Below are 72,089 nucleotides of genomic sequence, written 5' to 3' on the forward strand. Positions count from 1 at the left end.
CTCCTGGCGTTGCTAAGTTCGTGTCGTTTTGTCCAATTTGGCCCTGGACATATCATGTTTCTCAGAATGCTGTAGAGAATCGGCTCAATTCTCATAGGAAGCGGTCCCACTTCCACATTCAGATAGGTGAGTTCCATCAAGAGTGTTTACTGCTACACCCCACTTCAATCTTAAATTGAAACTATGGAACTCATTAAGACTTATTTAAAAGTCATCCTCGACATGCAGTCACACTATCACATCAACACCATAGGGAAGGGACAAAGAATGAAATTCTCTGATAGTGTTTACCTTTACCATAAATTAGTTATTTCATTCGAAACCTTGATCTTGGAATCTCCAATCAACAAGGTTGAGTATCCTTCATGGAAAGTTTAATTATTGAGCCTAAGCCTCATCCCCCTCGATGTTTTACTAATTATCTCCTTGAACAAACCTTTCGTCAAAGGGTCCGCGATATTTTCCCTGGACCTTGTCCAATCTATGGAAATAACGCCTGTTGAGATTACTATTTTCAAAGAATCATGTCTTCTACGCATATGTATAGACTTTCCATTGTAGAAGCTATTCTTAGCTCTACTTATTGCAGATTTGCTTCGCAATGTATAGATATAGCTAGCACAGGCCGATGCCAGAGAGGAATATCTTCCAAAAAGTTTCTTAGCCGTTCGGCCTCCTCTTCTGCTTTATCTAACGCAATAAACTCTGATTCCATATTGGAACGAGCTATACATGTCTGTTTGGAACTCTTCCAAGATACAGACGCACCTGCTAGAGTGAATACATATCCATTCATAGACTTAGAATCCTCTAAGTCTGCAATCCAGTTTGCATCGCAAAATCCCTCAAGGACGGAAGGGTACCCTTCGTAATTCAAACAAAAGGTCATTGTGAACTTTAAGTACCTCGGCACTCTAATAAGTGCATCCCAATGCATCTGCCCTAGATTACAAGTATACCTGCTTAACCTACTCACAGCATAAGCAATGTCTGGTCTCGTACAATTCATCAAATACATCAGACTTCCTATGACTCTCGAGTATTCAAGTTGGTTAACTCTTACACCCTTATTCTTCATGAGATGACACTTAGAATCATATAGAGTACAAATAGGTTTACATTCAAACTGATTATATTTCTTAAGTATGGATTCAACATAATGAGACTGACTCATACTATATCCATTAGAAGCTTTTCTAATCTTCATCCCTAATACGACATCAGCGGGGCCTAAGTATTTCATGTCAAAGTTCTCATTCAACAGTTTCTTAGTGGAATTAATAACATCCATGTTTGTACCTAGTATAAGCATATCATCAACATACAAGCATACAATCATACAGGCATCCTTGACAATTTTAGTATAAACACACTTATCAGATTCATTAATTCTAAAACCACTAGAAATCATCACATAATCAAATTTCTCATGCCACTGTTTAGGTGCTTGTTTCAATCCATACAAAGATTTAACCAGTTTACAAACTTTCTTTTCACAACCTTTAACTTCAAATCCCTCAGGTTGTTCCATATAAATTTCTTCATCTAACTCACCATTAAGAAATGTTGTCTTTACATCCATTTGATGTATCTCTAGATTATGGACAGAAGTTATAGCAATTAACATCCTAATGGAGCTAATTCTACTCACTGGTGAATAGGTGTCAAAGAAATCTATACCTTGTATTTTTCAATAATTCCATCTATCTTACGTTTTCTCTTGAAAATCCATTTACAACCTATGGCCTTACACCCTGGAGGTAAATCTACAAGTTCAAAAGTATCGTTTTCTCGAGGGAATCCATTTCACTAATGGAAGCTTCTTTCCACCATGGAGCTTCTGGACAAGTCATGGCTTCTCTATAAGTCTGAGGATCAGACTCGGGTAGGTATGTAATGCAACCAGGATAGGTTTTCTTAGTTTTAGCTCTTTTACCTCTTCTAGGTTCTACTTCTGGTTCATCTTCCTCTAAAGGTAATACCTGACTAGTTGAAGGCACATCTAAGGGATCATCTAAACATCTCTTTCGTGAATCACGTTTCAAAGGAAAAATATTCTCAAAAAACTCAGCATCCCTAGACTCCATGATAGTATTCAACCCTATGTCAGAATTTTCAGAACTCACAACCATAAACGTATGAGCACTAGAATGCTCAGGATACCCTATAAAAACATAATCAACGGTTTTGGGTCCTATCTTATTTTTCTTAGGAGGAGGGATGCCTACCTTTGCCAAGCACCTGCACACTTTGAAGTAATCATATGATGGTTGTCTACCTTTCCATAACTCATATGGAGTTTTATCTGATCCTTTAAAGGGTTCTCTCTTCAGGATGTAATTGGCAGAGAGAATAGCCTCCCCCCACAAATTCGAAGGTAATCCTGAACTAATAAACATGGCATTCATCATATCTTTAAGGGTACGGTTCTTACGTTCAGCTACACCATTGGATTGAGGTGAATAAGGGGTTGTAGTCTCATGTATTATTCCATGTTCTTCACAGAAATCTCCTACGGGAATTTCATACTCACCACCACGGTCAAACCTAATAGTTTTAATGGTAGTATTCAATTGGTTTTCGACTTCACGTTTATATATCTTAAAGGATTCTAAGGCGTCATCCTTCCCTCTAAGTAAGTAAACACGGCAGTACTTCGTACAATCATCTATAAAAGTAATAAACCATTTCTTACCACCTCTTATTTGAACTGACTTCATATCAACTAGGTCGGAGTGGATTAAATCTAAGGGTTTAGAGTTTCTCTGGACATTCTTATTGAATGATTTCTTAGCATGCTTAGATTCTGCGCAAATCTCATACTTATGATTTTTATCTAAAGTGAATTTGGGTATGCAGCCTACGCTAGCCAGTTTATGCATTGATTTATAGTTTACATGACCAAGTCTACCATGCAAAACGTTCAATGACACACACATGTAAGCAGAAGAATCATTCAATTTCAATTCAGGACAGGTTACATTAAGTTTATATAGACCCCCAGTCTTATAACCCTTACCCACATAATCATTGCCCTTAGTTACTATAAGTTTTCTAGACTCAATTGTAACTTTAAAACCCTTATCATCTAAAACAGAACAAGAAACAAGATTTTTGCAGATGTCTGGAACATGAAGAACTTCATTCAATGTGAGAGTCTTTCCAGATGTGATCTTCAGACCGACCTTTCCTTTCTCTGCAACCTCTGATGCAGATGAGTTACCCATATAGAGTTTCTCGCCTTCCCCTACCCTCTGGTAGGAGGTGAACAGGTATTTGTTCCCACAAACATGCTTGGTATCTCCAGAGTCTACCCACCAATCCATCACATTGGTCACCAAATTAACTTCAGACACCACAGCAAAAAATTCGTTTTTGCTCTTCTCAACCAAGTTAGCATTATTCTTCTTATCCTACAGTGAACTTCCATATGACCAGTATTTCACACACCCAACAAGGACCCTTAATTTTAATAATGCTAGATTATGGTTTATGAAACGTACCTTTCTTGTTAGGTCCATCTTCGAGTTACGATTGTTGTTGTCACCTTTTCTAGCTTTGGATGACTTGTGTTCAGACATATGATCCTTGTTAGCCATGTCCCTTGCAGATGACACGTTCTTGTCTTTGGTGCAGAACATCTCTTTCACTTGAATCTTCTTTCCCAATTCAACCATGTTGATCTCCCCAGTGTCATGTCTCAGCTTTTTCTTATACTCCGACCAAGAAGATGGTAACTTCTCAATCACCGCAGATACTTGAAACGTCTCATCAATGACCATACCTTCAGCAAGAATCTCGTTAATGATTTGCTGAAATTAGAGGAACTGATCAACAACAGACTTATCATTCGCCATCTTGAACTCCATAAATTTTGCTACCAGAAATTTATTGCTTCCTGCAGTTTCAGCTTGGTACTTTGATTCTAACGAAGTCCACAAATCATAAGCAGTCAAGTTATCTTTTGCATTGTAAAAATCATACATCGCATCTTCCAAACCGTTCATGATATGATTTTTAGACATATAGTCACCCCTTGTATAATGTGCTCTATCATCATCAATATTATCTTTTTTATTCATCAAAACATCAAGAGGAACCTGCAACACTGCGTCCAAATCATGATTGCTCAGGAAAAACAGCATCTTGGATTGCCATCTATTGAAATCCTTTCCGTTAAACTTATGTGGTCTTTCAACGTTGATATTTATTTCCATTGTTGACATCGTTGCAAGGAATAATAATGTGTTAAGATTGTTGGAATCTTGCAACAATGAACAACACGTTAGACGTATAAAAATAATATGTAAAGAACTAATCCGAAACAACTCTACCGAAATAACTTGACGAGGGCAGAATCACAGGTTCAACAAGTTGTCCTTAACACATTAGTTCGCGGGTATACTCGAGTTGAGTAATGCTAAACCCCTCACAGCGAAGATGTGTCCAGGATAAGACTACCCGATATAACTTGAGTTAGCACAACGCAAGTTACCCTCTCTTCGAACTCAGCAACGGGATGGAAAGTAAAACACCAAAAACTCACAAAAGCAAGAAGATGAAGAAAATAAGACGGAAAGATGGTCGCTTCTTGTATGTTATTAAAACATAATTTCGATTTGTATTTATAGGATAAAATACTTGCAAATCAAGTTAGCTTTTGGTTTTCTTCAAAAACAAGTAAAACACGTAAAAGGAATTTACCCATAAATAGAACTCTTAAGAAAATAATTTTGGAATTAATTTACTAAAGAAAAACTCCCCAAAAATAAATTCGTGTAAAAGAAGAACTTGGTGCATGGTATACGCGCATATGCATGGGTCGAAACATGTATTTTTCTATTGTACCATAAGAATATGGTTATATAATGAAACTCCTTCTCTATTGTACCCAATGTGGGACTAAAGAGCGATTCATTCACTCATAAAATGAGCAAGTATCCTTGGACCCATAGGTCACTAGATCAAACCACACCAAGACCAAAATACTTTTTATTAAAAGCTCATTTTTCTTCAACAAATTTTACTGTGATTAAAAAGTAAAAATATTTTTTATGGGATTGTGACGTAATTTTTTTTAACTTATGATAGGAAAAATATTTGATCTATCGCGTGTCATGGCTGATCATTTGGCATTTTTTTCTATAAACTAATTTTGACCTTAACGAAAATTAACCGTCTTTTATCTCCTTACTACAGTATACCTTGTGAAAAAAAATCTAATTCTGGTAGATTTGACAACACTAATGTTAAGATTAACTATTTAAATAAAATTAAATCGCTGATTAGAGTAACTTTGGGTTTAATCCTTCTTTTTTTCTTGATTATGTAATGGCTTGTTATAGCCATTATGATCCTTTATCATATGTTTCTTCCATAATTCTAGGTTGACTTCGGTTTTTCATCGAAGTTTTCACTGACAGACACAAAACAGGGGTCCTATTTCTGCCCTTCCCAGTCTCGATGTTAAGAACACTGCGTTTTTTGTCCGTGCGATCCCCTTTCGGGATGAATTGAAGTGAAAAAACGAAGTGTGTCTAGCATCACTCATGTTTTTTTAGCATATTACACTAGCCTTTGTGGTGATTTATTCACTTGCAGATATATATATAAGTATATCATTGAAGATGCTTCATTCCAGCGTGACTGATGAGTGCCTAATATTGTATATATTTATCCCTTTTTGTTGGCATTTAACTCATCTTTTATGCATTAATTCTACATTTTATCCCATATTCTGTATTTTCATTGTTTTCAAGAATAAATATTTTTCTTACTTAATTTTGCATTTTTAGGTAATAAATAAAGTTCGGATGAGTCGCGGAGCGAAAAGAGCAGAAAAGTAGTGAAAAGCCGGGAGAAATCACGCAAGGAAGCCGCGAAGAATGGTGCGCACAACCTCATTTTCTACACACAAAAACGCCTCCGTTCTCAGCCATCAGATCAGTTCTCAGAAGCATCCGACGGTCGCTCCTTCATAGATCATCAAAATCTGAAGTCTCTGCCAAGCACCACAGCGCTGAAATTCCAAGCCTTCAGATTAGATGGTAGTTGAATCCAACGGTCGCTCCCTTGCTGTTCATCAACGTTTGATATCTTCGCCTTACACTACAACACCTAACCCCATCTAGAGCCGTTAACTTCGTTGTATCAAAAAATCTGACGGTCGCTACCAACCTCATCAGGAGGAACCATCCGATCCATCTACCAGCTTCGCATCCAGTGACTCAGCGTCGCAGAACATCAAACTCGATACGCCCGCCTAACACCCAAATACATAATACCCTTCTTCCCAAAACAGTTGGTGGGTTTTATAAACAAACCTACAAACTGACCTGCAAGTGCACAGGGTCAGTTGTAGTTAGTGATGGGAAGAAAGGGTTGTCCACAGGGACTTGGAGGGAGCTATGGTTGTTTTCTAAGTAAAATCTACCTAAACAGGGAATTGGAGAAAACTAGGATATTGAATCCACCTAAATCCTCAGCCATATCATGTTCAGTGCAAGTCTTGCTCTTGGCCTTAGTAAACAAGGTGAAGGTTCAGGCCTGCCTTGTGTTCTGGGCTTTCATCTAGGATAAGCTATTCACCTAGTTCACTCATGCACCCCTAGCATTGATGGTCTTCTTACAGCACCATCAATCACAGATGGACTTGATCACTAATTGACTAACTATCCTATATCTAAAGAAAATTGCTCACCTAGTTAATCCTGTTCACCCCTAGCATTGGTGGTCTTCTTACAGCACCACCAATCACAGGTTACTATCATCACTGAGTACTCAATTCTCCATGGTTCTAATTCAAGCTCATCAAGAGCAAAACTAATCATTTACTTCACTGTGGCATAAAGGCTTCATCTACTTCCTAGTGATGAACTAAAACATGGTAAACATAAAGAGTAATTGAAATTGAAACTTGGAATTAAAACAAAAAATTACAAAACAGGAAAAAAAAATCTACCCAAGAGGAACTGGCTAGTCCAGCCCTCATGGGGATACACTGGCTAGTCCAGAGATACCCTCAACACAACACCCACAACCCATATTTATAGTTACAAGTACTTTCCCCAAAATACCTAATTTACAAAATTAGGGTTTTGTGTTCTTCCCCAAATTCAACAGTAAACTAGGGTTTCGAATTTACCTAATTAGATGGGACAATTGCTCTTCGACCCATGTTTCGTCTGCCTCTCCTTGTCCATCTCCATGCCCTAGCTTTTATCTCTTCCATCATTGATATCTTTCAACCAATTTCTTCAACTCACACGTCACTGATGAGATGTGACGCTGCTGAAATTAGTTGACATATATCATGGATAGTTGGTGGTAAAGATGGGTTGCGTTTGTAAGATGATTTGGTGGTGACATGGAGTGGTGGTGATGATGAAGCTCTCTGCAGAGAGCAGTTGAAGAGGAGAGGGAGAGAAGAAGGAGAAGAAGTCGATGGGAATTAGGGATTAGGTTCTGTTTGGGTGAAATAGGTTTAAGTGTTATGGTGTTGGGCGGATCAGAAGGGTTTAATGTACAGCGAGTATGAGTGTTGGATTATCACATCTGGATTGAATCGAACGGCACGAGGGAAACATGCTTGGAGAGACTGTTGGATTTGTTATACATCAAAACTGACAGCTCAGATTAGAGTTAGGTGCTGTAGTGTGAGTCCGTCGTATCGAAATCTGATGCACATCGATGAAGAGACCGTTGGATGCATCTGTGGATCCAATCTGACGGCTACATGAGAATGGGCTTTGGGTTTGAGATTTGGCTTGGGAAATTAGTTGGGCTTGGGATAATTCTGAGCCCATTTCTTCTTTAAGAACAATTTCTTCCTTGTTAAGCCCATTGCTAGCCTTTGAGCCTTCCATACCACAATCTGCGCTATCTTTCTGCCGGATTCTTTGTCGTTCCTTTGCTATTTTTGCTCCGCAACTCATCCAATCTTTATTTAGTACCTAAAAATACAAAATTAATTAATAAAAATATTTATTCTTGAAAACAATGAAAATACAGAATATGGGATAAAATGTAGAATTAATGCATAAAAGATGAGTTAAATGCCAACAAAAAGATATAGAAATATGCACTTTTTAGGACTCATCAACTACCCCCAAACCTGAATTTTACTTGTCCTCAAGTAAAACAAAACTAAGGAAATCCTACCTATACCACTGTCGCTGGTCTCTCGAATGCATTTAGCGTATGCACTAAGCCTTTTAAACCACTAAGTGTCCCTAGTGGACGAGTGAAGTCTCGTGAAGGTTTACCAGAGGTGTGCCTACAAAACCTAAGGACAAAATATAAGCTCATATTCCATGAAATGTGACATGTGCAAGTCAGTTTAAGCTCACAGCAAAATGGAGATGTCAATCTAGCTATCTAAGGCACAATCCTAGCACTGATAACAAAAAAAAGACATGTGATAAGAGTGTAAAGTGTATCTACACATGTTTCTAGAATGACCTGAAGTTATGACTACTAACCACCAAGAGATAGTTTTTAGGCTAAGAACCGAATTCTAAGCCAAGCTAGCTGTCCGGCTTTACGAGAATTGTGAATGTTCACCCAATGAGTTGGTGATATTTCAGTTTACCCGCGTTATACATCGATGGCTGCACCCTCCTTGCTTATTACAAGACTATTTACAACAAAAAGATGACTCTTTACATGACTCTTATTTACATTGATTACTCTCTTTTATTTTTGGAACAAGAGAGAACTATTGTCTTTAACATGACAAAACATGGAATAAATAAATACTTGATTTTTTGATTTTTTGATTTTTTTTTTTTTTTTTTTTTTTTTTTTGTAAGAAATAACTTTGATCTTTACAACATAGTGACACTTTTGATATATGAACAAAAAGAAAAAAAATTACATGACTCTTAGCAAGAGGTGGCCCTTATCGAATGTATCCGGTCAAATTCTATGGTTGCTTTTCTTAACGTATCCTCCAACTTCTATCCCAGCCAACCAAAGAACAAGCTAGTCAAGTCTCATTCAGTATTCTAAAGTGATTGGCAATCTAACTTCCTATCAAACACCTTGAAGATCGAGGCTATACATGTATTGGTAGATCGTGCGCGTGCAAGTTTCTTATCACTATGTGAATTGTGCTAGAATCAGGGTGCCTAAATATCTAGACTAAGACTCCTAATAATTACATATTTGCACAAGAGTCAACATTTCAAGGTAAATGAGCTCCATTTTTATGTTTTTTTCATTTTTTTTTCATTTTTTTTTTAATTTGATTTTTCAATTTTTTTTTTTTGGAATTTTTCAATTTTTTCAAAAAGAAGAAGGAGTTTTGTTTTCAATTATAGCATATTATCGTGGTATCTACTCTATACCCCCAAACCTAAACTAAACATTGTCCTCAATGTTTCAAAATATGGAAAGAATTAAAATGCAACATATGGAAAGGGACATGCTGAGTAGAGTAAAAGGAGAGAGAATACCCGATTTCGGCGAAAGCAGAATTAAAACTCCGTTATTCAAGGCAAAAATCCAACATATTCAGCCGAGATCATATTGGATTAGCAAAATATACAAAAGGAAATTTAACTAACACATTATCTACAAGAAAATTTGGTTTTAAAAAATGGGAGCAAAGTAGAAATTTGGTTTTAAAAATAGGGAGCAAAAGATTTTTTTTTTTTTTTTTTTTTTTTTGTTTTTTTGAAAAAGAAAATGAAATTTGGTTTTTGAATTGGGAGCACGCCCACTGTTTGTCCTCTAATGGAATGAAGGCTGCGGCCTACGAAAATCCAAGTTTTAATTTTGAAAGTTTAATTTGGCCCAGTTGTTAAGGCCCGACGTTTGTTTTAAAACTTTGGTTTCGAGGTTCACTCTTGAGTGGAAGCAAGCCCACAATCGGTTACAAGCTCAGCTGGGTTTAAACCCAGAGTCCAAAATACAAGTCCAATGAAAGAATTTAAACAAGCCCACACAAAATAAATACAAGCCCACAAATTAAACAAACAAGCCCACAAATAAATTATTACAAACCCAAAATAGAAAAATAAAAAGCCCAAAAATTTGGGTTAATTATTACAAGCCCACAATTAAAAATTTGGAAGCCCACAGGTTGGGTTCTCTCAAATGGAATGGGTTTAGGCTTACCTTTTTAGCACAGCCCAGCTGCTCTGATATTGTTGCAAAAACCCAGTTGGGTTTTGGTTCTTTTCCTTGGTGGCGTCCCAGCAGAGGAAAAACAGGTTCAAAACAGCAGGTCCAACAGCAAATGAAATGAAGCAGATGCAGATGCAAATGCTATGACATGAAATACAAATTAGCTAATAAAAACACAGATAAAACACAGCACCAATCCCCGGCAGCGGCGCCAAAAACTTGGTGGGTTTTATAAACAACCTACAAATTGACCTGCAAGTGCACAGGGTCAGTTGTAGCTAGTGATGGGAAGAAAGGGTTTGTCCACAGGGACTTGGAGGGAGCTATTGTTGTTTTCTAAGTAAAATCTAACCTAAACAGGGAATTGGGGAAAACTAGGATATTGAATCCACCTAAATCCTCAGCTATATCATGTCCAGTGCAAGTCTTGTTTTTGGCCTTAGTAAACAAGGTGAAGGTTCAGGCCTGCCTTGTGTTCTGGGCTTTCATCTAGGATAAGCTATTCACCTAGTTCACTAATGCATCCCTAGCATTGATGGTCTTCTTACAGCACCATCAATCACAGATGGACTTGATCACTAATTGACTAACTATCCTATATCTAAAGAAAATTGCTCACCTAGTTAATCCTGTTCACCCCTAGCATTGTTGGTCTTCTTACAGCACCACCAATCACAGGTTACTATCATCACTGAGTACTCAATTCTCCATGGTTCTAATTCAAGCTCATCAAGAGCAAAACTAATCATTTACTTCACTGTGGCATAGAGGCTTCATCTACTTCCTAGTGATGAACTAAAACATGGTAAACATAAAGAGTAATTGAAATTGAAACTTGGAATTAAAACAAAAAATTACAAAACAGGAAAAAAAAATCTACCCAAGAGGAACTGGCTAGTCCAGCCCTCATGGGGATACACTGGCTAGTCCAGAGATACCCTCAACACAACACCCACAACCCATATTTATAGTTACAAGTACTTTCCCCAAAATACCTAATTTACAAAATTAGGGTTTTGTGTTCTTCCCCAAATTCAACAGTAAACTAGGGTTTCGAATTTACCTAATTAGATGGGACAATTGCTCTTCGACCCATGTTTCGTCTGCCTCTCCTTGTCCATCTCCATGCCCTAGCTTTTATCTCTTCCATCATTGATATCTTTCAACCAATTTCTTCAACTCACACGTCACTGATGAGATGTGACGCTGCTGAAATTAGTTGACATATATCATGGATAGTTGGTGGTAAAGATGGGTTGCGTTTGTAAGATGATTTGGTGGTGACATGGAGTGGTGGTGATGATGAAGCTCTCTGCAGAGAGCAGTTGAAGAGGAGAGGGAGAGAAGAAGGAGAAGAAGTCGATGGGAATTAGGGATTAGGTTCTGTTTGGGTGAAATAGGTTTAAGTGTTATGGTGTTGGGCGGATCAGAAGGGTTTAATGTACAGCGAGTATGAGTGTTGGATTATCACATCTGGATTGAATCGAACGGCACGAGGGAAACATGCTTGGAGAGACTGTTGGATTTGTTATACATCAAAACTGACAACTCAGATTAGAGTTAGGTGCTGTAGTGTGAGTCCGTCGTATCGAAATCTGATGCACATCGATGAAGAGACCGTTGGATGCATCTGTGGATCCAATCTGACGGCTACATGAGAATGGGCTTTGGGTTTGAGATTTGGCTTGGGAAATTAGTTGGGCTTGGGATAATTCTGAGCCCATTTCTTCTTTAAGAACAATTTCTTCCTTGTTAAGCCCATTGCTAGCCTTTGAGCCTTCCATACCACAATTTGCGCTATCTTTCTGCCGGATTCTTTGTCGTTCCTTTGCTATTTTTGCTCCGCAACTCATCCAATCTTTATTTAGTACCTAAAAATACAAAATTAATTAATAAAAATATTTATTCTTGAAAACAATGAAAATACATAATATGGGATAAAATGTAGAATTAATGCATAAAAGATGAGTTAAATGCCAACAAAAAGATATAGAAATATGCACTTTTTAGGACTCATCAACAGTCGACCTCTCCTCCCTCACTTCTCCACAGCAGAGAACCACCTCCTTCACCTGCCGCACCACCATCATCACCACCACTCCCTGACGCCACCAAACACCACCAACTCTCCACAACAACCACAACCCATCACTACTATCATCACCCCCCTTTTTCTAGCCCCCTATTTGATTGATTTTTCTTCTCACCTTTCTCTGAAACCCTAGAAGAAAAATCAATCGATTAGGCGAGTCTAGAGTAGCAATTGGCGCGTGGGAATGGAGCAGGAGAGTCAGAGGAAGAATGGGTCGACGCATGGGGGAGAAATTGTGCCATAAAATTAGGTAATTTGAAAAACCTAATTTCACTGATTTTGGGGGAAAATTGGGTAGAACCCTAATTGTGTTGTGGACTATAAATAGGAACTATGGGTGTGTTGTAAAAGTATGCTTGGAGTAGCCAACATCCAGGACTTTCATGTCCTGTTAATTTTCAATTACAGCTCAATTTCAGTTCATGTTATGCTTATGTTGTCTCCTGTTAATTGTTTGTCTCCTGTTAATGTGTTAGATGTTTGTGTGTGTTCATTGTTAATTTCAGTTGGTTATGTTCATAATGTTTGTGCAATGTCCTTTTCATGTCCTGTTAATTGTTTGTCTCCTGTTAACATTTGTTGTTGCTCACTGTCAGTTACATGTCTACTGTTATGTGTAATTTGCTGTCACAATTGATGGAATGCTAGGCTAGATATCTTAGAAGCTTTGTGCTGATTGTGCAATGGAAGAAATCAGTGCTTAAAGCAAGCTGATTTTCTTGCCATTCCTTGTGTATGCTTAGGTTGCAATGTTGATTGAGCTTTGGGAGAAACTAGTGCTCATAGCAAGCTAGTTCTCTTCCCATTCTTTTAGTATACCTCCTGAATGCCTTAGTCTAGCCTTGCTTCATTTCAGTTTCTTTATCACCCCTGCCCTTGGCTTAGGCCTTGGTTCATCTTGCACTGTTTTATGCTTGTAGTTGCTTTGTTCTTTGTTTCTGTCACTGTTTTACTTCCATGTTTATTTGCTGATTTATTTCTGTTGCTGCTACTCCTTTTCCTGTTAACTGTTTTTCCTTCTTCTTGGCCTTGTGCTGTTGTGCACTGCTTGTGCAGCTGCTACATTGCCTTCTCTGCAACTCTGCTGCTTTCTTTCTTTCACTGCATTGCACTGCTGCTTTGCATTGTTTGCTTTCCCCTGCTGTTGCTGCTCACTTGTGCTGCTGCCACTTCTTCTCCTGCTGCTGCCTTCCAAAGCCAGCTGAGCCCAATTCAGTTCATTGCTGTGCACTCAAGCCCAAAGCTCACTTCAAACTGAAGCCCAATTCAGTCAACTGTGGGCTTAACCAAAACCCAGTTGTTTAAGACCAAAACCCAAGTTCATTATTAAGGCCCAATTCAATTCAGGCTTAATCAAAAGCCTAAGTTAAGGCCAAAGCCCAATTACACTTCAAAGACCAACTGAGCCCAAGCTCAGTTCCTTTTATTGTGAACAAACCCATTAGTACTCAAAGCCCAATTTAAGCCAAAAGGCTTCATAGCCCAATAGCAATTTAGGAACCCAATTAGCTAAAACACTTCCAAAACACACCCGATCTCTGTGGATCGACCCGTACTTGCACGAGCTACAACCGACGACCGTGCACTTGCGGTATTACTGTAGGCCCCCGTTTCTTTGCGCTTAATTTTTATACCCTTTTCAAGGCCTACCAGTGACGTAGATCCAAACAATTTTGTGCAGCATCCATGACTTCTGATGATGGTCGTGATTATGATGTTTAGGGCATATTACTCCTTAATCCTTTTCAACGGACATCCAAGATATGAAAGATCAAAGAATTTAAACCAAAGATTCAAAAATTGACATGGTTCAACATAAGTTTGAAGCCATTAGGAAAACATCAATATCCTTTTTGGAAATATATGTATTTTGTACTTTTAATGTTCTTCATCAGTTCATCAGTTCTAGGAGATCTTATCGTTGATCTTACTTTTTATTATAATTTCTTCATCGATGTACTCAAGATATATGTAAAAATTTTCCAAACAAGTTAATGAAAAAAAATTTCCTTCAAAAAAAAAAAAGTATAGAAAGAGAAACATACATATCAACAAAGGGATCGAACCATAAGAAAAGTGAAAATAAAAGTTGATCATGATCAGCTCACCACCAAAACAATAAAACATAAATATTTTTCGTGTTCCGTATAATGAGTTTGAATTTGCACCTTACATATCCCAAAAATACGATGTTAATTATGTTAGAATTAGTCAAGTTCATGATTCTCAACTAAGTAACATAAAATCTCATAGTTAATCAAGTTACAATTGAATTAAGATAATATTCACCAGAACTTTTCAATATCTCCTGATCATATGGAGGTGCATTATTTATCCTGTTCTTATCTAGACCCACAAAACGTATGCAATTTGTGAAGGAATGAAACAATTCTATGGGGAAGGATCCTCGTGGCCTGAATGTTAAACATGTGTTGAGAAACTTAAATCTTCCAACTAGCAATAGATAAACACTACCAAGAAAGATAGATTAAATGTTTGATAGGTTCTTCTTATTTCATATTCAGTCTTTTGAAATATGAATTTGTTTGGGACTTCTGAATAGGGTCCAAATTCCATCCGATAAAAGAGAGTCATAAATAAATAAAATCAAGTAGATTGCATATCTGTGTTTCAAAAAAAATCAAAAGAAGCTTATTTGAGAATCATAGGTTTTTAGGACCGAAACTTCATTCCATAGGTGCAAGTTCAGTGCTCTATCTCGTACTTTGTAGCATAGTTACATGCGCAAATATAAGATTTGGGAATTATAATACATCAGTTACCCCAGTAACCCGTGGTTAAACCCATAATTAGTTGATATAAAAAAGTATCAAATGACTGTCCATGGTGCAGCTAGATCAAAGATGATCTAGAACTGCTATAGCAAAACAAAATCCTTATGATAGTAATTGCAGAAAATATCTAAGACAAAAATACTGTATACTTCCTTATAACTTCTTCATAATCGAAGACAAAAAAATTTATTCCGCAACCAATCCAATGATACAATTGGAGAAATTCTTGGGGTCTATTCATCCCGTTTTATCAATAGTGTGTGAGATATTGAGATTCATTCTCATTAGGGAAGGTTGAATCGTCCATTTTTTTTCTTCTTTTCTTAGGAAAGGACCTCAGATCAATACATTAATATAACTAACTTTGGATATTGGAAACAATTACATGATATTTCAATTCCATTGCATGATCATCATATCCATAATAGCTCCATCATTAATCAAATATTTCCTAAAGGACCATACCATATCACATGGCCTAATTAAGTTTGAAACAAAACTAATTTGATTGATTGCACAAAGTAGTGGATCATATCAAACCATGTTATTTTACAAACATGTACATTTAAGTAACATGATTTAAGATTTTCAAAATACTAATATCTACAAAATCTAAAGTAGCATGAACTAAAATAACATGAGTTTTCTGAACCGGTTTTTAGTTGTATGAATCAGGATGAATTGGTGTTGGGAGTCTTTGTAAAAGTTATTGCAGTTGATGAATTTGTTGCTGATCTTAGATCCTTTGTTTATATTTCGACAAAAATCATATTGTTGTTTATGTCTTTGTTTCCTGAGTTAGAGATTATGATGTTCTTGTTGCTACTATATTTGATTTTTCTACATATATAACCATATTCCACTTGAGCAGGTCTTCAACTATGTGAAGAAAAACAACACACAAAGATCCAAACAACAAAAATCTAAAAGTAATATTTCTGTTAATCAGCCTAAAACATAGGATTATATAAATCTAAAACAATACCCATTAAAAACCAATTAACATTATTATCAGTGAAGAACCCCAAACTGCAAAACTAAGATGATGGTGATGATGTCGAAAGTAAAGTTTTCATTGCTTTATTTTGCTCATGGAATAGCAATGAATATGAGGATAAATGTTGATTTATTCTTCCCACAAGATCAGAACCCAACCATGCATAATCATTCACACACCAGAAGAAATAAAATAAGAAGAACCACATTTACGCATGATGCATGCTGAAAGATGCGTCATTTGAACGAGATGATGCTTCATGTCAAGTTTTTTTTGTGTGTGCATGGCATGTTGGCCCAGAATAGACATTGCACCATTATGGTGCATCGCCAAAGTGGGATGCTGGCCAAGAGCGAGACTGCACCACTGTGGTGCTATACTCAAGTTGGGAATCGATCCAGAACTAGTTATGCACCACTATGATGCAATTTGTGAAACTCGTTCTTACGAAAGAAGGTGAACTTGGTACATGTCCATCCTATCCCCTTTTTCTACTTATAGAAATCTCAATAAGATATGTATAGAGAAGAGGTTTTGGTTGAAGGTGCATTAAAAGGATATGCATCCTTAAGCTATGAAGTTTGGCCTGTGAAGCATATATAATGTGAAAACATCATTATGTCATGTTTCTTACTCTAGAGAGCTTCATGATGCGTAGACATCATCGTTTCTAAACCAAGAATTCAAAGAAGGAAAGGAAGTTGATGCAGCGCATCATGTGCATTTGGCCTTGCAACATAAGTTGGCTTTGTTGTTAGTATCTACATGGATGAATTAAGTTTTGTGCTTGATCCCTTTGATCCATGGATCGAGAAGGGTACATAGGCAACCTCAATGAGTTGTAACATTAATGTTCCAACATTTTGTTGCCCATATCATCTAATCTTGAGGTGATTGCGACATTTTGGTAACTCATATCATCTAGGTTCGGTAATGCGAGACAATAAATGGTTGTTTCCGTAGTTGATGAGGTGGTTTCATTCCATTCCTTGTACGCTCATATTTCCTATCAAGCTGTTCGACGTAGACATGCAGCATAGAGGATTGGACATGGCCAGGGAAAGGAAGTTATTCTTTATGCAAGTTAGGGGAGCTTGCATAAGCCATTTGAATCAAAAAAATGGCATGAGTCTGATTGATGCACCTTTCTCACGAGAAAAACTAATGCATGCTTTCAGCTAAATGCTGAAGCAAAGTAAAGAAGCTATAAATTAGGCTTCAAATGACTCAAAAAGCATTGATGCTCACAAGAATGTACCAGCATCATTCTTCAAGGCTATGTACCCTTCACAAAACAAGGGTAAGTTGGAACTGTGTGGAAGCTACTTTTAAGGTATCATGCTTATAGAGCATGCATGTAAAGGAATAACGACGTGCATTTTCCTGGTGAAAAGAAACTTTACATTTCGGTCACTTCGTTTATGAGTGGCGCATCAAGGAGTTTCGGCCTGCGCGGCTGCATGCTATGGAAGTAATTCTCCGATTCATCAAAGTTGGTATCAAAGCAATTTCTGAGATAATAATACAGACTTTGCATGTTGGACTTATCATTGAGTATCTTGTAATGATACTACAAAATTTTCCTTCAAAGTCGAGTGTTATGAGTTTTTCAGGACTTAAATGGCGACCCACCAAATAATTGGTAACCTGGAAGTCCACACAATCATCCACAGGATCATCTATATGTTCTGTTTGGAACAGAGAGTCACTACAAGATTCATCATCATCAGCATATAATCTTTGACATTCAAGAACTCTCAGTCTTTGTTCCAAACTAGGCGGTGTGTGTTTGTAATACTTCTCATATATTGTGAAAGGTGATTCTTCACTTACCACATGTGGAGTAGAAACTCCATATTGTTGCCTATGCTTATATTCAGGAAGCGTCATATCAGATGAGGTTTCCTGATAATTTGACTTTCTACGCTTATATTCCGCCAGCGTCATCTTAGGTGACGTCTCCTCAGAAGAAGTCATCATCCTCAAAAAGTCCCTGAAAACAAATACAAAAAAAAACGCATAAAAAGGAAAAAAAATAATCTAAAATGAAATGAAAATACTTTACAAAATAAATAAAAATAAACCTAAAAATTAATCTTAAAAAAAATCCGCGTCGGCGGCGCCAAAATGATATGAGTTTTGATTGTTGTTGTAGTGATAAAGATTCGAACTCTAAGACTTGTGAAGATTAAATTTAAAGATTTAATGAAAATGATAAATAAAAGCGAGAGTTACTGGGACTAGTATTTCACCGAATTCATATCATCAAGTTCAATTATTTATTCTTCAACAATTCTAGCTCAATAAATAAAAAACATGGACTCTTATTTTTGCCAAGATAGATTCTCAAAATATTAGTTGTAAATCCTAAGTATGGGACATCAAAACATCTAAGAAAGCATGACCCATCAAATGAAATGACAACTAATTAATCAAAATCATAATTTTATTTTAATTAGTGCAAAAGTCATATAGAGAATAAAATAATTTTACCCATGTATGAAATTCGGCTTCCTCCGTCGTCCCAGTGTTGGGGTTTAGCTATTCATAATGTAGACACTCTCAAAATATTTTTTATATAGCTCAAATGGTGTTTACAATGAAGAAAAGGAGAAAAATAACATAAACCGCTAAACAGGCGTTACAAACTTTCCCAACTCTCGATACCCATCTATGACTCCAGTAAACTCATTATATAGTCTCAGCAGCACCCAATATCTCTTGTTCAATGCGGAAATATTCTCTCTTTACTCCATTATTCTCCACGGGAATATTTTCCATTATTATCACGCGATTCTAAGTTGTTTGATTCATCCCAAAACCCCCCATTAGACATCCGCAAATATAAAAAGAATATCCTACGTAACTTCCTACTATAACTCAGAGAATCAAATCACTTAAACCCGAAAATATCTTCGTTTGACTTCTCTGCCAAATCATGGAGATTTTATTCTCTTTCTCTTTTCTGTTACGTGTATATGAGATGTTGAACTATCTTCAGGATAATAACAAATCAAAAAAAAATATCTTCTTTCCATTTCCTTCCATATAACTCCTCCAATCAATGCAGAATATACTCCCACGGCAAATCTTCTCAAAATCAGCATATAATAACACAAACAATATCTTCACCTCTATTTTCTTCAAACCGAGAATATATCCTTCCTTTTACAAATCAAAGGCAATCACCGCTCCTCCCCTTATCCAATCCGGGAGTGCGAATAGAAATTAGGATGCCCCTTAGTAATTGGGTACCCCTTATCCAAAACTGAGAGTCCGAATAACATGTGTCCTCCGGGGTACAAAAACCACTTTTCGAGCAACTTTCTCCATAAGAGCTTATTTCATAAAAACACCTACAAACAAGTTTATTAGTGATAAACTGAGTCCAAGCTAATGTATTTATGGGTGAAAATGCTTCGCACTTTCGGGCTCATCAGTATCTTCAAGCATACTAATCTTTTCACACTGCAGAGTAATTTCTTGAACGAGTTTTTCGATATTGTTATAAAAAGAATTAATAATACCATAGATTTCACGTTCCCTATCAAGAGACTTCTCAAGTTCATAAGTGAGCTGACCTTACTTTTCTTCAAGCGATATAATTTTAAAAGCTTGAACATCAATGATCTGAGTTGATTTTTTTAAGGTTATGGTGAGCTCCATCTCAGATTCTGACATAGTGTCAACTGTCATATTAGAGGGAATGATATCAGAATATGATAGCAAAAGTTTTCTACCTCGGGATTCGGAAAAATCTGCTAAGGAGTTATCCTTTGAGGTAAACCCAAGACATTTGGCATAATCAAAAACTTTGGAAGAAATTTTATGCGCGTTAGAATGAGATAAACTTTTATCCACAAAAATCAGATTGCTACAAACACATACTTATGAGGTCTTAACGTGTTTGCCTGCTCTGATACCAATTAAAAAGGCGGGGGTATAACAACCACACCCAATAATTTGTTCGGCAATCTGTATAGACTAAACTCCAACTTAATTTCAATAGCACCAACTTAAAAGCGAGACTCAATCAATAATTAAATCAATGAGTTTATATCTCTTTCTCATTACAATCAGCAAATCAAACAGATAGAAATCTGCGAGCCTGATTGATATGAGAAATAACTTGGAAGGTACCAAAGACCAATGCCCAAGTGTCAATCAAGTTATATAAAACAAACAAGGTCGGATTTATCAACCGATTGTGTTAGAGCACTGCTCGGTCGAACTCGCATGCGTTGCTATCTCAAGCATGTTTGTCAATGTTAGTGATCAAAACTATAAGTCTTGATTTCTAGTCTACTTATAGCTAAGTCTCGGACTAGGATTGAAAGTGTAGTTGAGCTCAAAACTCCATGGCGATCATCATACAAATACGAAGAACTACTCAAGAAACTGGTAGAACTTCATCGACTAAAAGGTATGTGGAGACTTGAACTTATCTATCACTCAAAACTCTATCTACTCTATCTCCTATCTTGAGACAAAAGTCGTGTTGCTATATAGACTTTGATTATACACATTTGTTATTTCGAGCCGAGTTTATCTCGCTTATATATTTCTCTAAATATGTGTTGGTAAGCTTTCGCTTTGGCCAAGTTCATCTTTACTAGTGACGAAAGTCATATTAGTTTCAATTATTTGAAAATCTCTTTGACAAAAAATAGCTTGTGAACAAAAACTATATAACATCCTCTAAGAATGCTTCAATGAGAGTTTAGAATATATAACCTTGGAAGGATATAAACATTGTCTGGTAACATATACGTGTGTAATTCCTTATTCCTTGAACCCGAGTATGCGTACTTTGCTGCCCATGAAAACCGGAACTAAAGTCCGCGTACCAATACTCGCACTATCCGAAGTTCATGTCCCGTGATAAGACATTTCTTGATTGTGATTTTGAGACTAAAAACACCTACAATAGTAGAATGAAGAACAGCAGAAGGACAACTGACTTCTTAAATAACTCTGAGAAGAGACAAAGGCATAAGAGAAAGAATGAAAGGTTAAATTCTTTTTCTCTCTCTAAAAAATACTGCAAACCCAAGATGCCTGCTCCAGATTTCATTCATATCAATAATCGAGCCTCGGAGCTTAAGGTCAGCATGAACAAACTCAAACGGAGCATCAAAATGGCAAGAAAAGCAGTTGTTTCAAGTATCTCTCTTTCCCCTCTAGTGAAAACTCCTTCAACTAATTCTAGTGATTTTTTTATAAATCCTTATGAAGGAAAGAGATAGGAATTCAATATTGTTGATGAGAAAAATGCTCATCTAATTATAACATGACTGCTCAATATAGCATCCTTCGTGTAATTGTGGAAGGATGCTCATAATTCTCAAGAAGTTTGTATCTTGAGAAAGTAGTTGTGGTTGTATATTACTTTTCTTCTTTTCGATGATCTTAAAATCTTGTGAGCCTCGCTCCAGTTCTTTTCTTATGAAAATAATTCTGATCATTCTCTTTTGAGAAAATTTCCATGTTTGATTGTCCTTCCTTCGAGTAGTTGTTGTCTTTCAACAATTATTCTTTTGGTTTAAGAATATCATTCTTTGTTTAGAATGACTCTTGAGTCTTTCAAGATTAAGTCTGAATTTGGCTCCACTATTCTCTTGGTCTCACACCAGGATTGTGACCATAAGTGCACGTGCACCTGACCCACACTGACGTATACGAATTTCCCTAGGGTTTTCTATAAAACTCTCTTTTATATACATATGTGTCATGACTCCCTCTTGATACATATTCGTTTCGTAAGGTCAAAAAGTTCTTCTGAATTTCGGTGTGCACAATGGTTGGAAGCAACAAGGATGATGAAAACGGAAAAACTATCGAGTTTCACAAGAATCCTATTTTCATAACATGCTATCATGCTGTTGATCATGAAAAAAAACTACCAGTTTAGATGTCATCACAACTGGTACGAAATCTTCCGAGATTTTGAGGTCGTACGTGAACAACTCGGAATTGCAGATTTTCTGAAAAATGAAATGAAGAAAGAAACTGATGAGCTAGTCCTTGTTCAATCTCTAGTTGCTGGACGCGGTTAATGTTTTGTTAAATCATGTTCTCTAAGAGTTATTTTGTATAGTAAATCTCCTTATGAGAATTTTTATTTCTTATGTTTTAGGAAGAATAACTAGTTTTTGGAATAGTTTACACATATCTATGTCCAGTGTTTTCATCTTTATTATTTTTAGGTTTATTTGGTTAAATTCTAAAAATTGTTTGAAAGATGATTTTTGCAGTATTAATCTTATGGTTTTATATATTGCAATTTGTTATGGGATGTGTGTGTTTGCGTCCGTGAACTATGATTGTCCCATACTTTGTCAAAAGTTAAGTCATTCATATGTCGATATGCATGTATTGATAGAAGAATGAATGAACTTTTGACATTACAAAAGTTAAAGCCTTTTATGTCATATTTTGATGGAAGAAAGGATAAAACTTTTGTTTACGAGGATTATGTCTATTGTATGTCATTGTGCAAATAGTGATGGAAAATAGGATGAATCCTTGTCTATTCCGCAGTATTGATCTTCCTTGATCCATATTTTTATGTATATAAGGTCGCTCTTGTTGTTCTTTCGGGAATGACATTTTATGGGGGAGATTTCTTAATTAAACTTGTGCTTAATTGCCAAATCTTTGTGGGAAGTGCGGCTGTAGAATATTATAGGGGTTACCGTGTATCTTTGTAAACTCCTTGATGAAAGCATACAGCTTCGGCTATGTGATTGCATCTAAAAAGTTGATATGTGCTTTCTTTTGGTGATGAAATGTATGTATGGAAATTTCATTAGGATCCCACTAGTTTTCGTACCTTTGACAATTTTATTGACAAAAAGTGGGAGAATTAATGTGTAGTTCACACTACAAATACATATGGTTTTCGGATCATTATGTAAGGGGGAGTGGTTTCCATGTGAGATGGAGTATTGACTAGGGGGTGATACATATCACCATAGTATTGTTGTCGAAGTTGTGATATAATTGAACTTTGATGCTATGTAATAATGCTATGACATTGTGTAACAATGATTGAGAATTCTTGTTTTCTCATTGTTATAGCTACGGATTTTCAACAACGATGATACTAAACTTACAACCTTTGGGATCATTGGAGTACTTGGAAGTGACGAAGATTTCGAGTAATGTTGAAGAACCAAGGAAATCAGGTATGTGGAAGAGAAGCTACAAAAGTTTATTTATCAATTTTTGTATTCCATATGTATTGATAGTTTTGTTATTAAAATTGACAAAGGGGGAGATTGTTAGAGCACTGCTCGGTCGAACTCGCATGTGTTGTTATCTCAAGCATGTTTGTCAATGTTAGTGATCAAAACAATAAGTCTTGATTTCTAGTCTATTATAGCTAAGTCTCGGACTATGATAGAAAGTGTAGTTGAGCTCAAGGACTTCATGGCGATTCATCATACAAGAAGAAGAACTACTCAAGGAACCGGTGAAACTTCTCGACAAAAAGGTATTTGCTGTCTTTGGCAATGATCACCGGAAACTCTTCCTTATCACCTAAATATATGTATTTGAGGTGATCCGGAAGAGGTTTTAACTCAAGAATAGGTACCTGCACAATCGACGGTAAAAGTCTCTCATTAGTAAGTGGCAAAGAAACATAAGACGCATTATACTTTTGTGGAACTTCTTGTAATGAGTTAAGAGCTAAAACAACCTCTTTAAGCTCATCACAAATAGACAATTCACTTTCAAGGTCTTTGTATTTTTCATAACCTAAACCCTCCATTATGGTGTTCTCTAAAGCATCATCACCATTCAATTCAAAAATCTGTTGAGCTAGAGAATCAATAATATCAATTGAAAAACAAGAATGCACGTCACTAGGATATCTCATAGCTTCAAAGATATTGAAACTTATGATTTCATCATCAAACTCCATAGTTAGGGCGCCTTTAAAAACATCTATCTTTATTCTTGCGGTTCTCATTAATGATCTACCAACATCAAGGGGGTAGACGATGGTGAATCTTCGTCCATCATGTCAAGAACATAGAAATGCGCCGGAAATATGAGTTGGTTAACCTGCACCAAAACATCCTCAATGACCCCTTTCGGGTAAGTATTAGACCTATCAGCAAGTTGTATAACAATACCGGTATTTTTAAGAGGTCCAAGATTCAATGATTCATAAATGGAGGCAGGCATAACATTAATGGATTCTCCTAAATCTATCAAAGCACGTTCAAACCTGATTTTACCAATAGTACATGGTATGGTGAAACTAGCGGGGTCTTTCAACTTAGGTGGGAGTTTCTTTTGAAGATATGCCGAAGCATTCTCCCCCACACTCGTTACCTCATTATTACCTCACTACCGATCAATTTGTGCTTGTTAGTGAAAAATTCCTTCAAGAACTTTGCATGGCAAGGAACCTTCTTTATCGCCTCAATTAGTGGAATGTTCACTTCAATCTTCTTAAAGATCTCCCAAATCTCTTGGTACAATGTCTCCTTGTTTGACTTTGCAAACCTGCTAGGAAAAGGCGGAGGAGTAGCATAAGTAGAAACACGAGTTTTAGAGTTATAATTTGTTACCGGGTCAGCCTTTTTAGGGGTTGTTTCACCCTCTTCTTTCTCCAAATCAGGTTCATGGGACACCGGTGATGTTGTCGGCTTCTCTATTTGCTTCCCACTTCGTAGATCAATAGCATTGGCATTTTCCTTATGATTTAATGGTTGTGAAGGAAGTTTTCCAGATGCTTTTGCTTCTAATTTGCTCACGGTAGTAGCTAGTTGACCCATTTGTGTTCGTATGTCCTTCATACCCATTTCTGACTTTTGCTTGTCTTGCGCCAGTGTGTTGAGAATAAGATTCAACTTGTCATCTATACTCGTGCCTTAAGTTTCTTGAAGTAGCCTTTGCAATAATTGAAATCCAACTTGTTGATGGAAAGGAGGATTAAAGACTGCAGCTTGCTTATTGGCGTAGCTGAAATTGGGATAATCTCGCCAGCTGGGATTGTATGTGCTGGAATACGGATCATATCTTGGCCTTTCCTGATTTTGGTACATAGCACTTGCTTGCTCAACATCTTCTTTGTATGATGATGGTATGATAGTTGCTGCTATTTGTTGCATCATCTTCTCCATGTTACCCATCCGATGTTTCAAATATGAAGAATTGCCAACTTCATTCACCTTCCTTACCATCGGTTTATATATAGTGAAGAACTGTTGCGTGTTTGCATCCATGTTCTCTAGAAAGCTTGTAGATTCAGCAATTGTCTTGTTAGTGAGTGCACCACTACTTGCGGCATCAATCAAATTTCTCTCATTAGAAAGCAATCCCTCGTAGAAAAATTGAATAATGAGTTGATCACTGATTTGATTATGTGGACAGCTAGCTAGAAGTTTCTTGTACTGCTCCCAATACTCAAGAGATTCACCCCCGATATTTCAACAATACCACAAATTTCCTTGTGAATCACTGTTGCTTTTGATGCTGGAAAATACTTCTCAAGGAACAATTTCTTCATCCCGTTCCATGTGATTATACTCCCAGGAGGTAAACAAAAGAACCATTCTCCTGCAACATCGATAAGGGAGAAAGGAAATGTTGTCATCATAGCCATATCCGCATCTGCAGTTGCTTGCTTCATACTAGTCACAACATGATGAAATTGTTGCAAGTGACGATTAGGATCTTCTCCCGCAAAACCTCTGAATTTGAGCAGCAAGTGAATCAATTGTGGCTTCAACTCAATGGTTCCATTCAGATGAATACATAAAGGTTGTTGGTCAATGTTTTGAGAAGTGAGGTCCTTGATTGTTCTTGGAGCAGGTGGTCGACCTCCCATTGTGTTGTCTTCCTATTTGTATGATTCCGAGAAATCACTAGATGAAGAACTATGAGGAAGTGGAGTATTCACTGCTCAAATGAAGTATTTTAGTAAAGTGCCCGAACGAAGACGTATACCAATAGGACTTGGTTTGCCTTCTCCAAGCATTCACCAAAGAAATAATACCTGAAATAATATTCTCAAGGATTGAATGAGTAACGCAAATTGAAAATAAAAGCAAAAGTAACGACTAAGAATAAAAATAACAACTAAGCTTGCCACTGCCTCCCCGGCAGCGGCGCCAATTTTGACGAGGTGTCAACTCGCAAATAATAATTTTCTACTTCTTTTTACACTAGCAAGTAGTATAATGAAAGAAGATTCGTCCCAAGGGAGGTATGAAGTAGAAGTTGTTTTGAAATTACTCTTAGCAAGATTGTTTTGCTATAGAAATTCTGAAAATTGTAATTCAAATATGAGATGGAATTGATTAAGGAATCATTCTCGACCACGAAACATAAACCAAATCGATATATTCGCATTATCTTGTTACTAACAACCCCAGGATAATTAGTACGCTCAACTATCCCGTTATTATCTCCTAAGCTCACCGGATAAGGAAGCGCTCGACTACCTGGTTCTACTTGCCAAGTTTCCTAGAAGTACGCTCTCTAGGTATGACTTAAACAAATGCTCTAGGTTTTGTGAGATAAGGTTGCTCCTAGTGATGAACTCAAAAAAGCATAAATCACCTACTAGTGTCAATTTCTACATATGGGTACTTAACAAAGTCCCATCATCAATACCCATATATTGCTACTTGTGTTTAATTCTCTAAATCAACAATTACGGGTCGAAGAAAATCTAAACTAGCAATAAGATTGTGACATAACTATTTAATTTCGAACTTAAACAATTAAGGAACAATCCATAAGCATTATTAGCATGGTAGAAATCAAACAATAACTAAACTTGCGAGAAAACGAGTTATTGCACATTAATCATGAGTTCATATTTCGGGCTTTGAAATCACCCTTAATCAAAAATAGCTTTAGTTACTCATAGTTTTGGAGTTCATTATCAATAGTAATTGAAATAAAGAAGATGAAAATAAATACGAAAGCAAACCCTAGTTTCCGGTTCTCCTCCAAAACTCCAAGTAAAAATACGTGATTTCAAGTTGTAGAAGTCTTCCCTTTTATTCTCTTCTTAGGTCAAGTCTTCAAAAGTCCAATAGATAGAAGTCCTCCAAGCCCATCTGTGAGAAAAACCCATGTAGAAAATCTGCCCCAAAAGTGGTCGCCGGAAAACTGGTTCCATGGTCGGAAATAGGCGGGGAAAATTCACCGGAATTCATCTCACACAACCGGAATAGTGCCTCAGGTGGCCGGTCAATGTTAATAGTCAACCGTCAAAGTATATAACACTGTAACTGAGTGACTAATGCCTAGGCATTTGCGAAGGCCATAACTGTGATGCACCAAGATGGCTGCACCTTCCTATATCAGTTTTGTAACCTCACATTTTGTCATGCCAACTCCATTTAACAGCTGCAAACATCACCACCTTACCAACAGCAAGCATGCACAGTTTCAGTTCACCATTCCTAGCTGCTACACTTGCAATTTCCAGTCCATCGCAACCAACAACAACTGAAGCATGTCTAACATCTTCTCAGCATCATCTGCATCAACGCAAGACACAACACCAGTAGCAGTATCACCACAAACTCATCTGAGCCGCACATTCATTCAAACTACTCCTGTTGTTTCCCCCAAGCTTCAATTAAATGTCAAAACCCATGAAAGACATCCACCTGCTTCAGTGAATTCATGGCTTCACAACTTAGCTTTTTCTGTCGAGAACAAAGCACCAGTAACCCCTTGTGTAAACACCCATTAATATCAGACCACAATAACGTCTTCTTCACTGATTTCCGGCATTAATACAAGCCCAAAACTCAACCGAATCACCACAACTTTGAGCCATTCCTCCATAACCTGCAACACTGGCTCATTTTGCTTCATTTCAGCTGCCACCATCAACTGCAATCCACCAACAACCATTTAGTCACCACTGCACCTGCAATTCACCATTTCTACCAGTCTCAGTAATCTGCAACTGCACCAGTACCTGCAGTTTCTCGTAATGAACTCAGATTATCACCATCCCATACCAGTTTCTTCTCTACCTCCATGAACCTTGTAAGCACAACCACACAAATCTAGACCAGCACAGAACTGACCATCACCATCTTAAGTTCAATCGTGGTTCATGACAATTGAGCCCATGGCAACAACATCAACTTCTCTACCTCTTTCATTGCTCTCCCATTTTCTTCATTGCAGCACCACCAACACGTCCTTGTAAATGTCCTCTGAACTGCAGTATCACCAACAACTCCACATTGAGCTCAAACCTGTCCTAAACATGCATCTAACACTTCAGTTGCAATCAGCATTTTCTTCTTGTATAACAGCATTACCACCTCTTCCATTGCAGCTTCAGTTCATCCAGTCCTGCAATATTGAGTTCTCAGACTCAGGCCATAACCACCGAGACCAGCTACAAACTGCATCCCCAGAACTCTCTTAGTACATCTCCATTGAATCCAACACAGACCCATTTCATTCTTCAGTTCAACCATGAAACCCTTATTTTCATTTCTTAAATCCACAGAAACTGCAATCCCTAACTTCAAACATTCTGATTTGAACCCATCTTGATTTTTCATTCAAAATTGCTCAAACCCATGTCTTCAACAACAGTATAACCTTCAATTATCCTCAACAATAGAAACCCAGTCAATCACTACGGATTTTATCTCGTTAACAACAACTCATTTTCTTCTTCTTTGTACAGATTGAACTCATTGCTTCAACGTCAACAACATCAGAAGCTCCTCCTTCCCTTTCAACGTCGCAGGAACCCTAATCTCGATTTAATTCAAAGCCACCCTTCTCCCATCTAGTTTCTGCGCAGCCATCTCTTTTCTCTCTTGATTTTAGGTGGAGAAGTGAAGTAAAGAAAATGAGACTCTGATTTTAGGTTTAGTGTAAGAATGGGAAATGCTATACCCACTCAGGTGAAGTAGATAGGGGGTATCATATGATTCTAGGCACCCATGAATAGGACAAGGGCCAACCAAATGGCAGCCCTTTCTGCAACTTTTATTGGTGATGTCGACTGTCCCGTATCCTCCATTGTGCTCCTGGTAATGCTTGCTGAAATGACGCTTTTGCTCTTCTTCGAATTCCTCCACCAACAGCAGCCGCCTCTTACTTCTCAGATTCACTTCTACTCTTCAATTTTTACACATCACTAAAGCTGTCATGCTTTTCAGCCATATGAATTTGCATCATTAAAGCCGACATGATTTTTAGCCAGAGATGAAGAAATAGAAGCAAATAATAAGAAATAGTTCCGCCTCCAACAACATTTGCACCTTTTTTCCTTTTAAGCGACGTTTGTTCTTCTTTTGTTCCAAATGACTCCAAAGTACCTAAACACTCAAAAGTAAACATAAGATACACAATTTACAAGAAAACTTAGTAAAGAAAGCATAAACAATAGATAAATATCAAGGTGTTTTAGACACCTATCAAATTCCCCCACACTTAGACTTTGCTAGTCCTCGAGAAAATCAAACAAAATAATTCTAAAACATACATATAACTCTGTGTCGTCGAGGCTACGGTCACACTTAGCACGTATAACAAGCCTTTGAACCTCTAGGTGTCCCTAGTGGACGAGTTTTAGTCTCGTGAAGGCTTACAAGAGGTCTGCCTACAAAACCTATATTTCCAACTCCAACTACATGTGACGAATCTATGAACGAATCCAAAATGGCTATTGGAGGAGGTACCCTGATGTGAATCCAAATTAATATATATGTAAATTAAACTCTACTCAGAAAGTTGAACAAACCACAATACTCGGAATCTGACTAACCACAATCACATATGAATAGATTAAGAAGATAGATGTTTGTGAATGTTGTCTAAGTGAACAGTGTTTCCCATATCTCTCTGAAGGTCACTGCCAAGATGAACCTATGAATCCTATTGGATTGAGATACTGGTCTGAATTCTAGTGTCAATACAACTGGCATATACAAGGGAACCATCGATCGATAATCTTAATTCTAGATCAACTCAACTGACATATACAAGGGAACCAGAAGTCGATTTATTGAACAATGATAACAAATTTTTTTTTTTTACTTGACAACATGATTAGATCTTTTGGATCCAAGCGCATGCTTCTTGTCAGCAGATTACATGGTAATTCCCGTGGATCCTGCGTTCCACGCTTAGGCGACGGAGACAGGGAGAACACACACATATTGCTATCAAAGTGTCATTTTTTATTCCGATTGGTCTTTGGTCGGGTCTTTTTTTTTAATAACTCAATCACTCTATTTCATCCTAGCAGTAATAACAATTTGATGTTAGTGACCCACCAAATCACTTAGATAAACAAAAAGTTGGCAAAAATAAAAACAGAAGGTGATATGGTGACATTCCGAGATATGGTAACAACTATCATATTATTTATAATCACTTGAATAATTCTGTCCTTTTAGTTAATGGGTTCCTCAACTCCTGCAGCCAAGATGGTTCCATCCATTTAGATTGATAGTGTCATCCTAAAGGCACATGTTTCTAGGTTTCAGAGTGTATATAACAATTTTTTTTTCATTTTTCTATTTTCTAATTATTATTTTTTTACTAAAGGCATGAAACTCTGCAATCATATAACTGCTCTCCCACACTTAAACTTTACATTGTCCTCAATGTAAAATTTAGTCATTCAAAGTAAAGTTCAAGGTGGGAAATTCCGCAAATGATATGCAAAAACAAAGATAAACTTGCTTAAAAATAAAAAGATAAAGATACAAAACCGGTGAGTGGCCTCCCACTTAGCGCTTTGGTTAAAGTCATCAGCCTGACTTTCAGCTCCAATTATTCCTCCACAGGGAGTGGATCACTCAATGTGACCATATCCCGATTCTGCGTTACAAACTGCTCATAGTATGGTTTCAAACGATGGCCGTTGACCTTGGAAACCAGCCCTGTTTTGGGACTAAAAATTTCAACTGCACCATGAGAGAACACATTAGTAACAATGAATGGTCCAATCCATCTAGACCTAAGTTTACCGGGAAACAATTTAAGACGAGAATGGAATAAAAGAACTTTCTTCCCGACTTCAAAACTTTTTCGGGAAATCATTTTATCATGGAAAGCATTGGTCTTTTCTTTGTAAATGCATGAACTTTCATATGCATCATTACGTATCTCTTCTAACTCATTGAGTTGAAGTCTCCTATATTCACCAGCTGCATCTAATTCCATATTACATACATTGATAGCCCAGTAAGCTTTGTGTTCAAGTTCGACCGGAAAATGGCAAGGTTTACCATAGACAAGCCTAAAAGGAGATATACCGATGGGTGTCTTGTAAGTTGTCCTATACGCCCACAAAGCGTCATTGAGTCTATAACTCCAATCCTTCCTTGTAACGTTCACCGTCTTCTCTAGGATGGACTTAATCTCCCGGTTGGAAATTTCAGCTTGACCGCTTGTTTGTGGATGATACGGTGTGCCAACTTTATGATAAATGTTATACTTCTTAAGAAGAGCGTGAAAGGATCTCTTGAAGTGCGAAACTCCATCACTAATCACCACTCGATGTGTACCAAATATAGAAAAGATATGTTCCTTCACAAACTCATAAACAACTTGAGAATCATTAGTAGGGTGGTTTTAGCTTCCACCCACTTAGAAACATAATCTACAGCAAGAAGTATATAAAATTTCCCATTGGAATTCACAAAAGGCCCCTTAAAATCGATACCCCAAACATCAAAAATCTCAACAGCGAGAATTGGTGTTTGCGGCATTTGGTTTCTAGCACCTAGATTGCATGTCCTTTGACACCTATCACAAGCCTTACAAAATGAATATGCTTCCTTAAACAATGTAGGCCAATAAAAACCACTTTCGAGAACCTTGAGGGCTGTCCTCTTGGCTCCGAAATGGCTACCACAAGCATATGAGTGACAAAAATTCAGAATTGATTAGAACTCGGATTCGAGTATGCACCTGCGGATCATTTGATCGGAGCAATGCTTCCACAAATAAGGTTCATCCCATATATATATCTTGGCAATCTTCTTGAGCTTGTGTTTCTGACATGTAGACATGGAACTAGGGACTTGTCCCGTCACCAAGAAGTTAACAATATCAGCGTACCATGGAGTTGTGCCAATAACCGCAAAGAGTTGCTCATCCGAGAAGCTATCATGCAAAGGAATTGCTTCTTCGGACACAACCAATCTGCTTAAATGATCCGTTACGGTATTCTCATTGCCCTTCTTGTCCTTGATTTGCAAGTTGAACTCTTGAAGAAGGAGTATCCACCTTATGAGCCTTGGCTTAGCATCCTTCTTTGTGAGCAAGTATCGTAGTGCAGCATGGTCGGAGAAGACAACCACCTTTGTACCCACCAAGTAAGATCTAAACTTCTCTAGTGCAAATATTATGGCCAAGAGCTTCTTTTCAGTAGGGAGTAGTTGATTTGTGCTCCGTTGAGAGTTCTAGAAGCATAATAAATGGCATATGGAACTTTACCATCTCGTTGTCCCAATACGGCTCCAACTGCATAATCACTTGCATCGCACATCAACTCAAATGGCTTGCTCCAGGCCGTTGGTTTGATGATTGGTGCGGTAGTCAACAGGTCCTTCAAGGTGTCAAAAGCCTCCTTGCATTCCTTGTCACAATCAAAAGCCACATCTTTCTGCAAAAGTATACACAGGGGCATTGCAATCTTAGAGAAATCCTTGATGAATCTCCTATAAAAACCTGCATGACCAAGAAAAGAGCGAACCTCCCTCACAGTTGTGGGGTATTGTAAGTTCTGAATCAAATCTATCTTAGCCTTGTCCACTTCTAACCCCTTAGAGGATATAACATGGCCTAGTACAATCCCATGATTCACCATAAAGTGACACTTTTCCAAATTAAGCACAAGATTAGTTTATACGCATCGTTTAAGAATAAGTGCAAGGTTATCTAAGCACTTGTCAAAAGAATCACCATACACGCTAAAATCATCCATAGACACTTCTATGATGCTTTCCACATAATTTGAAAATATACTTACCATACAACGTTGAAAAGTGGTTGGAGCATTGCACAAGCCAAATGGCATACGTCTATACGCAAAAGTGCCAAAGGGACACGTAAACGTCGTCTTTTCTTGATCTTCCGGAGCTATTACAATCTGATTATAACCTGAAAAACCGTCAATAAAGCAATAGTGAGAGTGTCCAGCCAATCTTTCAAGCATTTGATCAATGAATGGTAAGGGAATATGGTCCTTTCGAGTGGTAGAGTTGAGCTTTCGGTAGTCAATGCAAACTCTCCAGCCGGTCTGGATTCTAGTGGGAACCAAGTCATTATCATCGTTTTTCACCACCGTGATTCCGGACTTCTTTGGAACGACTTGAACCGGACTCACCCATTTGCTATCAGATACGGGATAGATAACCCCGACATCCAACAACTTCAGGATTTCTTTCTTGACTACCTCCATCATCTGAGGGTTCAAGCGTCGTTGAGCCTCTCTTGTTGGTTTTTCCCCCTTCTCAAGAAGTATTCGGTGCATACATGTGGAAGGGCTGATTCCTTTGATATCAGCAATGCTCCACCCAATGACAGACTTGTACTCTCTTAGCACTCGAATAAGTTTCTCCTCTTGCACCTTGGTAAGGTCTTTGACAATGATCACCAGCAACTCTTCCTTATCACCTAAATATACGTATTTGAGGTGATCCAGAAGAGGTTTCAACTCAAGAATAGGTGCCTGCACAATCGACGGTAAAAGTCTCTCATTAGTAAGTGGAAAAGAAACATAAGACGCATTATACTTTTATGGAACTTCTTGTAATGAGTTAAGAGCTAAAACAGCCTCTTTAAGCTCATCACAAATAGACAATTCACTTTCAAGGTCTTTGTATTTTCCATAACCTAAACCCTCCATTATGGTGTTCTCTAAATCATCATCACCATTCAATTCAAAAATCTGTTGAGCTAGAGAATCAATAATATCAATTGAAAAACCGGAATGCACGTCACTAGGATATATCATAGCCTCAAAGATATTGAAACTTATGATTTCATCATCAAACTCCATAGTTAGGGCACTTTTAAAAACATCTATCTTTGTTCTTGCGGTTCTCATGAATGGTCTACTCAACAGCAAGGGGGTAGACGATGGTGAATCTTCGTCCATCATGTCAAGAACATAGAAATCCGCCGGAAATATGAGTTGGTTAACCTGCACCAAAACATCCTCAATAACCCCTTTCGGATAAGTATTAGACCTATCAGCAAGTTGTATAACAATACCGGTATTTTTAAGAGGTCCAAGATTCAATGATTCATAAACGGAGGCAGGCATAACATTAATGGATGCTCTTAAATCTAGCAAAGCACGTTCAAACCTGATTTTACCAACAGTACATGGTATGGTGAAACTACCGGGGTCTTTCAACTTAGGTGGTTTTTTTTTTGAAGATATACCGAAGCATTCGCCCCCACACTCATTACCTCATCACCGGTCAATTTGTGCTTGTTAGTGCACAATTCCTTCAAGAACTTTGCATAACGAGGAACCTGCCTTATCGTGTCAATTAGTGGAATGTTCACTTCAATCTTCTTAAAGATCTCCCAAATCTCTTGGTACAATGTCTCCTTGTTCGACTTTGCAAACCTGCTAGGAAAAGTCGGAGGAGTAGCATAAGTAGAAACACGAGCTTTAGAGTTAGAATTTGTTACCGGGTCAGCCTTTTTAGGGGCTGTTTCACCCTCTTCTTTCTCCAAATCAGGTTCATGGGACACCGGTGATGTTGACGGCTTCTCTATTTGCTTCCCACTTCGTAGCTCAATAGCATTGGCATTCTTCTTATGATTTAATGGTTGTGAAGGAAGTTTTCCAGATGCTTGTGCTTCCAATTTGCTCACGGTAGTAGATAGTTGACCCATTTGTGTTCGTATGTCCTTCATATCCATCTCTGACTTTTGGTTGTCTTGCGCCAGTGTGTTGAGAATAAGATTCAACTTGTCATCTATACTCGTGCCTTGAGTTTCTTGACGTGGCCTTTGCAAGAATTGGTACCCACCTTGTTGATTGAAAGGAGGATTAGAGACTACAGCTTGCTTATTGGCGTAGCTGAAATTGGGATGATCTCGCCAGCCGGGATTGTATGTGCTAGAATACGGATCATATCTTGGCCTTTGTTGATTTTGGTACATAACACTTGCTTGCTCAACATCTTCGTTGTATGATGATGGTATGACAGCTGTTGCTATTTGTTGCATCGTCTTCTCCATGTTACCCATCCGATGTTCCAAATGTGAAGAATTGCCAACTTCATTCACCTTCCTTACCATCGGTTCATCTCTAGTGAAGAACTGTTGCGTGTTTGCAGCCATATTCTCTAGCAAGCTTGCAGCTTCAGCAATGGTCTTGTTAGTGAGTGCACCACCACTTGCGGCATCAATCAAATTTCTCTCATTAGAAAGAAATCCCTCGTAGAAATATTGAATAATGAGTTGATCACTGATTTGATGGTGTGGACAGCTAGCTAGAATTTTCTTGTACCGCTCACAATACTCATAGAGAGTCTCCCCCGATATTTGCACAATACCACAAATTTCCTTGCGAATCACTGCTGCTTTTGATGTTGGAAAATACTTCTCAAGGAACAATTTCTTCATCCCGTTCCATGTGGTTATACTCCTAGGAGGTAAACAAAAGAACCATTCTCCTGCAGCATTGATAAGGGGGAAAGGAAATGCTGTCATCATAGCCATATCCGCATCTGCAGTTGCTTCCTTCATACTAGTCATAACATGATGAAGTTGTTGCAAGTGACGATTAGGATCTTCTCCCGCTAAACATCTGAATTTGGGAAGCAAGTGAATCAATTGTGGCTTCAACTCAATGGTTCCATTCAGCTGAATACATAAAGGCTGCTGGTCAATGTTTGGAGAAGTGAGGTCCTTGAGTGTTCTTGGAGCAGGTGGTCGACTTCCCATTGTGTTGTCTTCCTCTTTGTCTGAGTCCGAGAAATCACTAGACGAAGAACTAGGAGGAAATGGAGTATTCACTGCTCGAATGAAGTATTTTAATAAAGTGCTCGAATGAAGACGTATACCAATAGGACTTGGTTTGCTTTCTCCAAGCATTCACCAAAGAAATAGTACCTGAAATAAGATTCTCAAGGATTGAATGAGTAACGGAAATTGAAAATAAAAGCAAAAGTAACAACTAAAAATAAAAATAACAACTAAACTTGCCACTGCTTCCCCGGCAGCGGCGCCAATTTTGACGAGGTGTCAACTCGCAAGTAATAATTTTCTACTACTTTTTACACTAGCAAGTAGTATAATGATAGCAGATTCGTCCCAAGAGAGGTATGAAGTAAAAGTTGTTATTAAATTACTCTTAGCAAGATTGTTTTGCTATAGAAATTTTGAAAATTGTAATTCAAATATGAGATGGAATTGATTAAGGAATCATTCTCGACCACGAAACATAAACCAAATCGATATATAGCACGTTATTCGCGTTATCTTGTTACTAGCAATCCTAGGATAATTAATACGCTCAACTATCCCGTTATTATCTCATAAGCTCACCGGATACAGAAGCGCTCGACTACCGGATTATACTTGCAAAGTTTCCTAGAAGTACGTTCTCTAGGTGTGACTTAAACAAATGCTCTAGGTTTTGTGAGATAAGGTTGCTCCTAGTGATGAACTCAAAAGCATGGATCACCTACTAGTGTCAATTTCTACATAAGGGTACTTAACAAAGTCCCATCATCAATACACATATATTGCTACTTGTGTTTAATTCTCTAGACAATTACGGGTCGAAGAAAATCTAAACTAGCAATAAGATTGTGACATAACTATTTAATTTCGAACTTAAACAATTAAGGAACAATCCATAAGCATTATTAGCATGGTAGAAATAAAAAAGTAACTAAACTTGCGAGAAAACGAGCTATTGCACATTAATCATGAGTTCATATTTCGGGCTTTGAAATCACCCTTAATCAAAAATAGTTTTAGTTACTCATAGTTTTGGAATTCATCATCAATAGTAATTGAAATAAAGAAGATGAAAATAAATACGAAAGCAAACCCTAGTTTTCGGCTCTCCTCCAAAACTCCAAGTAAAAATACGTGATATCAAGTTGTAGAAGTCTTCCCTTTTATTCTCTTCTTAGGTCAAGTTTTCAAAAGTCCAATATATAGAAGTCCTCCAAGCCCATCTATGAGAAAAACCCTTGTAGAAAATGTGCCCCAAAATGGTCGCCAGAAAACCGGTTCCATGGCCAGAAATAGGCCGGGAAAATTCATCGGAATTCATCTCAGACAATGGAATAGTGCCTCGGGTGGCCGGTCAATGTTAACAGTCAGCCACCAAAGTATAACAGTGTAACCGAGTGACTAATGCCTAGGCATTTGTGAAGGCCATAACTGTGATGCGCCAAGATGGCTGTACCTCCATATATATCAGTTTTGTAACCTCACATTCTGTCATGCCAACTCCATTTAACAGCTGCAAACATCACCACCTTACCAACAGCAAGCATGCACAGTTTCAGTTCACCATTCCTAGCTGCTACACTTGCAATTTCCAGTCCATGGAAACCAACAGCAACTGAAGCATCTCTAACATCTTCTCAGCAACAGCTGCATCAACGCAAGACACAACACCAGTAGCAGTAGCACCACAAACCCATCTGAGCTGCACATTCATTCAAACTACTCCTGCTGTTTCCCCCAAGCTTCAATTAACTGTCAAAACCCATGAAAGACATCCACCTGCTTCACTGAATTCATGGCTTCACAACATCGTCTTTTTCTGTCGAGAACAAAGCACCAGTAACCCCTTGTGTAAACACCCATCAATCTCAGGCCACAATAACGTATTCTTCACTGATTTCAGGCATCAATACAAGCTCAAAACTCAACCGAATCACCGCAACTTTGAGCCATTCCTCCATAACCCGCAACACTGGCTCATTTTCCTTAATTTCAGCTGCCACCATCAACTGCAATCCACCAACAACCATTCAGTCACCACTGCACCTGCAATTCACCATTTCTACCAGTCTCAGTATAATCTGCAACTGCACCAGTACCTGCAGTTTCTCATAATGAAATCAGAATATCACCATCCCAGACCAGTTTCTTCTCCACCTCCATGAACCCTGTAAGCACAGCCACACAAATCTAGACCAGCACAAAACTGACCATCACCATCTTCAGTTCAATCGTGGTTCATGGCAATTGATCCCATGGCAACAACATCAACTTCTCTACCTCTTTCATTGCTCTCCCATTTTCTTCATTGCAGCACCACCAACACTTCCCTGTAAATGGCATCTGAACTGCAGTATCACCAACAACTCCACATTGAGCTCAAACCTGTCCTAAACATGCATCTAACACTTCAGCTGCAATCAGCATTTTCTTCTTGTATAACAGCATTACCACATCTTCCATTGCAGCTTCAGTTCATCCAGTCCTGCAATATTGAGTTCTCAGACTCAGGCCACAACCACCGAGACCAGCTACAAACTGCATCCCCAGAAATCTCTTAGTACATCTCCATTGAATCCAACACAGACCCATTTCATTCTTCAGTTCAACCATGAAACCCTTATTTTCATTTCTTAAATCCACAGAAACTGCAATCCCTAACTTCAAACATTCTGATTTGAACCCATCTTGACTTTTCATTCAAAATTGCTCAAACCCATGTCTTCAACAGCAGTAGAACCTTCAATTATCCTCAAAAGCAGAAACCCAGTCGATCACTACGGATTTCATCTCGTTAACAGCAACTCATATTCTTCTTCTTTGTACAGATTGAACCCATTGCTTCAACGTCAACAGCATCAGAAGCTTCTCCTTCTCTTTCAACGTCGCAGGAACCCTAATCTCGATTTAATTCAAAGCCACCCTTCTCCCATCTAGTTTCTGCGCAACCATCTCTTTTCTCTCCTGATTCAGTTGAAGAAGTGAAATAAAGAAAACGAGACTCTGAATTTTAGGTTTAGTGTAAGAATGGGAAATGCTATACCCACTCAGGTGAAGTAGATAGGGGGTATCATATGATTCTAGGCACCCATGAATAGGACAAGGGCCAACCAAATGGAAGCCCTTTCTGCAACATGTATTGGTGATGTCGACTGTCCCGTATCCTCCATTGTGCTCCCGGTAATGCTTGCTGGAATGACGCTTTTGCTCTTCTTCGAATTCCTCCACCAATAACAACCGCATCTTACTTCTCCGATTCACTTCTACTCTTCAATTTTTACACATCACTAAAGTTGTCATGCTTTTCAGCCATATGAATTTGCATCACTAAAATCAACATGCTTTTCATCCAGAGATGAAGAAATAGAAGCAAATAATAAGAAATAGTTTCGCCTCCAACAATATTTGCACCTTTTTGCCTTTTGAGCACGTTTCTTCTTCTTTTGTTCCAAATGACTCCAAAGTACTTAAACACTCAAAAGTAAATATAAGATACACAATTTATAAGAAAACTTAGCAAAGAAAGCATAAACAATAGATAAATATCAAGGTGTTTTAGACACCTATTAGTCATCGAAGCCGACAATTTATTTCCATTATTTTTACTGTGAAGGAATAATGTCTCTTGCCAGGGTAGTCCGATACCAGCCACCGTTATCAAGCAAACGGTCTTCCGGGTTGCCACCCGTAGGTGGGTGCCAATTAAGGCCTGACAGAACGCACCGTTATCAAACAAATGGTAATTCAATGCCAGGGTAGTCTGATACCAGCCACCGTTATCAAACAAATGGTCTTCCGAGTTGCCATCCGTGGGTGGGATGCCATTTCTGGCCTGGCAATGTTTCAAGATCAACCAACTAACTTTCTTAGATGATATGAACTGCTCAAACAGTTAGCAATCATCTCTAGGTCAATGGTATGAACTGACATCATGTGCAGCAACCACCCCTCTCATATCATATGAGTTATCTCTCATAATAATAACCATTGCTTAACTCACAAGCGTAGACAGATGATATGAATTACCTCGACAAGTAATAATCATCTCTTGCCTTATGGTTGTATAGTTACCAGATGGTATGGATTATTTCAGAGAGAAAACTAATCTTCACTAGGTAGTATGAACAGCTGGTACTGCAACTAGCTCTTACCAACGATACACATACTGCCAAGGTTGCAATCATCTCTGAATTGATGGTATGAACTGTCAAGCAGCAACCAATCCTTTCAAGACGATATGAACAACCTCACAGAGAGGTGTTGAACCGCATAACGGCTGCCTACATACCTTCTCCATTGCTCGAAGGGATCAAGCACGACCGTAGTTCGTCATTTTGATTTTAGATAGTATGAACTACCCACCATAACAACTATCTCTTATCAGCTATCAAGTAAGAGAGAGAGAATAGCAAAGGTAAGGAATCCCATAGTGGAGAGAAATATGTAAACCCCAAGTCATTCAACTATTCGTGTAACCGTGAATAATATAGTAGAACAACAAACCCTGTGGATGTAGGCCTTAGTGCTGAACCACGTAAACCTTGGTCTTATTTACATTTCAGCACTTTACATTCATTTAGTTCCGCATGCATTTGCTTATATATGTTGCTTTCCTTTTATATTTGTACCCCATGCATAATCGCTACGCACGGGGAAGTTGGAGGAGGCCATGATAATCCCGTGGGTTTTGAGCCAATGAACCCACATCAGGGTATCACCATCGTAATCTCTTTAGACTTTAACAATTGATTGCGGGCATTCGGACCCCGCGTAGTTCGTGTGTCCACAATTTGGCGCTAGAAACAGGGACTTCGTCCCGGTAAAAGATTTATCTTGTCCTGTGATTTCATTCTAATTTGGCATACGATTGCTCCGATTTTATCAGCTCTGACTGTATAGATCATTCGTCAACAGTATTATATTCAAAAACCCACCTTTTGCCTTCGGTAAGAGTTAGTGTTCCAAGCATGGGTTATTGTCCTAATCCGTCGGATTTACAATTTTCATAGTTTTTTTTATATACTAAAGATCGCCTTTAATAAACCCGCTTTTGAAAAATTGTATTTCGACAACTAACCCGCTTCACGCGGATATTCCCGTTTCTGTTTGAATAAATTTATACAGAGAGAACGTGTTGTGAGTAAAGAAGGCGAGTTTACGCTAGATTTCGTCAACAAAAAGGCACGTGATGGAGAAGACGCAGGAAGCAGGAAAATCCAAAGCTTTGTCAAAAGAAACACCCCGGACAACCCCGATCATCACCCGAAGCAAGCAGAAAGGAGATAAAACTAAAATGACCAATCGAAGGCAGGATACCACTGAAATCACTTCACCCATGAACGCTAATTCTGTTGCAATGGCGGCTCTCAGAGCAGCAACGATAAAATACGGGGAAGCCGCGGTAGTCCCGAAGGCTGCGGAGGCTAGCAATACCTTCGCCATGAGTCAACTTAACCAACCAAGGGAAAGGGTGGATGAATCCAGAACATTCCAACCCGCGCATCTGCTAACCTTTGGAATGCCGCTAACAAATAACCAGAATCAAACCATACCGGCGGCTCGGGCACCGCAGAGGGGCGCTCACTCCAATTTGGAAACACCAGCAACAGAAGTAGAACCCCTGCCACCTTTAGTACAGACCATGGAGGAGGGCGGCGCCACGGCTGTAGCGGCACGTGCGGGGACTCCCAATCAGGGGTCCAACCAATCACACCAACTAATGGCTGAGCTCGAGGAACTGAGAAGGAACCAACAGGTTTACGCAGAAGCTGTAGCACTTTTGGCCAGAGAAAATCAAGATTTAAAGGAGCGGATTGCTCTAAGCACAAAGACCAACCAACAACTTGATGAAGCAAGCTCCAAAGCACCAGAGCCAAACCAAGACTGCAGAGTCGTCCTAGCGACTAATGAAGACGCGACAAGGAGACATAGCGTATCCGACCCGGATTATGACGATGGAGAATCAAACGGAAATGATCTGAAGAATTTAGAACACCAACGCGCAATGGAGGAACTGCGAGATGAGATGATGGCAGAGATCAGGCAATTGAAAAATAAACAAGGAGGGGGAAGGTTAGAAGAGGTTATGAGAGAAGCTAACTCCACGCCCCTGACGCATCGCTTGGCCAACACCCCTATTCCCCTGAAATGCCCTGTCCCGACGTTCGAATGCTATGATGGGTCCAGCGACCTTGCTGCACATGTTCGGTACTACAACCGCGTCCTAGCGAGATGGGGACAGAACGACGCCGTACTCTGTAGATACTTCCCGTCAAGTTTGAAGGGATCGGCGTTATCATGGTTTGATAATCTGCCACCAAACTCCATACACTCATACGACCAACTGGCAGAGAAATTCCTAAGAACATACATGTACAACAAGACTGTAAACACTGGGATGGATAAGCTTTTTTCACTAGCAATCGGCTACAAGGAAACCACGAGGGAATACACAAACAGATGGCATAGGATCTGCCAAGCCATAGGAAGCGTGGACCCAGTGGTAAGCATCAATTGCTATAAGTGGGGCTTGGACCGAATGAGTCCCCTATTTGTTGAAATTCACGGGAGCGTGCCCAAGACAGAAGGCGATCTCCGAATAATTATCGAGAAGCACGCTCGACTTGAAGAAATTCAACGGGAAAACCCGAGGGCATATCCGCAGAGGTCTCACCGCACCAATTCAGCAGAACAAACCAATGGGGCCAAAAGGGGTTCCTCAGATGAGAGACCTCACGAAGATAGAAAGGAACGGAGGGATGAACGAAGAACAGGCGACCGAAAATTCGAAGACCAAGTTTACACGAAACTCAACGCTAGCTATGCTCGTATCCTGCGGGAGATCAAAGGGAGGGAAAACTTAGAATGGCCATGGTCTAAGGGAAAGCAGCCCCCAAGATCCGAGAAGTCTAAAGATTACTGTGAGTATCACTGTTTCAACGGACACCAAACCGAAAAATGCAAGAACCTTAAAATAATGATCCAAAAATTAATTGATGCGGGAGAGCTCAAACATTACATACGGAAGGAGGTTACCGAGGACAGATCCAAACGAACCAAACCAGTCCAACTTCCGGAAGAAAACCGAACAATCAACACCATCTCGTGTTCCGAAGCCACAGGACCCTCGCTCACAGCACAGATTGGAAAAAGGTTACGGAAGCAATTCGAAGATCGCTGCGAGTTATATAAGGTCGATGGGATAACAGTGGACGAACATGAAAAATGGATGGAATTACCTGTCATCTTCGATGCCGAGGATATCGAAGAAGATATGGAAGACCATAACGATCCCTTGGTCCTGACATTACCAATAGCGGGATGTAACCTCAAAAAGATCCTCATAGACGGGGGAAGCTCTGTGAATGTCCTATTCTATGACGCATTCAAGCGGATGAAGCTCCATGATGAACAATTGATGACCTCTTATCACACCATCTACGGATTCAATGGAGCGGCCACGAAGCCCTTGGGAGACATTGTGTTACAGGTTAACGCAGGGCCCATGAAACTGGATACCCGATTCAGTGTGGTGGATACCCCTTCCCCCTACAACGCCATTATTGGACGACAGTGGGTACACAAGCTCAAAGGAGTGGCGGCAACATACCACCAGTACCTAAGATTTCCAACACCTGAGGGAATTATGGAGATCAAGGGAGATCGAATCGCTACACGAGAATGCCAGGCCACTCAGGATCATATCAACAACGAGCAAGAAGAACAGCGAAAAATCCGAAGAGTAAGAAATCAAGAAACCACGCAAGAGAAAGCCGTAGAACTATTCCTTAAGGAAACCACAGGAAAAGGCTTGATGATACAGGGTAATGTCCGAGGCTCGGAAACAAGTACCTCAACAATCAACAAAGAGCAGAAACACGCCAAATAGCAATTAAAGAGCGCCCCAGTCCTCGGAAACCCAAGGCCTATGTTCACACCCGTGGAACCCACTAAGGAAATCAACATAGGAACGGAAGAAGACCCAAAGAGGGTCAAAATCGAAAACATCAGAGGAGAGAGAGAGAGAGAGAATAGCAAAGGTAAGGAATCCCATAGTGGAGAGAAATATGTAAACCCCAAGTCATTCAAACTATTCGTGTAACCGTGAATAATATAGCAGAACAACAAACCCCGTGGACGTAGGCCTTAGTGCTGAACCACGTAAACCTTGGTCTTATTTACATTTCAGCACTTTGCATTTATTTAGTTCCGCATGCATTTGCTTATATATGTTGTTTTCCTTTTATATTTGTACCCCATGCATAATCGCTACGCATGGGGAAGTTGGAGGAGGCCATGATAAACCCGTGGGTTTTGAGCCAATGAACCCACATCCGGGTATCATCATCGTAATCTCTTTAGACTTTAACAATTGATTGCGGGCATTCGGACCCCGCGTAGTTCGTGTGTCCACAATTTGGCGCTAGAAACAGGGACTTCGTCCCGGTAAAAGATTTATCTTGTCCTGTGATTTCATTCTAATTTGGCATACGATTGCTCCGATTTTATCAGCTCTGACTGTATAGATCATTCGTCAACAGTATTATATTCAAAAACCCACTTTTTGCCTTCGATAAGAGTTAGTGTTCCAAGCATGGGTTATTGTCCTAATCCGTCGGATTTACAATTTTCATAGTTTTTTTTTATATACTAAAGATCGCCTTTAATAAACCCGCTTTTGAAAAATTGTATTTCGACAACTAACCCGCTTCACGCGGATATTCCCGTTTCTGTTTGAATAAATTTATACAGAGAGAACGTGTTGTGAGTAAAGAAGGCGAGTTTACGCTAGATTTCGTCAACAAAAAGGCACGTGATGGAGAAGACGCAGGAAGCAGGAAAATCCAAAGCTTTGTCAAAAGAAACACCCCGGACAACCCCGATCATCACCCGAAGCAAGCAGAAAGGAGATAAAACTAAAATGACCAATCGAAGGCAGGATACCACTGAGATCACTTCACCCATGAACGCTAATTCTGTTGCAATGGCGGCTCTCAGAGCAGCAACGATAAAATACGGGGAAGCCGCGGTAGTCCCGAAGGCTGCGGAGGCTAGCAATACCTTCGCCATGAGTCAACTTAACCAACCAAGGGAAAGGGTGGATGAATCCAGAACATTCCAACCCGCGCATCTGCTAACCTTTGGAATGCCGCTAACAAATAACCAGAATCAAACCATACCGGCGGCTCGGGCACCGCAGAGGGGCGCTCACTCCAATTTGGAAACACCAGCAACAGAAGTTGAACCCCTGCCACCTTTAGTACAGACCATGGAGGAGGGCGGCGCCACGGCTGTAGCGGCACGTGCGGGGACTCCCAATCAGGGGTCCAACCAATCACACCAACTAATGGCTGAGCTCGAGGAACTGAGAAGGAACCAACAGGTTTACGCAGAAGCTGTAGCACTTTTGGCCAGAGAAAATCAAGATTTAAAGGAGCGGATTGCTCTAAGCACAAAGACCAACCAACAACTTGATGAAGCAAGCTCCAAAGCACCAGAGCCAAACCAAGACTGCAGAGTCGTCCTAGCGACTAATGAAGACGCGACAAGGAGACATAGCGTATCTGACCTGGATTATGACGATGGAGAATCAAACGGAAATGATCTGAAGAATTTAGAACACCAACGCGCAATGGAGGAACTGCGAGATGAGATGATGACAGAGATCAGGCAATTGAAAAATAAACAAGGAGGGGGAAGGTTAGAAGAGGTTATGAGAGAAGCTAACTCCACGCCCCTGACGCATCGCTTGGCCAACACCCCTATTCCCCTGAAATGCCCTGTCCCGACGTTCGAATGCTATGATGGGTCCAGCGACCCTGCTGCACATGTTCGGTACTACAACCGCGTCCTAGCGAGATGGGGACAGAACGACGCCGTACTCTGTAGATACTTCCCGTCAAGTTTGAAGGGATCGGCGTTATCATGGTTTGATAATCTGCCACCAAACTCCATACACTCATACGACCAACTGGCAGAGAAATTCTTAAGAACATACATGTACAACAAGACTGTAAACACTGGGATGGATAAGCTTTTTTCACTAGCAATCGGCTACAAGGAAACCACGAGGGAATACACACACAGATGGCATAGGATCTGCCAAGCCATAGGAAGCATGGACCCAGTGGTAAGCATCAATTGCTATAAGTGGGGCTTGGACCGAATGAGTCCCCTATTTGTTGAAATTCACGGGAGCGTGCCCAAGACAGAAGGCGATCTCCGAATAATTATCGAGAAGCACGCTCGACTTGAAGAAATTCAACGGGAAAACCCGAGGGCATATCCGCAGAGGTCTCACCGCACCAATTCAGCAGAACAAACCAATGGGGCCAAAAGGGGTTCCTCAGATGACAGACCTCACGAAGATAGAAAGGAACAGAGGGATGAACGAAGAACAGGCGACCGAAAATTCGAAGACCAAGTTTACACGAAACTCAACGCTAGCTATGCTCGTATCCTGCGGGAGATCAAAGGGAGGGAAAACTTAGAATGGCCATGGTCTAAGGGAAAGCAGCCCCCAAGATCCGAGAAGTCTAAAGATTACTGTGAGTATCACTGTTTCGACGGACACCAGACCGAAAAATGCAAGAACCTTAAAATAATGATCCAAAAATTAATTGATGCGGGAGAGCTCAAACATTACATACGGAAGGAGGTTACCGAGGACAGATCCAAACGAACCAAACCAGTCCAACTTCCGGAAGAAAACCGAACAATCAACACCATCTCGTGTTCCGAAGCCACAGGACCTTCGCTCACAGCACAGATTGGAAAAAGGTTACGGAAGCAATTCGAAGATCGCTGCGAGTTATATAAGGTCGATGGGATAACAGTGGAAGAACATGAAAAATGGATGGAATTACCTGTCATCTTCGATGCCGAGGATATCGAAGAAGATATGGAAGACCATAACGATCCCTTGGTCCTGACATTACCAATAGCGGGATGTAACCTCAAAAAGATCCTCATAGACGGGGGAAGCTCTGTGAATGTCCTATTCTATGACGCATTCAAGCGGATGAAGCTCCACGATGAACAGTTGATGACCTCTTATCACACCATCTACGGATTCAATGGAGCGGCCACAAAGCCCTTGGGAGACATTGTGTTACAGGTTATCGCAGGGCCCATGAAACTGGATACCCGATTCAGTGTGGTGGATACCCCTTCCCCCTACAACGCCATTATTGGACGACAGTGGGTACACAAGCTCAAAGGAGTTGCGGCAACATACCACCAGTACCTCAGATTTCCAACACCTGAGGGAATTATGGAGATCAAGGGAGATCGAATCGCTACACGAGAATGCCAGGCCACTCAGGATCATATCAACAACGAGCAAGAAGAACAGCGAAAAATCCGAAGAGTAAGAAATCAAGAAACCACGCAAGAGAAAGCCGTAGAACTATTCCTTAAGGAAACCACAGGAAAAGGCTTGACGAAAGAGGGTAATGTCCGAGGCTCGGAAACAAGTACCTCAACAATCAACAAAGAGCAGAAACACGCCAAATAGCAATTAAAGAGCGCCCCAGTCCTCGGAAACCCAAGGCCTATGTTCACACCCGTGGAACCCACTAAGGAAATCAACATAGGAACGGAAGAAGACCCGAAGAGGGTCAAAGTCGGGACCATCATGGGCGAAGGGAGAGAACATTCCTTAACCAAATTACTTAAGGAATATGCGGATGTGTTCGCCTGGAAGTTAGGAGATATGCCAGGGATCGACCCAAAAGTAATCCAACATGAACTACGCATCAAACAGGGCACACCCCCGTTCAGGCAGAAAATACGAAAAGTGGCTCCAGAATATCATGAGGCGGTAGAAACAGAACTTCGGAAGCTACTAGACGCAGGATTTATCAAGGAAGTCAAGTATCCTACCTGGATATCCAACATGGTCATTGTTCCTAAGAAAAATGGAGGGGTTAGAATATGCATCGACTTTACTAATCTCAACAAGGCGTGTCCAAAGGACAGCTATCCCCTGCCGAGCATAGATCAACTGGTTGAAGCAGTTGAAGGGTACGAGGAGCTGTCGTTTATGGACGGATACTCTGGTTACAACCAAGTAGCCCTGGCAGAAGAAGATCAGCAACACACAACATTCTATACACCACATGGCCTTTATTGCTATACCAGAATGCCTTTCGGGCTCCGAAACGCAGGGGCAACATACCAAAGGATGGTCGATGCTATCTTCAAACCATGGATTGGAGGAACCCTAGAAGTCTACGTGGACGACATGCTCGTCAAAAGCAAGCTGCGTAAAAATCACCACCAGGACCTGAGGAATATTTTCAATGCAATGAGACAACATCACATGAAAGTAAATCCGGAGAAATGTACTTTCGGTGTCACCTCAGGGAAGTTCCTCGGTTATCTGGTGACGAAAAGGGGCATCGAGGTAGACCCAGCTAAGACTCAAGCCATAGTAGAGATGCCGTCACCAAAGAATCTAAAGGAAGTGCAGAAGCTCAATGGGTCCATAGCAGCGTTGGGCAGATTTATTGCACGGTCTTCGGACAAGTGCAAACATTTCTTCAATATTCTTAAGAAAGGGAGCAGGTTCGAATGGACCGCCGATTGCGAGGAAGCATTCCAAAAGATCAAAGAACATCTAGCTTCGATCCCTATCCTGCAGAAACCTGACCCTGATGAAGTTTTGGCACTGTACATAGCAGCAACGGAGGACGCAGTCAGCGCGGTATTAGTCAAAACCAATACAAAGATAGAACAGCCTATCTATTACGTCAGCAAGACACTCAATCCCGCGGAAAGAAATTATACTAAGATTGAACAACTCATCCTCGCACTGGTATGGGCTACCCAAAAACTGAGAACCTACTTCCTAACTCACTTCGTCAGGGTACCATGCAGAGCACCATTGGAAGCAGTCCTCAAAAGCACAGGAAAAGTGGGCCGAATAGCCAAATGGAACACCCATCTGGACCAATTCAACATCATTCATGAAATTCAACATTCTCAGAAGTCCCAAGTTCTGGAAGATTTCTTAGCAGACCTCCCTCTAGACAACGACGAAGAGATCAAGGGAATACCAGAAGCCGAGGAAGCAATCAAGGATCCAATGGATATCCTCGAACCTACGAGTCATAGACAATGGGAAGTCTTCGTCGACGGATCTAAAAATAAGGAAGGGGCAGGAATAGGCATTGTCATCATCACCCCAACTGGAGAAAGGATCATACAGGCACTTAGATTGGAATTCAAAGAGCATACCAATAACATTGTTGAATACGAAGCTGTCATACATGCCCTACGTATAATAATAGAGATGGGGGTAACCGATGTAAGGCTGACAAGTGATTCGCAGCTGGTCATACGGCAAATCGCGCTCGAATATAATGTGTACGATGACACCCTTTCAGCTTACATGGCATTGGTCCAAACATTGGCTTCACAAATCCCGAACATTAAGTTCCGGCACTTATGCAGAAGGGACCTCAGGCATGCGGATGCCCTAGCATACATATCATCCATGTTGAGGGATAAAAATGCCGAAGGTATTAAAATAACAAGGGTATACGAGCCTTCGATTGCATCTCAATTCTCCTTCGCTACCAATCAAGATACGATGGAAGAATATATTGAAGACCAAGTAGGAGAAGACATCCATAACGACTTTGATGAAGAAATCTTGTCAAAAGCAAATCAAGACGAAGATTTCAGCAATGAAGATGACTGGAGGGTGACAATACATGCATTCCTCGACAAAGGAAGCCTACCTGCGGATCGGAAGCAAGCTAGAAAGACGCTCTCCAAAGTGGGAAGATACGATCTTCGGGACGGGGTCCTGTATAGAAAATCTTTCCTCGGACCATTACTACGCTGCTTATCCCGAAAAGAAGGGCATCGAATTCTAACGGATATCCATTATGGTGACGCAGGGAATCATAGCGGTATGAGATCACTAGCTGACAAGGCAAAAACGCAAGGATATTACTGGCCGACCATGATACAAGATGCTGCGAGGATGTCCCGACGATGCGAAGAATGTCAGCGCTTCGCGAAAAAAATCCACGCGCCGGCAACATTGTTAAACTCTGTCGATAGCCCGTGGCCATTTGCAAAATGGGGAGTAGACATCGTCGGGCCTTTCATCGAAGGATCCAGGAAGAGACGATTTTTGATAGTAGCCACGGACTACTTCAGTAAATGGGTGGAGGCTAAGTCCTTGGCCAGGATTAGAGACGCGGATGTGTTCACTTTCATATTCCAGAACATCATTTGCAGATTTGGTATACCTGCTGAAATTGTGTCTGATAACGGCAAGCAATTACAGGGAAAAAATATAGACATGCTCTTCGACACCTTTAAAATAAGAAAGAACAAGTCCACCCCCTTATACCCTCAAAGCAACGGACAAGCGGAAGCTACCAACAAGACCCTCGCCCTTATACTCAAAAAACAATTAGACGAGCATAAGGGAAGATGGTGCGAACAACTGCACAATGTCTTGTGGGCATACAGGACAACACGAAGGTCCGCTACCGGGGAATCCCCGTTTCTTCTTACTTATGGAGCTGAAGCAGTCATACCTACAGAAATCCTCATGCCAACCACGAAGACTGAAGCCTGGGAGAAAAACCTAACAACAGATATGATGTTAGAAAGGTTGGACGACTTGGAGGGAAGAAGGGAAGTAGCATTGCAAAAGATGGAAAATTATCAACGAAGACTAGCAAGGGAGTACAACAAAAAGGTAAATCTACGAAATTTTGTAGAGGGACAGTATGTGTTGAGAACAATCCCACGATATCAGCAAGAAAAGAAATGGGGAAAGTTAGCACCTACATGGGGAGGACCGTTTATGATCCACGACATTGCGGGTAATGGTTCTTACTACCTTCGTAATCTAAAAGGTGAGGTCCTCCGGCATCCTTGGAATGTTAAATGGCTCAAACCATACTTCCCATAGAAGCAACGCAGATTTGAATCTGCTGGGAATATACCAGAAGAAGAAAGGAGCCTCCCCGCCCAACATGTTTCTATCTCTGGAAGAGGAATTGCAGACCTCAACTTATCAATTAAACAAGCTTTCAAATTATCAAGTCTGTGGAATCTACCTACAATATTGGGGAAAGTAGTTAATCTACAATCTCTCAGGGCTCCCCCATCAGTATCCATAAGTGTAGGACCAGGGGGAAGGCACCCAGCAGAAAGAGATACCCAACCAATCTTAAGGCAACGGGTCGACGGAATGGGTGCGTACATATTTTACGCCCCATATCCTAGAACGTTGCCCCGGCCCCCACCGTCTGGGAATCCTCTGGCCCAGGATTTGCCAGCGGGGTGACAGGTCTCAAGACGATCACGAAGGTACCTTCCTTTCGTATCGCACTCAAAAACACTTAACTTTTGTTTTGATTTTTCACAAACTTAAAATACAAAAACATTGTAGGTATATCAAGAAGAGGATTCATTTCATAAAGGGTGATTACAAGAAGTGAACGGCCAAAGACAAGGATACACAATCAAAAAACATTCCTTTTACATCATTACAAAAAGCACAATTATGCCACGGACCCTACAGAACGCTGCCATCTCTACCTAGGTGGCGGTCCCGTCGTCAGGATTTTTCCGAAGACTTGATGGGACGCTCCCACCAGAAGAGGGGCCCGAGGAGCTGGGCAATGCAGCAGGAACGGGACGACGAGGGTAGTTCTTCACGAGACCATGTTCATTCCGTAGGCCAAGCTCTATCCTCTCCAGCATCTTGTTCGTCTCCTCAGCCAATTGACAACGAGCCTTATGTTTAATAACTGTTGTCCGCTGTTGGGCTTGGGGTAATAACGAGGATAGCCGATTCACTTCTCTGGAAGCAGCACCAACGGCCTCCTCGCGGGTGGCTGCTAAATTCTTGAAGTGATTGGTTTGTTCCTCTTGCTGTGCTAAGGAAGATTGAGCCTTTTCAAGTTCTTCATTTGTGACGCGAAGGCGTTCCTCGAGCCCTGAAAAAGACAACACCACGGAGTTAGCGTAGAAAACAAACAAGATCACACTCGATGAATTGGGATTATACCTTCGACACAAGCCGAAGCCTCTTCATATTCATTAACAACCGCATCTCGCGCTTCATCAAGATGATCATATTCCGCGGATAATTTCTTATAGTCTAGTTGAAGGTTGGTGAGAGTAAATTGACAGGCATCTAATTCTACCTGCTTCATCGAGTCCACATGACGAAGGTGGTCGACCTCTTTATTTATCTCTGAGACCCCTTTGCTGAGTCTATACATGAACACTTCAAGATTCCTCTCAGACTCAGCAAGACGGGCTACATCGGCACGAGACGCGGAAAGAGCATTGCTGAGAGCATAGACTTCAGCACGAGCATCATCTCGTTCCCTGGCAAGACCAAGCATATTATCTTGGACCCCTGAAAGAGGAATGGACCGCGCCGTCTGTAATTCTTCTTCCAATAGCTGAATCCTAGATTCCAACAAGGAAGTACGCTCGCGGGCTTCCCGCAGATTATCACTGGTCCACAGCAGTGTGCCATTAAATAAAGCACGATCATGGTTGTACAGATTTTGCATGTCGACCATCTGAACATGCCGCGCGCGCCATACTTCAGCCCGAGCATCCCATTTTCTAGCCTCACTCTTAATCTTCTCAACCAAATCTCTAATACGAGATTTTTGCCGAGCTCTTTCGTTTCGAAGCCATACCAGCTCGGGGATGCCACCCACTGGACATAGGGTGGGGAGACTCAGACAGAACAACTAAGAGATAAAATAATGACGACATACGGCGAGGGAAAAGAACCAAACCTGTGAAAGTGGAAACTTGGCTACGAGTTTGCTCTAACTCAGCGCGCACTGCAATAAGTTCTGAACGAAGATCAGCCTCTGCTTCACCCAGTTTTTCTTTCTCCTTAAGGCTTTTCTTCAGCTCTTCTATTTCCACCTCCGCCGCAGATAATTCATTTTCCCGATGACGAAGCTTAGCCTCGAGCTTCAGAGATTTTGCTTTAAAGAACTGATATAGCACGTGGTTGCAATGCTCGCTCCTCATCATCTACACATCAAAATGACAAAACATTATTCAACCGAAGCGTCCTATTCTCACGAACAAGCATGTACGAAAATTTACCTCCAGCACACGCTGTTGCGGGAAGCCATATTGATACCCGTCGGCAATAGCCATCATATCGGCAACAGAAGTAGGAGGCTCCGGCACGAGGGTAGCTTCGGGAACGGTCAACCTTTTTCCCCAGGCTTCAGACACCTGCGCCTCCGAAGACATCTCCATCATGCGACGGGTATACGCGGTTGATTCCTTTTCCCCAACAACCACAGGAGCAGGATGAGAGACAAACAGAAGATTCTTCTCCTTAAACCAACTCATGATGGCATCCTCACCCTCAGACATCGGCGACTGGGGAAGACTATCGGCGGGCGCGTCAACAACAGATTTTCCTTTGACCGACTCGACCCCCTCAGCATGAACGTTGGCATGTTCTCCCGCGCCTACATGCACAGCAGGATCCTCCGCACCAACACCTTCTACAGCAGCATCACCATTACCATCACCACCAAGAACATCCCAATCGTCATTAGGGTAAAGTAAAGAGAAGTCCTCGGGAAAATCGAGGGCTTCGTCAAAGAACTCCCCCGTGGAATACATCCGATCGAAAGAAAATTCTTGAGAAGTGGGGAGGGTATCCATGACATCACCAGCAGGGACGGAAACATCCTCGATGACAACATCATCCGCCACTACACCCTTGTTCCTTCCTTCATCACCGACGAGACCAGCGAAGACCTCTTCTTCGGCATTGATAGGGGAGGTACCAGTACGTTCCTCCCCATCTGTAATCTCGTCCTCAGCAAACTCTTCGTTCACAGGACTAGTAACTTCTTCTTGGGCCTCAACCTCGCCCACCACCATAGTAGAAGACTGCTTCGGCCTAATCTTTTTCTTCTTCAATACCTAAAACCGACACCACAAAGGAATTATTCTTCCCGTCCGATGGAAGTTATAAAAACGAAACACAACTAGAATCTGCGTACCTGAGCAGCTGAGATATTCTTCGATGGGAGTATAGCACCGGAACCATCCTCCTCGTCTCCCTCTACGACATCTAGGGCATAAGGAAAATTCATTCCCGCAAAGTTCAGACGCCAGGGGCAGAAATCTCCATAGCGAGCGGGAGGAGATTCGCGCGGCTTACTATTCTCGGTTGGCCGCCATCCGCGGGAACCTGGAATCCAACCGTAAGCCCACGGACCTACTATCTCAATGACAGTGGCGTGCCACTCGTAGTCATGATCGCGCTTGATCCTTTCTCGCGCGGGGAAGAGTTTCCGACGATTGGACGCCTCCGTGCCAGGAACATACTTCAGCTTGGCATCACTGACCTCATTTAACAGACGAATCTCGCCTCGAGGAGCAGGAAGATTCCGAAGGCTGACACTCCACGGCTTGCGATTCCTGCTATTGACGTAATCACCGAAGGAGTTATTGAAATTTTCAGGAGTGTACCATTCCTTCTCCAAGGGATTGGGGACGTAGCAGGTCATCGACGTTTCCCCCTTACTCCGCAGATAGCATTCCTTCAGGGCGTGGAGATAATTCCCCGATAATTGGGATACGGAACGGCTATGAGTATTTGTGGAAGAACCCTCACGACTAGCGAGCACGTCGTAGTAGAAGGAATCACCCGATTTGTACAACGGCAGCATCAGACCAGCCTCGAAGGCCCCAACCGTCGTTAACAAGTGAAATTCATCGAATTTGTACTTAGAGATCAGCTCATACGTAATATCATCCTCGGGGGCATAAAAACGAACCCCGAAGGCTTGGAGCTCATGCTTCTCCTTGAATATTTCAAGATCGATATGCTTGAAGGTTACTTTTCTCCTGCTAACAGAAACACTGCGTATCAAGGGAGCAGCCTCTTCCTCCTCGACGGGGCCGGATGAACTAACAAACGCTTCAGACGCTTTTCTCTTCACGGGGGGATTCTTTGAAGATCCAGCCGCAGGAGCTACGCCCTTTGTATTCTTCCCTTTAAAAGTTGGAGAAGACCGTAGATGAGGCTCGGGCACTAACGAACGTAAAGGAGGAACGTCAAAAGCAACAGCGCGGGGAGGAGCCTGCGTACTCCGAGTCTCTTCACGAGGACGCACCATTGAGTGATTAAAGACTCTCCGTGAGCCAGACGGAATTATCGGAGGAATCTCTTCCCGAGAAGACGAGGCTCTCGCTCCGGAAGAAACTCGACTCCGACGAACATCATCTTGAGACTCTCGACGTTGAGGAGATCTCGACAACCTAGAATCAGGAGTCTCATAAGTAGGACGCGGACGGTCAGACATGGCTGCGGAAAGAATAAAATCAAGAACAGGTTACACACAATAACCAAAAATCAAAAAACACATTCATAGCAATACAACCCCGATAACATAGCAACCCTAAAATTAGGATACAATCTCAATACTCCACCCTCGAAGTAATGGCTGCCTTAATTTAAGATGAAGAACAGGGGCAAACTAGTATGCAAGCATCAGAAAAAGTTCTTCATCACAAACAAGGAACAACAATAGCAGAAAATTCACAAATCAACACGGCATAAAACAGTGAAATCAAGAAAAGAAAAACTCACCGGCAAAAACAGCAAGTAGAAGAAACGAACAGGGGAAGATCCCAGGTGCAATAAAGACTGACAGAATTTAAGATCACAGGTGCAATGAAGACTGACAAAGAATTTAAGGTCACAGGTTTAATGAAGGCAGGCAGGAAACTTAAAGGAAGAATGAACTGAGAAAGTGTTTAGGAAGAATGAAATTAAATTTCCTCTCTATCCTTAAAATACCCGAAAGAAAAGAGGAAATTAAGGGAGAAATAGGAAAACGTGCCCGTTACATAAGCAGTTAATGCACGAATAAAAGACGTGCCCAAGTATCTAGGAGAAGTTATTAGGAGTGAGAAGAATGTGCGACGATAGTTTTTCTTCAAGGCACCCATTAGTCAGTTAAGCCTGAAGAAAAGGGGCAAATTGTGTACACATATATCTCACTATCGGACACGTGTATACAGAAAGGTACGTGGAAAGCATGCAAGCCAAGACATCAAAACACGATGCGTCGCGAAGCACCAAATAAACCCCTAGGAGTTGCTTTATCTCATCCCCAGAAGAGGAGCTAAGATCAACGGTGGAGAGAAAGTCAGCTGACACGGACTGACAGGGGCAGAAGACACTTGTCTGACACGAGCAGACCCCTCAACCACCCGCATTAAACACTCTGAGCAGTGCACGTGTCGACCGACCTATGGAACGAGCGAAGATGCCTCCGCGGGATCGAGGGGGAAACGCAGACCTCTGCGTGATGGACACAAGACACTAGAAGATAAGGTTCCAACGGTCTTCAGAGATGGGTCCCACGTTCCTACCTTATAAATACCCAATCTCCACAAAGGGGGAGGGGGATCGAAAAAACATCAGGAGAGAGAGAGAGAGAGAATAGCAAAGGTAAGGAATCCCATAGTGGAGAGAAATATGTAAACCCCAAGTCATTCAACTATTCGTGTAACCGTGAATAATATAGTAGAACAACAAACCCCGTGGATGTAGGCCTTAGTGCTGAACCACGTAAACCTTGGTCTTATTTACATTTCAGCACTTTACATTCATTTAGTTCCGCATGCATTTGCTTATATATGTTGCTTTCCTTTTATATTTGTACCCCATGCATAATCGCTACGCACGGGGAAGTTGGAGGAGGCCATGATAATCCCGTGGGTTTTGAGCCAATAAACCCACATCAGGGTATCACCATCGTAATCTCTTTAGACTTTAACAATTGATTGCGGGCATTCGGACCCCGCGTAGTTCGTGTGTCCACACAAAGAAAGACAAAATGATTTATACGGTATCGACGAATACCAAAGAGATAATTAAAATAACAGTAAGGATACCAATGTATACTAAACATACTCTTGAGTACAAACCATTATCAAAGAAAGAACACATCCACCGCTCACTCCAACCATTAATCTCCGAGTGTTTAATAACACTAAGAAGAAAGCAATCCGAGTGTTTAAACATTGAAAACCAAGCCATATCATACTATTTTAACTTCTCCAAAGTAGTAATATTATTCACATATGCTATCAAGACATCATATCTAAAAATTGGCATCAAGAAAACATGCTACCACAGCTAATAAAATCAATCAGAACCAGTCAGACTAGATGAATAAAAATGAGTATGTATATATGTCGCATCTCGTCCAATGTCTCTTATCCCTGTATAACAAACTCCAACTAATTATGACACAACCATATACACCAAGTTATGATCAATCCCTAGCATAGAAGTGCGAATTGAGAATTGAGCCAAAACACCACTAGTCATTAGTGCCACTTAGATTTACAAACCAATATAATAATTATCAAGTCTGGCAGAGACTTCATTTAAATTGTAAGTACAAGTCTTGGTGGCACAAACGGAGGCACTACATACCAAGTGACCAATGATCTAAGAGTTTGTCATTTCGTAATTACTAAATTGATTAGAGCAAATAGAGCTTGGACCCGTAGGGGGTCCTCAAAGGTAAGTCATTAGTTCCCAAGTTAAGAACTACAAAAATGGAATTTTGAGGTTGAACTGCCTAAATTCATTTAGTAGTAGTAACAACAACGATGACAACAAGAATCATAATTCAAAATTCATATTGTGTACTGCCATAATCGCATCAATAAGCAAACCCATATATATAATCCTAGTAAAATCAAACAGTCACCAGCTAGACATTAGATTGTAACCAATTATGGACAGCCTGAATTGAACATTTACGACCCTTAATTCAAATATTTGGTTGGTGGACGTGTGCTACTAATAGGCTGTGCGTAGTGCTAAAAAAAGAGGTTCAATAGCGTAAACTTAACGCACACAAAAATAACCGAAGGAAAATATGATGAAACAGATTTAAGCAATTGTAATGGTTATTGAATACTGAATGAGTTCATTACATCTGGATAAATATAAATGTGTCTGAACAAAGGAAAACTAAACACATCCCAAAGCTAGATACACCCAGAATAAAAAATAGATATAACAGAATCACACCTCTCTTACACTCAACACACTAACAGCCTTCATATCACTGGTAGTTAATTCAGGATTCTTTGCAGATATATTGTGGCTCAAATTAGGATTATTCTTCTTTGCATGTAATTGTATATATTACTTAGAATAGTTAGCCAAATAGTATATAGCATTAGTTCTATATTTTGTTGCCTGTTATAGGCTGTACAATGATCTTATTTATACAGAATGAAATGAATAGAGAAGGCATTCAGCCATTTAGCATTTAGATTGTCATGGCATCAGAGCCAGCAATCAGTTTCTGATTTTTTTCTTTGGGCTGTCTTTTCGTCTCGTCTTGGTTTTCGGTTGATTTTCAACAATTTTGGTTTTATTTTTTTAGAAATGTCTATCGAACATTTTTCTGGAAAATCCTCGGAGACATTTGCAATCAGGCTTACAGGTAAGAACTATGTTGCCTGGGAGTTTCAGTTCAGAATGTTCTTGAAAGGGAAGACACTTTGGAATCATATCGACGGCAGTTCTTCAAAGCCTACAGACGTTGAGGAACTTGCGCAATGGGAAACCAAAGATGCTCGCATCATTTCTTGGATTTTAGCAACTATTGAGCCACGTATGGTCAATAATCTGCGTTCTTTTCATACAGCAAAACAAATGTGGGATTACCTGAGACGTATTTATCACCAAGAAAATATTGCACGACGCTTTCAACTTGAACTTGAAATCAGTCAATTCAGTCAAGGTAATCTTTTCATTGAGCAATATTATTCTGATTTTATTAACCTCTGGAGCGAGTATTCTGGTATTATTTATTCTAAGGTCTCTCAAGAGACGTTGGAAGGTCTTCAGGCAGTGCATGAGGAAACCAAGCGGGATCAATTCTTGATGAAATTGAGACCAGAGTTTGAGACTGCGCGAGCAGGATTGTTGAACAGAAATCCGGTTCCCTCATTAGATATATGTGTTGGTGAATTATTGCGTGAGGAACAAAGGATGGCTACACAAGCTGCTATAAGTGGGCAGAAAGAAACGGCTGATTTGGTCAATCTGGCCAATGCTGCTCAAGGGAGGAATCATGGGAAAGGGCAATCACAATGCTATAGTTGCAAAGAGTTTGGGCATATTGCATGCAATTGCAATAAGAAATTCTGCAACTATTGCAAACAACAAGGACACATTATCAAAGAGTGTCCTACACGTCCAGAAAATAGAAAAGCCCAAGCATTTCAAGTTGTTGCTTCATCCTCTACTGTTAGTCAGTCAACAATTACTCCAGAAATGATACAACAAATGATTCTTTCAGCTTTCTCTGCGCTTGGACTTCAAGGTAATAGTAAGTCAATTACCTTTCCTTGGATTGTTGATTCTGGAGCGTCCAATCATATGACTGGCTCATCTGATTTATTACACAATGTAGGGGAGTATACTGGTACACAAAATATTGAAATTCCTAATGGCAGTAAACTTCCAATTACAGCTGTTGAAGATATTACACCCTCTTTTCGTCATGTATTTATTTCCCCTGGATTATCTACTAGCCTTATTTCAGTTGGTCAAATGGTGGATAATAACTGTGATGTGCACTTTTCTCGTAATGGTTGTGTTGTACAGGATCAGGTGTCGGGGAAGGTGATCGCGAAGGGGCCTAAAGTGGGCAGAATTTTTCCGCTGCAATTTTCGATTCCTAGAACTTTGTCTTTAGCTTCTATTTTAGTTGAGAATAAGGCTTCCATTTGGCATAAACGCTTGGGTCATCCGAATAATGAGATTTTATCAACATTAATGAATCGTGGTTTTCTTGGTAACAAAGATAAAAGTTTCAATTTTGATTGTTCTACCTGTAAGTTGGGGAAGAGTAAAGTTTTACCTTTTCCTACATCTGGTAGTCATGCTACTACATGTTTTGAGATTATACATTCTGATGTTTGGGGTATTACTCCTGTTATCTCACATGCTCAATATAAATATTTTGTTACGTTTATTGATGACTACAGCCGTTTTACATGGATTTATTTCCTGCGCACCAAGGCTGAAGTATTCATTGTGTTTCAAGCTTTTCTAGCCTATATTGAAACACAGTTCTCTACATGTATTAAGATTTTGCGATCTGATAATGGAGGTGAATACATGTCACATGAATTTCAGGGATTCTTGCAACAGAAAGGTATTATATCTCAGAGATCTTGTCCTAATACACCTCAACAAAACGGGGTGGCTGAATGTAAGAACCGTCACTTGTTGGATATGGTTCGAACATTGCTTTTGGAGTCCTCTGTTCCAGCAAAGTTTTGGGTGGAAGCTTTATCTACGGCTGTATATTTAATCAATCGCTTACCCTCTCAACAATTGAGTTTTGACTCTCCTTATTATCGCCTCTTCAGCACATATCCTCAGTACGACAGGTTGCACACTTTTGGGTGTGTTTGTTTCGTTCATCTGCCTTCTCATGAGCGTCACAAACTTATGGCTCAATCAGTAAAATGTGTTTTTATGGGGTATAGTACTACTCAGAAAGGATATCTGTGCTATGATAGTGTTGCTAATCGCATGCGTATTTCTAGAAATGTGATTTTCTTTGAAAATGAGTATTTCTTTCAGCAGCATGTCTCTCATCTTGATAATGTTTGTATTCCTACTTTTGAGCATATCAATGATCTGTCACCACTCATTGAGCGTTTTAAACGCAACCATGTTTATCAGCGAAGACGGCCCCTTTCTTCACAAATCCTTCCCGACCCTGATCCGGTGATTGCTCCAGTGGCTCTCCGCAGGTCACATCGTACCACTCAGTCCCCCACTCGGTATGGTTTCTCTGCCACTTTAGATAACACTGAAATTCCCACATGTGATTCTAAAGCAGCTAAACTTGCATGTTGGACGAAAGCCAGGAAAGAAGAGCTTCTAGCTCTTCAGGAGAATCATACTTGGGATATTTTCCCATGTCCTGCGGGTGTAAAACCCATTGGATGTAAATGGGTATATTCCATTAAGCTACGCTCTGATGGGTCTCTTGACAGATATAAAGCAAGGTTGGTGGCACTTGGTAATCGGTAACAGCATGAAGTTGATTATGAAGAAACATTTGCACTTGTCGCAAAAATGACTACTGTAAGACTTATTCTTGCTATTGCAGCCTCTCAAGGTTGGCCATTGAGTCAAATGGACGTTAAGAATGATTTCTTACATGGGGATCTTAAGGAAGAAATCTATATGACTCCACCACCTGGATTCTTCTCCACTCCATCGACAGATGTTTGTAAGCTCAAACGATCACTTTATGGCTTGAAACAGGCACCACGAGCCTGGTTTGACAAGTTTCGCACTACACTTATCAACTTCTCCTTTGTCCAGAGTCAGTATGATTCTTCTCTGTTCCTTTGCAAAACTTTAAATGGCATTGTTTTACTCTTGATTTATGTTGATGATATCGTTATTAGGGGTACAGACTCTACTTTGATTTCCAAACTTAAAGAGCATCTTTGTCAGTCCTTTCATATGAAGGATTTAGGTCCTTTGCAATATTTTTGGGTCTTGAAGTTCAGTCGACAGACACTGGTCTTTTTTTACACCAACATAAATATACTCGAGATCTTATTTCTTTGGCTGGACTACAAGATGGTCGCTCAGTTGACACTCCTTTAGAGGTAAATGTCAAATATCGTCGGGATGATGGTGATTTTCTTTCTGATCCTTCTTTGTATCGTAGATTGGTGGGAAGCCTCAATTATTTGACGATTACAAGGCCAGATATTTCATTTGCTGTTCAACAGGTTAGTCAATTTATGCAAGCACCTACACACATCCATCTAGCTGTTGTTCGTCGCATTATTCGCTATTTGCAAGGCACTTCTGATAAAGGTCTCTTCTTTCATGTGGGTACTTCCATTCGTAGTGATGCAGACTGGGCTGGTTGTTCAGATACTCGACGTTCTATTACCGGCTGGTGTATGTTTCTTGGTGACTCTCTTGTATCATGGAAGAGCAAAAAGCAACAATGAATATCTAAATCTTCAACTGAGTCTGAGTATCGTGCTATGTCATCTGCATGCTCAGAAATTATTTGGCTTCGTGGTCTCTTGGGTGAACTTGGCTTCTCTCAGGCCGAGCCTACTCAACTTCATGCAGATAATACCAGTGCCATCCAAATTGTCGCAAATACAGTATTTCATGAACGTACAAAACACATTGAAGTGGATTGTCATTCTATTCGTGATGCATATGATAGTCGTGTTATTTCACTTCCTCGTATCAATACTTCTCTTCAAACAGTTGATGTTTTCACGAAGGCTCTTTCAAGAAAACGTCATCAGTTCTTGGTTGACAAATTGATGCTTCACAATCATCCAGCATCAATTTGAGGGGGGATATCACTGGTAGTTAATTCAGGATTCTTTGCAGATATATTGTGGCTCAAATTAGGATTATTCTTCTTTGCATGTAATTGTATATATTACTTAGAATAGTTAGCCAAATAATATATAGCATTAGTTCTATATTTTGTTGCCTGTTATAGGATGTACAATGATCTTATTTATACAGAATGAAATGAATAGAGAAGGCATTCAGCCATTTAGTATTTAGATTGTCACTTCAAACTGATGAACCTGTAAGGACATAAGTTTGCTAGCTAGCTGAGTGAACTGAGCAACACCAAGGCCCTTGGTCATAATATCTGCCACTTGATGCTGAGAAGGAACATAAGAGACTTGCAGAAATCCACTTTCAACAAGATTACAAATGCTGTGATAGTCGTTCTCTATGTGCTTGGTTCTGGCGTGAAAGACAGGATTAACAGCCAAACTACCTGCACTGGTGTTGTCACAGAACAATGTAGAAGGGGATGACAAAGAGACACCCAACTCAGTAAGTAAATAAGAAATCCACAGCATCTCAGCACTGGTGACAGCCAAAGCTTTGTATTCTGCCTCAGCAGAAGATCTAGAAATGGTAGGTTGCTTCTTTGAACTCCATAAGACCAAGGAATTCCCAAAAAAAAATACAATAACCTGCAGTTGACTTGCGTGTGTCAGGGCAGCCTTCCCAATCAGAGTCCGAGTAAGCATGAAGAACATCACAGGGTCCTGCAGAAAGAGTAACTCCAGAACTAACAGTTCCCTTGACATAGTGTAAAATGCGTTTAACTAGTTGAAGATGGACAAAAGTTGGTATGTGCATAAACTGGCACACATAGTTCACAGCAAAGCACAAATCAGGTAGAGTTAAGGTTAAGTACTGAAGCCCACCAACTAGTCTTCTGTAAAAAATAACATCAGTATCATCTAAGACAATTCCATGGTGGAATGAAACACGTGGACCAGAAGTAACTGGTGTAGTTGCAGGCCCACAAAGAAGCATATCAGCTTTCTGAAGTAGGGTAAGAGCATACTTCTTCTGAGATAAGAGAAGTGTGTCAGCTGTCCTTGTGTACTCTATACCAAGAAAGAAATAGAGATCTCCTAAATCTTTCATCGAAAATTCTTTACTCAACAAAGCAATGAAGGACTGAAGTAGCTCAAGAGATGATCCAGTCAATATAATGTCATCCACATACAATAGCAGAAGAAGCATTCGTGAACCAGATTGATAAATGAACATGGAAGTATCACACACAGATCTAATCAATCCATGTTGTGTAAGAAATCCACCAAATCTCTCAAACCAAGCTCTAGGAGCTTGTTTGAGACCATATATCGCTTTCTTAAGATGACATACAAAATCAGGATGAACAGGGTCTTCGAAGCCCTTAGGCTGTTTCATAAAGACATCTTCAGTCAAGTTTCCATGCAGAAACGGATTAGAAACATCTAGCTATCGAATAGTCCAGTTCTTAGAGAGAGATAGAGTAAGTACACACCTAATAGTGGAAATTTTAACCACGGGACTGAAAGTTTCAAAACAATCAACGCCAGCCTGTTGACTGCAACCCTGAGCAACTAAGCGAGACTTATATCTCTCAATCGAACCATCTGAGTTGTACTTAATTTTGTACACCCATTTACTACCCAACACATTCATACCATCAACATAACTAAGTTCCAAGTATCATTTTCCCTTAAAGATGTGTTCTCAGACCTCATAGACCTGACGCACTTGGCTTCTTTAGATGCAACTTTATAATTTTTAGGCTCAACTTCAGAGTGAAGAACAGATGTAAGTGCAAGTGGTAAGGAATAAAGAAAGGCATGATGAGCAACAAAATCAGATGGTAATGGTTTACATTTTGAAATACCAGGCTTAGATCTTGTAATGATAGTGGTGCTAGGTAAAATTGAATCTGAAGTTGGTTCTGTGGGAGAAATAAAGTCACTTGTAGGTAAAATTGGATCTGAAGTTGAAGGAAGAGTAACAGGTGATGGGACCAACAAAGGTACAGAAGAGACACCAATTGGAATAAAAACCATCTCATCAACTTCAGAATTAGAAGAAGCAACTTCAGAAACAGGGCTCAAAGTCTCAGAAAATGGAAAAGAAGTCTCATCAAATATAACATTACGAGAGACAAAAGTCTTCTTAGTAAGGGGATCATGACATTTATAACCTCTATATAGTGGACTGTATCCCAGAAAAACACACCTAGCAGACTTCGGGCTAAGTTTGTCGTGTCGATAAGCAGTAAGGTTTGGATAACAACTACATCCAAATACTCTAAGAAGACTATAGTCAGGCAAATCATCATACAGTACTTCAAAGGGAGACCGAAAATTCAGTACTTTGGTGGGTGTGCGATTGATAAGAAATGTAGTTGTAAGAAATGCATCAAACCAAAAATGCTTTGGAAGAAAAGCTTTAAAAGAAAGAGTATTGCCAACCTCAGTTATGTGACGATGTTTCCTCTCAGCAACGCCATTCTGCTGTTGAGTGTGAGGACAAGTGATGCCAGATGAGTCAAGAAATTATCCCTTAGTCAGTTCATAAGAGCCATCACACTGAAATGCTAATATTGTAGTAGACAGAAAATTCTCATTCACAGCTTTGAAGTGCTGAAAGCATTTAAGGGGATCAGTTTTATGAATCATAGGGTACAACTAATGAAAGCGACTAAAATCATCAATAAAAACTATATAATACTTGTAGCCTTCAAGAGAATGAACTGGTGCAGGCCCCCAAACATCACAGTGCACAAGAGCTAATAGTTGAGAAGATACCCTTTTTGAAGATTGAAATGGCAATTTAACATGTTTTCCAAGCTAAAAATCGTGACAGAAAGTGGGTAGTACTTTTGATGAAAGCTGAATGGCAGTAGTATTATTGAGTTTAGTAAGAATTGCACTAGAAGGGTGACTTAATCTCTGATGCCAAAGATTAGGATCAGCTACAATAGATGAAAAGGATATTATAGGAGTTTGTTGAATAGGATAGAGATTGTGACACACTGTCCCTTCAACAACAACTTCACTAGTGCTTAAATCCTTAATATTATAACCCTAATCAAACATTTCAAAAGAAACATTATTGTCCCTAGTAAACCGAGCAACATAAATCAAATTTCTTGCACAAAGTAGGAACCAAAAGAACATCTTTCAATATAAACTCAGCATTATCTATTGTTAAAATTGCAGAACCAACATGAGTAATGGGAAGAAATTTACCATTCCCAACCATGACTTGATTATTCCCTTTGTAAGGTGTAGAAGTATAAAGCAATGCAGAGTTATTAGTCATATGAGCAGATGCTGCTGAATCTGGTATCCATTGAGAGCTTAAAACAAGATCAGAAGTATGTAATATTGATGCAGAGCATGTATAAAAGGCTTGAGGTGAAGCAGACCTATCAGAAGAAGAATCAGGTGATGGTGAACTAGTATAAAAGGCTCTATGAGATGAAGTAGAGGCATTAGATGTAAAAGCAGCTTGAGACTAGTTGTTATTTTTAGGATACTGAGTGGGAGTGTTGTCATAATATCTAAAATGACACCTCTTAGCAGTATGACCAGCTTGCCTACAAATTTGACACTCAATCTCTGAAAAGTATGTAGGAATTGAGTTATCATAGTGTTGAGAATCACCAGAACTACTACTACCAGGAGAATTAGAAGAACTACCACTACCAAAAAAGAAATTGCTTCTACCAGCATTACTTCTACCAGCATTATTATAACCTCTACCTGAGTTATAAGAATTATTACTTCTTCCAGAGTTATTATAGCCTCTCCCTGAGTTGTTACTGGTATTACTTCTGCCTGAGTGATTACCCCTACCAAAATTGTTACTTCTAACAGAATTATGACCTCTACCAGAGTTGTTACCTCTACCAGAAGAGCTATAAAAAGCAGAAGGAGCATTGGTAGAATCTAAAGCATTTGTAGAGTCTTGATCCTGATTCTTTAACCATTGCTCATGATGAATAAAGCGAGAACGAAGCTCAGAAAAATTATAAGGTGTTTCATGATGTTGAGAAGTGATGACAAATTGATTATATTCTCTACCCAAACCATTCAAGGTATACATAACAATATCTTCATTGGACACACGAATCATTAATAGCAGCAAGATTATCAGTAATTTCCTTAAGATTAGTCAAGTACTCACCAACAGAGAGATTACCTCGATGAAGGGTTTGCAGCTGACCTCGAAGAAGACTACGACGAACAACAAATTGATCAGAAAATTCAGATCGAAGATAATCCCAGTACTGTTTCGAAGTAGTCAAGCCAAAAGTACTAGAGGAGACAGATTTGGATAAGGTAGCATTGAAACAGAAGATGATAAACCGATCCATCTGATGCCAAAACAGATTCTCAGGGTTGATAACTCGAGCTCCATTAATTGTGATATGAGTAGGAGGTTCAACGTAGGTTCCATCAACAAATCGAAGCAAATTTGTACTCATCAAAATAGACTCAAATTGATGACGCCAAAGTAAGAAATTGGTTGAATCAAGTTTAAAGAATACAAAATTATGGATATTCTGAAAGGGTAGAGTAAAGTGTAGATTCTGCTGCTGAAATTGATTAACGAGATTGTTCATATCTTGAGAATGATTGTTGATATCTTGAGGATTAACCACAGCGGCCGCAGCGGCTGGTTCAACAGGAGTACCCATCTATAAGATGTAGAAGCAGTGGAGATGATTGAGAGAGCAACATGATCGAATAGAAGTTATCAATGGTAATCTGATACCATGAAGGAAAGTATGATGAGACAGATTCAAGCAATTGTAATGGTTATTGAATACTGAATGAGTTCATTACATCTGGATAAATATAAATGTGTTTGAACAAAGGAAAACTAAACACACCCCAAAGCTAGATACACCCTGAATAAGTTCATTACATCTGGATAAATATAAATGTGTTTGAACAAAGGAAAACTAAACACACCCCAAAGCTAGATACACCTAGAATAAGAAATAGATATAACAGAATTACACCTCTCTTACACTCAATACACTAACAACAACATTTATATACTACGCCTTAAACAACTACAAATTGGGTTCAAATTCCACTTTTTAAGAAACAACCAAACTCCATTCATTCACCACTTAACCTGTCATTCTAAATTCGAAATGGGTGTTTCATGTAGCGCAAAATGAAGCTAACAAGACTAACATGACAAGATTTTACACTAAATAAGGTGCTTTCACAGTAGGCATAAAACTGTAATAATACTCAAAAAACAGTAAACCGCCTACCTCAAGTGGTTAACGAATGCGACTGACTCATCAAATCGCACTTGAACTTCGTTTTTCCTCCTGGAACTTCTGTCGAACATCTTATGTGCATTTCCTGGTGGTAGCCTACTATTTTTCTTCACCCTTTTATACATCTACTGCCTTCAACGTATTACAGCTGAATTACATCCAAGTTTGCATTTAACCACTAACGGCAGTTCACTCCCATCTACTTCAAGCAGGTCATTAACCTCCATAATATCATCATCTGTCTTAGAAACTATTCTTCTATCTCCGACGACCACATGCAACTCACTTGACCCAGAGTCAAGATTAAATTCATGTCCTCAAAAATTACTCCAAAATGAGACGACCGAACACATAATCACCCATAAAAAGAAATCTCTCAAATCAATCAAATATGAACTGATTGTGTTGAAAGTACCGATTTTGAAAAAGAGAAAGGGAAAAATAGAAGTAGAAAATCAAGGGTTCTTAGTTTTTCTCTCCAAATGGGTTTACTCAATCCGGCAAAAAGAGTAAATCTCTTCGTATAATTTTTTTGTTCTTTGGTGATGATGGAGGAGTGGAAGAACAATAGAACCAAAGTGAGAGAGTTAAAACGAGTGCCATCCGTGAAAAGAAATCCACCACTTGATTTTCTTGTGGTTATCATTAAAGTGTCCATGGATATTTGACATGTGTTTAGTTGCATGGAATTTTACTAATGTACTTGTCGCAAGTCGCCATACAACAATTGAAGCCTAAAGCCATCTCTATTTCGGATTTTGGGCACTCTTTCCACCCAAATGGGATGATTTAAACCCGATGAAAAAGGCACGGAGTGTCACATCACGTCCCGTGAATTTCTGCTGGAGTTTGCGAACTTAAAACAAACTTATTCCAGGTACTTAAGTCCGCGTACCAGTATGCGTACTTAAGTTGGTTATTTTCTAATAACGGTTATTCGTGAACTTAAACTTATATAAAATAAAGAATGCATACTTGCAAACCGGGAAAATAAAGTTAATGAATTGATTCGAGTGAATCATATCGTTTTTGCTTCGATTGTATCTTGTATATTTCTATAAGATCTAAGCAATTGAACAACTCTCTAACTAGTTCATTTGAGTCATTTGAACTAGTTGTGGTAAAGAAGAATATGGTTGATATGAAAGTACTCATATGTCTAACCATTTGGTTAACTACTGTTGAACCAACCAAGTGTACATGTTTGGTTACAGTTACACAAACCTAAATAAACGTGCATTTCATTTATGTGTAACAAGCTAAGTTCGATCTAACGGTTGAAAGATATTAGCTTGAATCTAATCAGGTTTTCATCTAACGGTGAATATTGAATGCTTCGTTACCAAGGTAACTTAGATTGCAAACCCTGATTTGAAAGTCTATATAAAGGAGAACTCTAGCAAATGGGAAACCTAATCCCCACACCTTCTGTATGATACTAGTTGTATTAGCTAGAGTCGATTCTCCTTTAACCTTAGGTTTCTTCTCGAGACCCTGTAGGTTAACGACTTGAAAACTTCATTGGGATTGTGAAGTCAGACCCAACTATTTTCTTTGTAGTTGCGTGATCTGATCTTGTTGTTTCTATCGTGTTTGATTACAATCGTAAGGTTGGATTGAGATTGATTTCCCTGATAGGCAAGATATAAAATAAGTCACAAACAACTTCGTCTTATCGTTTGTGTTTCTGCAATATCTTCTTTCGCTAGTCGATTATGACTATTGTGAGGTGATTGATAATTCTAGGCTGTTATTCGGGAATATAAGTCTGGTTATCAATTGGTTCATGTTCACCTTCATTTATCAAAAGATGGAACAAAAACTCTTGGGTATTTCTGTGGGAGACATATTTATTCAATCTTATAGACTTTTCTGTGTGAGACAGATTTTTCTATCAAGTCTTCGACTTTGGGTCGTAGCAACTCTTAGTTGTGGGTGAGATCAGCTAAGGGAATCAAGTGCGTGGTATCCTGCTGGGATTAGAAACGTAAGGAGCGCAACTGTACCTTGGATCAGTGTGAGATTGATTGGGGTTCAACTACAGTCCAGACCGAAGTTAGTTTGTAGTAGGCTAGTGTCTGTAGCGGCTTAAACAGTGTGTGTTCAATCTGGACTAGGTCCCGGGGTTTTTCTGCATTTACGGTTTGCTCGTTAACAAAACTTCCGGTGTTTGTGTTATTTCTTTTCCTCATTGTATTTTGTTATATAATTGAAATATCACAGGTTGTGTGTTGAATCGATCAATTGGGAAATCCAACCTTTGGTTGTTGATTGAAATTGATTGATCCTTGAACATTGGTCTTTGGTACCATTCAAGTGATTTTTCTTGTATTCAATTAGACTCGCAGGTTTCTATTTGCTTGAGTAAGTATTGAATCGAGAAAGTGAGATATAACTCTTTGATATACTTTATTAAGATTGAGTCTGACTGACTAGTTGATTCTCTTAAAAGTATATTGGAGTTAGTCCATACAGATTGCTAAGCGAAATATTTGGTGTGGTTGTTTGACCCCCGCTTTTTCAGATTGAACTATGCACAACCTGTGATATTTCAATTATAAAAATATAATACGGAAAAGAAATAACACAGACACCAGAAATTTTGTTAACGAGGAAACCGCAAATACAAAAAAAAACCCGGGACCTAGTCCATATTTGAACACCACACTGTATTAAGCCGCTACAGACACTAGCCTACTACAAATTAACTTCGGAATGGAATGTAGTTGATCCCAACCAAGTCTCACACCGATTAAGGTACAAGCGCATTCCTTACGCCTCCAAAAACAAGCTGGATTCTACGCACTTGATTCACTTAGATGATCTCACCCTCAACTAAGAGTTGCTAAGATCCAAAGTCGAAAACTTATAAACAAATCTGTCTCCCACAGATATGTCTATATTCTTTATTCGGTTTTTGTTCCGTCTTTTGATAAATCAAGGTGAACAAGAACCAATTGATAATCCAGTATTATACTCCCGAAGAGCATCCTAGAAATATCAATCACCTCACAATAACCCAACTGATTAACAAAAAAAATTTATTGCGGAATCACAAGAGTCTGAGACGATGAACTGTTGTGATTACTTTTTATATCTTACGTATCGGAGATAAATCTCGAGTTAATCTTAGAGAAGATAAAACTCAATAAGATAGAAAAAGGAAGATCGTAATACGCAACTAAAGATAAAATAATTGGATATGGCTTTACAAATCCCAATGAAGTCTACCTATAATGGTTTTAGGAAAATCCTAGGTTAAAGGAAAATCGATTCTAGTACGCAACTAGGAACCACAGAAGTGTGGGTATTAGGTTTTCCCATTGCTAAAGTTCTCCCTTATATAGTCTTTTAAATCAGGGTTTCTTTCAATCAAAGCTAAGATAGCTTAGTAACAAAGCATTCAAGATTCACCGTTAGATGAAAATTTTATTTAAGATTCAAGCTAAGTCTGCTTGAAAATAAAGCAATCAATCTCCACCATTATATGGTCTTAGCTTGTTACATACAAATGAAATATACCGTCATTCAGATATCGGTTACTGTACCTAAACGTGTATATAGTTAACCGAAGTTAGCCATATGAATACTTTTGTCTTAACCGTATTCATCTAACACTTCTAGATCAAATATGAAGATCAATCAAACATGAAAGATAATCAAATGAATCTAATTTTGTTTCAAATATAGTTGCTCAATTTTTCACTATCTCATAGAAATATATATGAACAAATTGAATCGGAATCGGTTTGATTCGTAATCGTACAAAGTACTTATACAAGAATCAATTCATGAACATTAAGTCATGGTTTGAAAAGATTGCATTCCTTATATCATAAATGTATTAGTTCATGAGTATCAGAATCATACATGACCGATTCTATAACTTCACCACTGTGTTCGCCAACCAGGTACGCGAACAGCAACTCCGGAGCTTGGCGTAGTCAATCCTTTCGCAAACCTGGTTCGCGAACAGCTGTCCCAGACCCAACTCAGGTAAACGCATACTAGGTACGCAAACAAGAGTTCCGGACCTTCTTAGGTAAATCCGTTCGCATACTAGGTACGCAAACAAGAGTTCTGGACCTGAATCATCATGATACAGTTCGCATACTAGGTATGCATACCGTGTTGTATACATGAGTAAACGTTCCAAACTCTCATTTCAGTCATTGAAATATCCTTGGAAGACAACAATGCTTGTCTCACATAAACTATTAACTTCAAGTAATTTTCAAGTGATCGAATCATCAATAAGAAACTTCCCAAGCTAATATCAAATGATTGTCTCATACAAATCCTATAAGATGTTCAAGGTAATTTCACATGATCATCTTTTGAATTATATTTAGTTTCCAACAAATAAATTGTTTCTAACTAAACTCTTCAAGAATATGATGAAC

The 72,089-nt window shown here is 39.7% G+C and overlaps 2 protein-coding genes and 1 long non-coding RNA gene across 5 annotated transcripts; 1 reads left to right on the plus strand and 2 right to left on the minus strand.

The window, feature by feature from the left end:
• Nucleotides 1-30,802: 30,802 nt before the first annotated feature.
• Nucleotides 30,803-34,307, minus strand: LOC113315378. Its single transcript, XM_026563668.1, has 8 exons — nucleotides 33,813-34,307; nucleotides 33,366-33,710; nucleotides 33,009-33,128; nucleotides 32,733-32,855; nucleotides 32,493-32,642; nucleotides 31,946-32,439; nucleotides 31,698-31,882; nucleotides 30,803-30,936 (listed from the first exon to the last, which is right to left on the minus strand). The coding sequence occupies exons 1-8, from the start codon at nucleotides 34,305-34,307 to the stop codon at nucleotides 30,803-30,805; spliced, it is 2,046 nt and encodes a 681-aa protein (XP_026419453.1).
• LOC113317090 lies at nucleotides 31,605-36,613 on the minus strand. Of its 3 annotated transcripts, none has more exons than XM_026565232.1 (2): nucleotides 33,009-36,613; nucleotides 31,605-32,642 (listed from the first exon to the last, which is right to left on the minus strand). In XM_026565232.1, exon 1 carries the CDS (start codon nucleotides 36,095-36,097, stop codon nucleotides 34,397-34,399), a length of 1,701 nt encoding a protein of 566 aa, XP_026421017.1. In that variant the 5' UTR covers nucleotides 36,098-36,613; the 3' UTR covers nucleotides 31,605-32,642; nucleotides 33,009-34,396. The 3 variants fall into 3 exon arrangements, with proteins under 3 accessions (XP_026421017.1, XP_026421016.1, XP_026421015.1); XM_026565231.1 differs by having other exon boundaries at nucleotides 31,605-32,855; XM_026565230.1 differs by having other exon boundaries at nucleotides 32,733-36,613.
• Nucleotides 36,614-59,229: 22,616 nt separating this feature from the next.
• LOC113317371 lies at nucleotides 59,230-60,024 on the plus strand. The gene is made up of 2 exons (XR_003343475.1): nucleotides 59,230-59,370; nucleotides 59,655-60,024. It is a non-coding gene; the product is annotated as an uncharacterized LOC113317371 (long non-coding RNA).
• The last annotated feature ends 12,065 nt before the right edge of the window (nucleotides 60,025-72,089 follow it).

The sequence above is a fragment of the Papaver somniferum genome, chromosome 10 (assembly GCF_003573695.1).
Source record: "Papaver somniferum cultivar HN1 chromosome 10, ASM357369v1, whole genome shotgun sequence".
In the NCBI taxonomy this organism is placed as follows: Eukaryota; Viridiplantae; Streptophyta; class Magnoliopsida; order Ranunculales; family Papaveraceae; genus Papaver; species Papaver somniferum.

Coding starts and splice junctions, on each gene's coding strand:
- LOC113315378 (XM_026563668.1), bottom strand. CDS start 34,307: ATGCCTGCCTCCGTTTATGAATCATTGAATCTTGGACCTCTTAAAAAT. Junction 32,643..32,732: donor ACCCCACAACTGTGAGGGAG/GTTCGCTCTTTT, acceptor ATACTTTTGCAG/AAAGATGTGGCTTTTGATTG. Junction 30,937..31,697: donor TGAGATTTTTGATGTTTGGG/GTATCGATTTTA, acceptor CTCATGGTGCAG/TTGAAATTTTTAGTCCCAAA.
- LOC113317090 (XM_026565232.1), bottom strand. CDS start 36,097: ATGCTTGGAGAAAGCAAACCAAGTCCTATTGGTATACGTCTTCATTCG.